The sequence below is a fragment of the Quercus robur genome, chromosome 8, assembly GCF_932294415.1.
Source record: "Quercus robur chromosome 8, dhQueRobu3.1, whole genome shotgun sequence".
Lineage (NCBI taxonomy): Eukaryota > Viridiplantae > Streptophyta > Magnoliopsida > Fagales > Fagaceae > Quercus > Quercus robur.
Window position 1 is genome coordinate 12,639,782 of NC_065541.1, and position 66,679 is coordinate 12,706,460.

The window sequence follows — 66,679 nt, forward strand, 5'->3', positions numbered from 1 at the left end:
TTGGGTCGACATCGCCATATTGCGTAATGTCCAAACACTCGATCTCCATTTTGAGTGTGGACAACTTTTCGAGTTGCCCCATACCGTTTTTCATTGCAAAACATTAGTGGGTCTGGAATTATATGGCGAAATTGAGCTCGATCTTCCTCCTTCCTTTCAACTCCCAAGCCTCAAGATTCTGCGTCTCTACGAAATTTGTTATACTTCCGACTACTCTTTCTCGAGCCTCTGCTCCGCCTGCCCGAACCTCGAAGATTTGACGGTGATATACGAGTTTATAGTCGGTAATGTCAATATTGTTAGTTTTAAAATAAGCTTACCCTTTTTGAATCGTTTACGTATCGACTTCATATCATTTGATACCGAACCTCCTGATTACAAACTTGAAATATACGCCCCAATTCTCGAGCGCTTTTGCTTATTTGGTTATTTGTCAAACATGGTTTTCCTTGAAAAACTAGCCCACTTAATTGAAGTCCATTTCGTTGTTTGTGGACTAGGCCATGTATTTGAGATGTGTTATTCAGATAAGGTATTCAAGATTGTAAGAGCACTAAATAGCTCTAAATTCCTCGAACTATTTCCTGGTGATGTAGAGGTAAGACCCCTTTTATCTTTTGTTATGGTTTTCATGTTTTTTGTTGATGAATATTGTTAGGACTAAGCTTATTGTGTTTATAATGTTGCAGTGCAGTGCATCGGCTTTGGTTACATATATCCTTCCATGTTCCAAAATTTGGTCCGGTTGAACTTTAAAGTTACTCAATCGAATTGGCACGTGCTACAATCCTTGCTTGTAGTGGCTCCTAATTTAGAAGTTCTTGTTCTTGATAAGGTTAGTTAACTAGTAAAGTTAGTTAGATATCCGACTATATGGTTAATTCATGTACCCTAAACATACACTAATGATCTACTACCGTACTGTTGTTATATGTTGTCACCAGCATTATTATCGTAAAAATCAGTTATGCTGGATGGAGCCACCGGATGGTTCCGGTTGTTTGTCATCGCGACTGACAACTTTTAATTTTAATGGATATGAAGAATTGGGACATGAAGCTGAATTCATAAAATATATTCTAAAGGAGGCAATGATCTTGAACACAATCACAATTAAAGTTTCTGCTCTACATTCGAAGGAAAGTGTTCTCAAGAAATTATCAATGTTCCCAAGGCACTCAACAACATGTCTACTTACAGTTGAAATAGGTATATTACTTTAACTGGTACTTAGCAACTACATTTAAAGGTATGTTGTAAATATTTTATCTTTATAATAGAGCCTCTCTACATGGTGAAATGACATTACTATTTTCTGGCTGTTATTTGGGTGTGAGATTGTTTGATAGAATTTGTTCCCTGGGTTTGTGACAACTAATATGCAGAACATTCATTTGACCTTCATACAATTAGCATGTTTGATTTTTGAATCAAGCTAAAATTTTGATAATTGATTGTTCATGAATAAGCTTTTGAAACCTCTTGATTTGTGCTGAAATTTTAGATTCTGGCTCACTCAATTTGTTTCCTAACTATGACAAGTGAGATGGTAAAATAATTGATTGTTTCAATCAAAAGTGTGACCTCAAAAATTTCTTTTCAAAAGAAACACTTGTAAGTTTTGAAGTACTACCAATTAGCTCTAGCTCAAATGGCATTTACTCCTCCCTCCATAATAGGGTGGAGTTTAAGTTCAATGGTTCAAGACTCAGGAGGTGCATGTTAACTTACCAATAAAAATTATTGAAATACATTTTTCCTTTCAAATTTAGTTTTTTCTATATCCATCTTCGCAAATATTTGTACTCTTGCAGACGACTCTTTGGAGTAATTGGTGGCAGCTTCTTTTGACATAGCAACTTCTTTATATGGCTTGACAATGTGCTTGACTAGGGCCCTATGCACCCCAAAGGAGTTAGATATAGTAGTATGCACTTCTTTGTGTAGATGAAGTGGTATAGTAAGATTGCAAGGTTAAATCTTTTTGGGAGCTTCTGCTTTATTACTGCTTGTATTTATTAAATCCTTGCAAGCCCTTTGTTTATTAATGAACTAGATTCTTGTGGGAAAAAGTACTTGGTGATCCATGTTTAGTTCATGAATTCATGTATATTGATGGTATTTATTAGTCAATTCCAAGTGGTAGCACAATAGGCTAGGGATGCCTCATAAAGTAGAGGTCACTAGTTTGAATTTCCTCTTCCCCCTCCCCTGGGGCCAAAACTCACTTATCAAAAAAAACAAAAAAGATGGGTATTTAGTAGTGGTAAGGACCTCTTTTTGGGCTGTTTAACACCTGTATCTTAAATGTGATTGTATATTGACTAGGAAACTTCTAGACCCAAACTGTTATAGTTCTTCTGGTGTGAATCTTATTTGCTTACATGGCTTATGGAGAACCTGTCAGTTCGTGTTGCATCTGTAACAGGGGATTCAAATCCTTTTAATTTATATTTCACCACAAAAAAGCCATGTATGGACAGGTTTCCCATCCATCTAATTCTTATACTTTCTTCATTTTTTGTGTTGCTTTTATTTATATTTTTGCTACTGTTTTTGCTGTCTTTTGTCCTCCCTTTGCACAAGAGACAGTGCAAACAATTTTTTATTTCAATTATTATTATTTTTTTTAAAATGATCCCAAATTTTTTTAATTTCTTTAGATTAGGATCTACCTATTTTCACTTATGCATCTTCTCAATTTTCATTTCTTTATTAGTTTCTTTAAGAGATTTATCTTGTATGCTCATTCGGATTTTACCCTTGTGTTTCTTCATATTTCAATAAAGTTTGTTAGTTATCAAAAAAATTTCCGCCTTAGTTCCTTCTCAACCATGAGATATGTTGAGTTTCTATGGCTTTCTGCTGTAATGTTGAGTTGCTTTGGCTTTCTTCTGTACTGCAACCAATTGCTTTGGATCAAGATCCACTTGTATGCATTAATGTTTCTCCTCCAGCATGTTCTAAAGTTCTACATTCTGATGAATACCAGAACCTCCCTCTGAGTATAAATGTTGTCCTAAAGATGGATGTTTACCAAATGGAAGATGGTCTTGTCAGAACGAACTTTCCTCATTTTCTTAGCCTGCGACTCCATTCTGGAAGTGTCTATATTGTTTACTGTCTAGTTATCATTGAATAGGATAGCATCTCTTCTAAGTATTCAGATCCGGTTTCTACAAAAATTTCCATTTTACCATCTCAAAAGTTACTTTTCATTTATATCATACAATTTTACAATACACCTATCATCCTAACTTTTATTTTACCATACATTAAAATAATATAAAGTAAAATAAAAATAATATAAAAATATTTCTCACTTCTCTTTCTAATCTCTATTTCTCTTACTACACATTAAAAAAATATTATTTAGTTTTACAATTGTGCTACAGTACCATCACAAATTTGATTTGTGGTGGTACTGTAGCACAATTGTAAATTTTTTTGGATTTACAAGTTTGGGTAATGGGAGGTTTTTGGAGTTTTGATACTAAAACATACCAACATGCATTTGAAAGACCCAATACTAATGGTCATTTATGTTTAACATATCAATCTTTTATTGTTGTTTGTAAGCTATGGCTTACTCAATGGTCCTAATACTTCCAACATTACCCTTTGTTTTTTAATATGGGAGGAGGTGTTATTTGATCTAAAAGCTCATTGGCTTCAACGCACCAACCTATTTTTAGCGTGTCTCTAGTGTGACACTTTTTTTTTTTTTTTTTGTTGATAACGGTTAAATTACCGAACTCAGGATCTCATGCTCTGATATCATATTAAATTAATAATTGTCTCAAAAATTTAAGGTATTGGGATATGGTAAATTTAATTATTTAATCACATATTTCTAATAATAACAGTCTCTAGTGTGACCCTAGTGTGACATTAAGTGCTTCCAAAGATTCTTCTGTACAAAGGGAGTACTTGATTTTCTAATGGTGGTGTTAATTGACCAAGCTGAATTTTTCTCCCTAATTCAAAATCATTGAAATTGTAAGTGAAAAGCAACTGGAAGGAGAATGGGATAAATGGGATAGTTACGCCATTCTTGAATTGTGGATAAACTTAATTAATTGTGAGGGGCGCAATTCTTGTCAACTAGTTCATACAACTAAAACCTTTTGAGCTTCAACATTGAAAGTAAAAACTCTTTAGTGCACTATGAGTTTTTGATAGAAATAATGAACTGACGACATAGGAAGTAGAGTTAAATTACAGAAATTTAACTGAAAAGAGCTTTAATATTTAAAGTCTTTGACAAACTAAAATGTTAAAGTTTTTTAAAATTGTTACAATTGTATATAACTTGCTAGGTATATAATTTTATTAATCCATCCGTTGATAGGAATGTTATCAACTGCAGCAAAGTTGAAAGGCCAAAAAAGAGAGACCATATTATCGATGCGAAGGGGCATGTAAAGAACAAGCGTTCTATTGCTTCACTGTGGTAAGAGTAAAGTGAGCAAGAGAAGTCAGATTAAACCCATTTTTCATTAAGAACAGATTTGGTAGGCAAGATATTCCGTACTAGTTTCCACAGCATCAGCTTTAGCCTTACTTTTATTTTGAGTTTCCCCAAGTGTTTCCACCCCGTTTGATCAAGAGAGCCTGTGTCCAGGAAGCCATCTAATCAACTAACTATGCCGATTTAACAGAAAATTTACCTTTACTAAGAGGTGTTCGAATCAGCAAAGAATAATGCTGGTACTACATAAAATGACACAATTTGTACTACAACTCGCTCACATGACAAGTTATGAGTAGTAGAGGTGTATTTTGAGAGTGACGTGTGTACTGTAGGAGTGTCAAAGAGATTGTAGAGCTTATTTAGGTCTCATTGGGTGCTATCTTAAGTCAAGAGGTCAGCAACCCAATGAACTGTAGGTGAGCTATCATTCATAGGCCTTGGGGAGAAATTTGTGATATATGGGGTCGAGGATCCTCCCATATATTAATTGTAGGGGTGTGCTCGGTTCGGTTTCGGTCGGTTTTAATGGGTATGGCCAACCGAAACCGAATATTTCGGGTTGTGAAATTCTCAACCGAAACCGACCGAAATGGCTGGAAATCCATCGGTTTCGGTGTATTTCGGTTTCAGTCGGTTTCGGTCGGTTTCGGTTTTCCAAAGGGAAAACTAAGTCCCTAACAAATCAGAACGACAAAGAACGAAAAACTTCCAACAATATTTGTTCAACAATTTACAAACAGATTCCAACATAAAATGGAAAATATTTTGAATCAGCAAAAGAGTCCAGACAGAAAAAATCAAGAAGAAAAAAAAAAAAAAAAACAAAAGATGGATCAGCGACGCTAGTAGATCAAAGCCGGATCTAATTACCTTAGCCTATAGAGAAAGAAATTTTAGAGAGAGAAAGAAAAGTAGATCAGCTTTGAGTCTTTTGACCATGCAGAGCCTCTCAGCTGCGACAAAAAGACCCACCAAGCTTTAGATCTGTTTTTTGTTTCCCTTTTTTCTTGTTTTGTTTATCTCAGACGGCTCACTCATCATGACTCAACCAAACGCACGCTTCTTGGTCTAGTGGCCTCCTTTGATTCGGCCTTTAACTGTGACATCTTCCACCCTGGAAGTAAAAATCAAGTCTTGAATAAGTTGTTAGCAGAGAAAGAAAGAAAAAAAGAAAAAGAAAAAAAAGAATAAGGAGACGCTGAGGCGAGTGACATCTTCCACCCTGGGAGTAAAAATCAAGTCTTGAATAAGTTGTTATCATCCAAACAGCAGAGAAAAAAAAAAAAAAAGGAAAAGAAAAGAATAAGGAGACGCTGAAGCAAGGAAGGGAACAGAGAGACACAGAAATTTGGGGAAGGGGGCGGCTAGAGAAAAGAAAAGAAAAGAATAGGGGATATTTATATCATGCTACTACTAGGGTTTTAAAAAATTAAATAGCAAAATACCACGCGAAGGCTCGAACTGGGGATCAGTTAGCCAAAACGCAGGGAGCATACCACTAAACCACTGAAGAGTTATGCCTTAAAGTTACATAAAATATATACATATATATATATCGGTCGGTTCGGTCGGTTTCGGGCTTAAAAAATCCAGAACCGAAACCGAACCGAAATATTTCGGTTTTCTAAAATTCAAACCGAAACCGAACCGAACCGAACCGAACCGAAAAATTGAACTCGGTTCGGTCGGTTTCGATCGGTTTTTTCGGTTCATCGGTTTTTTGCACACCCCTAATTAATTGGGCTCCCAGTGCCAACTTAAAAAGAAGAAAATTTTCTTTATGAGTTTCCTGGAACTTGAAATTCCTTTCCATAAGGGGATTTGAGGAAGGAATGGCCCCTAAATACCTGGATCTCCTCATCTTCACCCCCATTCTTGGCTATTTTCTTCTGCAATCATCTGGCCTAATTTTGCTATGAGAGCTTTATTAAAATCCACTACTCTCTTGAGATCAAGACCCCCAACACATTTCGGTTTGCATAAAGAATCACAAAATTCCATACAACATTTCTTTTTTTTTATCCCATCTGACCCAAATAAAATTTCTTTTAGAAACATCAATGTTAGAGCAAAGATGAGATAACCCAGGAATACGTAAAATTAATGGCAACATGTACAGATTTTGCTAAGGTAACCCTGCCAGCATATGAAAGAACTTTTGATTTCCATCCTTGTGTTCTGGAATTGATTTTCTCAACAATATTAGCAAAGAAATGCTTTTTGTTTCTATTCAAATTAATCAAAAGAGAAAAAGAAAATAATCGTTGGAAAATTGTAGTGAGCAGAAGCAAGATAAGAGAATGAGAGAGAATACTAGGATTATGTGGTTTGGCTTATGCCTACTAGACTGTTACTATTAGCAATATTATCAATGTCTATTATACAATAAACCCTAATAGAGTATATATAGAGACTACATGTTCTAGGGTTAGGAGTACATGGATTTATTATATAGCTGGGCCTCTTGATCCATTACACATTATTAACTAAATAACACAATATCTTTAATAGTTTCTATTGAAAACCCAAGGAAGCCTCAGGTAAGTAAATCCTTTTGGAGATTGTTGCTTAGGTTGCTACTGAAGAAGATTGAAGATTTGGATGACATACTTCTATACAAATTCAGACACTCCATGACAGACATCAGCCCATTAAGATTTGCTCTTTGAAATAAATGAGAAAATATTTCAGTACATATGATAAAATTAATGGGGAGGGGGAGCCTCCCTGCCTTGGGGCCTCTGTGGGGTTGAGAGAGACCAAAAGAGCCTCCAATGGGCAATAAGGAATTGGAAAAAGAGGAAGTTGTAACTTGTAATGCAGCGCAAAATCATAACATCTTTTAACTTCAAAAAGGAAAATCAGATACCATTCCTTGGAAATTATATATTCTCTAGAGGATATATAATGTGTTCAGCTAAAGACATAGTGAAATGCTTGTTTTGGGTGGGTGAATGGAGAGGTAAATATTTCCTCTAATAATTTACATAACCTAGTCGTTAATATGTGTAATCCATGAGAAAATTCGATAAAATAATTTTATATTAATTAATCAGTATTAGTAAATAAAAATTCATATTAGTGAATTTGTAGTGTTGGTGACTTTTTCTCATTTAATGTGTCAACTTATTATTTAATTAAAAATACATTATGTAATATTAAAATGTTCCACATTTAGAAGATGCATATAAGATACTTGATGAAATTAAAGTAGGCGTTTGATGAAAGAAAATTATTATATCCACAATATTTTCACAAAAAATTTTAGGTGGTAGGGTGTTCCTAGTACTAATTTGAACTTATTATTGAAATTATTTTTTTACTCACCAGTAATAATCTGTCACTTAGTATTTTTGTGAAAATGTTATGAGCATTTCCTACAATGAAATGAATAAGAAAAAGTTCACCAGTGTGTTTTTCATCGATCAACCCAATAGCATTTAGTTGAGTAAGCCGAATTTGTTGCAACATGGTTTTGTTGTTTCCTCATTGCGATCTAGTGGCCAAATTTTAGAACCCGTTCAAAAAGTTTATTTGATCCTAAAAGAATAAAAAAAAAAATTAAAAATAAGAAGATTATTTTTTAAAAAAAATTTCTGAAAGACGGTGATAATTTTTAAATTTTAGTTTTAATTAATTATTTAAAAATTTATAGAATTTAGCATTAAAAATAATTTTTTAAAACAGTTTTTGGACCGTAACTTTTATTAAGCAAGAAAAGCCAAATCGAAAATGAGCCATGCAGAATTTTAATGTGAACCTAAACTTAAATAACAAAAAAAAAATAATGGAACTTTATGGATGAAAAATGACAGTTGATTAAAGTGTAATCTATATATTTATTTAAAAAGAATGAAAATGAGCCATGCACATTATTTTAATCTTTAGATAATGTTTAAAATCGAGTTAAGTAGAAACTAGAAACTATGACTATAGAAGAGACTGGAGACGTAGAGTGACTTCACAGTGTCTGTTGAAGTCGAATAAAAAAAACAAAAAAGAGAACTCCAGCTCCAGCAGACCCTAACCTTTCTTGATGGCTGAATTAGCTGCTCAGTCGAACTCAAAATGCACAGAACTATCTTGGGACAAAGACAGGATCAGCAATCTATCGGACTCTCTTATCTGCGACATCCTTTCTTTCGTTCTAACCAAAGAGGCGGTCGCAACTAGCATTTTGTCGAGCAGGTGGAAGCCCCTATGGGCTCTCGTCCCAAAACTCGACCTCGATCACAACTCCATCAGCTGCCACACAGTGTACAGTGTTTTAGCTCAACACGCAGCACCCATCCTCCGAAATTTTACCGTCTCATGGAATTATCCTCGCGACACTTCCCATTTTGACGAATGGATCGATATCGCCATAGCGCGTAATGTCCAACATCTCGATCTCTATATTGTCTGTGGACAACTTTTCGAGTTTCCCCATACCGCTTTTCATTACAAAACATTGGTGGCTCTGGAATTTAGTGGCAGGATTGAGCTCGATCCTCCTCCTTCCTTTCAACTCCCAAGCCTCAAGATTCTGGGTCTCTACGAAATTTATTATAAATCGGACAACTCTTTATCGAGCCTCTGCTACGGTTGCCCGAACCTCGAAGATTTGGCAGTGGTAAACGATTTTGTAATCGGTCCTGTCATTGTGAATTTTAAAATAAGCTTACCTTTTCTAAAACGTTTACGTATCGACTTCTTATCATTTCAACCCGGACCTCTTGATTACAGACTTGAAATATATGCCCCAGTTCTGGAGTGCTTTCGATTTTTTGGTTCTTTATCAAACATAGTTTTTCTTGAAAAACTAGCCCACTTAATTGAAGCACATTTCAATGTTTATGTAGTAGGTCATGTATTTGAGAGGTATTATTCAAATAAAGTATTCAAGGTTGTAAGAGCCCTAAATAGGGCTAAATTCCTTGAATTATTTCCTAGTGACGAAGAGGTAAGACCCCTTTTTATCTTTTGTCATGGTTTTCATGTTTTTTGTTGATTAATATTGTTAGGACTAAGTGTTGAAGTGGGCCCGTGTGTGGCTTGAATTGCCACAAGCCCAACTTAGTTGACCGAATCCTATTTGTAATAGGAACCTCTTCAGCCGACTTTAATATATATATATATATATATATATATTGTATTTCTAGTGCAGCTGTGTGATTTAGAGTAATTCCAATTAACCTAGTGAGCAGCCGCATGAGAGAAAATAGAGAAAAGAGAGGCAGCCAGTTTCTATTCTTATTGTTTCTGTGAGAGAGTGCTAAGGTGTAATTGGGATTTGGGTTTCTTGAGAGTGTTCTTGTGCACTATTGTATTTTCCCTGATAATAGTGAAATCCCTGCAACTCCATGGACGTAGACAAATTGCCGAACCACGTAAATATTGTCTTGCGTGTGATTGTTTTCTTTGGCGTGTGTTTTCTCTATTTGTTTTGTTTCTCACAGGTTGGGATTTTGGTTAAATTCCCTACAACTGGTATCAGAGCCTAGGGTTAGGTTTGAGTGGGAGCAATGACAGAGGAAGCAGGAAAGGCGTCTGGAATAGAAAAGTTTGATGGCACAGACTTCGCGTATTGGAGGATGCAGATTGAAGATTATCTCTATGGGAGGAAATTGCATTTGCCTCTTTTGGGGACAAAACCTGAGACTATGAAGGCTGAGGAATCGGCTCTTCTTGACAGATAGGTACTAGGAGTTATCAGGTTAACTCTGTCTAGGTCTGTTGCACACAATGTTGTAAAGGAGATGACCACAGCAAATCTGATGAAGGCTTTGTCTGGTATGTATGAAAAGCCATCAGCAAACAATAAGGTGCACTTGATGAAGAATCTGTTCAATCTGAAGATGGCAGAGAATGCAACAGTAGCACAACATCTGAACGAATTTAACACTATCACAAATCAATTGTCGTCTATAGAAATTGATTTTGATGATGAGATCTGTGCACTGATCGTTTTGGCTTCTTTGCCAAACAGTTGGGAGGCAATGAGGATGGCAATAAGTAATTCTACAGGAAAGGAAAAGTTCAAGTACAATGATATACGAGATTTAATTCTGGTTGAAGAGATTCGCAGAAGAGATGCAGGTGAAACCTCAGGATCTGGTTCTGCCCTAAACCTTGAGACAAGAGGCATAGATAATAATAGAAATTCAAATCGGGGCAGATCAAAATCCAGAAATTCTAGTCGGAACAGAAGTAAATCTAGATCAGGCCTACAAGTACAATGCTGGAATTGTGGGAAAACAGGTCACTTTAGGAACCAATGCAAAAGTCCTAAGAAGAAGAATGAAGATGATTCTGCTAATGCTGTAACAGAAGAGGTACAGGATGCATTACTTCTTGCAGTAGACAGTTCACTTGATGATTGAGTTTTGGACTCAGGAGCTTCGTTTCATACCACTCCACATCGAGAAATCATACAGAACTATGCTGCATGTGATTTTGGTAAGGTGTATTTAGCTGATGGTTTAGCCTTGGATGTTGTGGGTATGGGAGATGTCCGGATATTGTTGCCTAATGGATCTGTTTGGTTACTGGAGAAGGTTCGACATATTCCTGACCTGAGGAGGAATCTAATTTCTGTTGGACAACTTGATGATGAAGGGCATGCAATACTATTTGTTGGTGGTACTTGGAAGGTTACAAAGGGAGCTAAGGTATTGGATTGTGGAAAGAAAACTGGTACTCCGTATATGACCTCAAGTCCAAGAGACACAATTGCAGTTGCTGATGCAAGTACTGATACAAGCCTATGGCACCGCAGACTTGGTCACATGAGTGAGAAAGGGATGAAGATGCTGCTGTCAAAAGGAAAACTACCAGAATTAAAGTCCATTGATTTTGACATGTGTGAAAGTTGCATCTTAGGAAAGCAGAAAAATGTGAGCTTCTTGAAAACTAGCAGGACACCGAAGGTTGAAAAATTGGAATTAGTACATACTGATTTGTGGGGGCCTTCTTCGGTTGTATCCCTTGGAGGTTCAAGGTACTACATCACTTTCATTGATGACTCAAGCAGAAAAGTATGTGTTTATTTTTTGAAAAATAAATCTGATATATTTGAAACTTTTAAGAAGTGGAAGGCCATGGTTGAGACAGAAACAGGTTTGAAAGTAAAATGTTTGAAGTCAGATAATGGAGGAGAGTACATAGATGGAGGGTTCAGTGAGTATTGTGCTGCACAGAGAATTAGGATGGATTAGACCATTCCTGGGACACCATAGCAGAATGGTGTGGTTGAGCGCATGAACAGAACTCTCAATGAGTGTGTTAGGAGTATGAGGTTGCATGCTGGACTACCAAAAACTTTTTGGGCTGATACTGTTAGCATTGCAGCTTACCTGATAAACCGAGGACCTTCAGTTCCCATGGAGTTCAAACTTCCTGAGGAGGTTTGGAGCGGTAAAGAGGTAAAGTTTTCACACTTAAAAAGTTTTTGGTTGTGTTTCTTATGTTCATATTGATTCTGATACTCGTGGTAAACTTGATGCAAAGTCTAAAAAATGTTTTTTCATTGGCTATGGTGATGAGAAATTTGGCTACAGGTTTTGGGATGAACAAAACAGGAAAATCATCAGAAGTAGAAATGTGATATTTAATGAACAGGTTATGTACAAGGACAGGTCAACTGTAGTGTCAGATATGACAGAGATAGATCAAAAGAAATCTGAGTTTGTCAACTTAGATGAATTGACTAAAGGTACTGTCCAGAAAAGGGGTGAAGAAGATAAGGAGAATGTAAATTCACAAGTAGATCCGAGTACGCCTGTAGCTGAAGTCCACACATCTTCCAGGAACATTAGACCTCCACAGCGTTATTCACCCACTCTAAATTACCTCCTGTTGACTGATGGTGGTGAGCCAGAATGTTATGATGAAGCCTTGCAAGATGAGAATTCAAGCAAGTGGGAGTTAGCCATGAAGGATGAGATGGATTCCTTGTTGGGGAATCAGACATGGGAACTGACTGAATTGCCAGTAGGAAAGAAGGCTTTGCATAACAAGTGGGTATACAGAATAAAGAATGAGCATGATGGTAGCAAACGTTACAAGGCCAGATTAGTTGTTAAAGGATTCCAGCAGAAGGAAGGCATTGACTACACAGAGATATTTTCTCCAGTTGTGAAGATGTCAACAATCAGATTAGTACTGGGAATGGTGGCTGCAGAAAACTTACATCTTGAGCAGTTAGATGTGAAGACAGCATTCCTTCATGGTGACTTGGAGGAAAACCTTTACATGATTCAGCCAGAAGGGTTCATTGCTCAAGGACAAGAGAATCTAGTCTACAAACTGAAAAGGAGCTTGTATGGCCTAAAACAAGCTCCTAGACAGTGGTACAAGAAATTTGACAGTTTTATGCATAGAATTAGGTTCAAGAGATGTGAAGCTGATCACTGTTGCTATGTTAAGTCTTTTGACAATTCTTACATCATATTACTGTTGTATGTAGATGATATGCTTATTGCAGGGTCTAGCATTGAGGAGATTAATAATCTGAAGAAGCAATTGTCCAAACAGTTTGCAATGAAGGATTTGTTAGCTGCAAAAGCAAATCCTTGGTATGAGAATCATTAGAGACAAGGCTAATGGTACATTGAAACTTTCACAGTCAGAGTATGTGAAGAAAGTTCTCAGCAGGTTCAACATGAATAAAACTAAACCAGTGAGCACACCCTTGGGTAGTCATTTCAAACTAAGCAAAGAACAATCACCGAAGACAGAGGAAGAAAGGGACCATATGAGCAAAGTGCCCTATGCCTCAGCTATTGGCAACTTGATGTATGCTATGGTGTGTACAAGGCTAGACATTGCACATGCAGTCACTACAAGAAAAACGGGCTTTTGCGGCGGTCCAGAACCGCCGCTAAAACCCCAAAAACCGCCGCTAAAGGTACATACGACCTATAGCGGCGGGTGCTATTGCGGCAGGCAGTCCCGTCGGTGATGCAGTGCCGCTGTAGGTTAATTGCGGCGGTCCAAAAAACCGCCGCTATAGGTATATGTTTTAGCGGCGGGTGAAGGTTTAGCGGCGGGGAAATGCCCGCCGCTATTGTCCCGACCTTTAGCGGCGGGTAAAGAGCGCCGCTATAGCCAATCAATCAAAATGGCAGATTGCAGTTTTAGCGGCGGGTCATGCCTGCCGCTATTGGTCCCGACCTTTAGCGGCGGGTAAAGAGCGCCGCTATAGACATGAGATCAGAACGTCTAATTATACTTTTAGCGGCGGGTCCGTGCCCGCCGCTATATGTTTCAACCTTTAGCGGCAGGCGATAAGCGCCGCTATAGGTATTTATTTAAAGGGTAAAATGTGCACCTTTAGCGGCGCTTTTTGACCGCTGCTATAGGTTTTCTTTTTTTTTTTTTTTTTTTTTTTACAGTGGGTTTTAAAACTGCTGTAAATTGTTCACAAACCTGTTACAAAGGACCTGTAATATTTTTAACTCTACTAACATAATACCACAAATATAATTAATTAACAATACCACAAATGTCTTGAAACTAACGTAATATTAACATAGAAATGTATTATCAAATACATGGCATTATCTATAACCACCATCTTAAAATTAACAAAAAAAAGATGTGGTGATTTGAATAAAACAACCGCTGAAATTAATCTAATACTATAATCAAAATTTCAAAGTGTTTAAAACTATCTTTCAACACTTGCAAAAAATGCGGTTGTTCTTCCATAGTTCTTCGTACACAAAAAAGTCCAAGAACTCCAAGATAAAACTTATAAGCTTCTTGGTTGATGAGATGCAGCTGATGATCTGGGGAGAGGTGGAGATTGTTCGACCGGAGAAGGATCCTACATACAAAGTATGATTATTTAATAAGTGCGTTCAAATGAAATAGAATGACAAGAAAATATTACCAAGGTAAAAAAAATGGAAACAAGTTAAATTAAGACATGTTTCTTGATCTTTTATGGGAGGACCACCTCTCTTTGCAGCTTCCTAGTTTTGAAATTACAAAGCAGTGGCACAAGAAGACAACTAATGAGATGAAATCAAAATGATTGGTGTTGGGAGGTCCCTTGATATAGAATTCAAAGGATGCAAAGGTGTCACCACATAATTCCATAAACATCTATTAATAACATGGTGCTTGTAGAAATCTTTTTCCTTCACCACCCTTTATCAATGTTACAGATCAACAGATTCATACCGTCACAATTCACAAGTAAATACTATCAATAAATATCTTTCTAGCTAATGTAATTACTAAATATGTAATTATCTTTCTAGCTAATTACCACAAGTAAATATTAATTAGTAACCATACATTTAACGTTCCTTTCCTACTACATATAAATTGACACTCAATTCATTTATCATACCTGATTGCATTGTGTAGTTTGTTGCATCTGTTGAAGCAGGCGAGCCATTCTTTGCTCCATTCTTTCCTCCATTCTTTGCTCCATTTCTTCGAATTGACTAACTTTTTCCTTCATTTCGTCAAAACTTGCTAGTTTCTCCTCCATAGTAGCCAAGGAAGCCTTTAATTGTGCAACTTCGTCGTCCCTTGCTTGACTTAATCGTATTTCACTGTCCGTGAGAGCAGTCTTGCTACTTTGACCACTTGGGGTTGGACCAAATCCTACCCCACGAATGCGACCTTTGTGCTCCTTACCCATCACTTTGGCAAACACATCATCTCTTGACCATGCAATACTACCACTTGTGTCAGATGACTGCAATTGATTCTCAGAGTCAGCTAACAATTCCCTCATTTTGTCCTGATATGAGTTTGAACAAAACAAAAAAAAGTTAGAAATCATATAGTTAAAATGACCTCATAACATATATATACATATATATAGGATAAGACAAGCAAGCACCAATAAAACCCAGAACGATGCAAAAATTATGCACACAAAGCTAGTGTCCCCCTCACCATAACCAAAGGCACCAGTGCCAAAATTGTTGGTGCTACTTTGCCACAACAACCAATAACCGTTAAGAGAAAATTGACATTCTACAAGCAACTCACCACATGAACCTCTCCCAAAAAAAAAAAAAAAGGAAGTCATATACATCCATTATGTGGTGATTGTGAAACCAGAAAATTTTGGTATTATAAGGTCAACTATGAATGGAAACAAACAGATTTCAAGGATTTAAATTTTATTGTTGTCGACAATGGAGGAAACACTACCCATATGTGGTCTATTTTAAGCTTTGTCCCTTCTTGAAAATCAATGTGTCACAACTCATCTCCTTAAGAAAAAAACAATATTGCTAATTATTACATATGTTAATACCAAAATATATGTAAGATTAAAACTAATAGTAAAATTAAAACAAGTATAATTTATTACATAGGGTCTATATACTAATCATTACCCTCATGATTTTGACATCCACTAATGGTAATAGCTGCGATTGATACAATGTAAAGGTTCTATACAATTGAAAATGTTTTTTTTAACCATACTTTTTTTGATTAAAAATTGGAGACTATTTGTTATGTAGATCCCACATATGGTAATAGACTATTCTAATAGACTATTTTGATCAAACCCTCATATGCCTTAGGATTATCAGGGACTTGGTATTTTCGCTACAATCAAATTGAGTTATCAAATTACAAATGTTTTCATGCTAAAATGCTTATATCAAACCTAGTACAAAACGTCATAATTACAAGTATTATAACTGTTTTAATACCTTTACAAGACGCCAACACTCTTCTTTAAGTTCTTCTGGCATGACCTTCCAATCAAGGTATTTAATCGGGCACATGTGGGGTTTCCGTGCAATCGTACCCAAGAAACCAGTGAAAGTCCTTGCCCCCTCATCAACCGGCTGATACATGCTATTTAGTGGCAACTCAATTTCTTGATCATCAGGAAGATCCCAAATTTCCAAGTACTTGTTTGGCCCGCGAGTGACACGTTTAGCTGGTTGCACATCTGATCCTAAAAGGAGAAAATATCCAATGTCAAACAACAAGACATACAAAGCTAGCCTTTTAAAACATGGGTGGTTATTATTCTTTTTACAACATGTGAGGAATTGCATAAACCTTGTTCAAAAATAAGCAAAACAATAAATGCAAGCAACACAACATGCACACACAATTTAAATTTGTTATAATCCCCAATATACCTAAAGTGTTCTTACATTGATAACACATCAAATAAAGTTTGTCTCCTAAACTTTCTCACTAGATAACTTACAAGATTAAACTTACACCATAAACAATAGCTACACTACCATCACAATTATAACATAATAACTTCCTACTCCTAATTATTTAAAATAATGCACATTCTTATAATTTTTTTCTAGCCAATGTGAGATTTCAAAACTTATTCTTTCTCATGATCTAGACTTAAACATTTATGAATCAAATTGACTCATCTTTATGCCTTGTGAAAATATTGATAATTTACATATGTGGGAGTTAGCTGTAGTTGTCATCAATTTAAATTTTGACCAATTAATAATGGGACATATCTTGTTCACTTATTGTAGTTTTCATTGCTTCCTTTCTTCAAAACTCAATAGAATCTTCTCCTTTAATGGTTAATGTATCTTTACAAATGATCTTCCCCAAATCAAATCATATATATATATACATATTCAGTTGCTTCTACCCATACCTTCTATATAAATGGTAAACTTTTGACTAAAAAGCTCATACCTTGTGTAGAAACTTGTGTAGAAGCGTCATGCATTTCTTGGTCCCCCACTTCATCCGCATCTTGTGAAGAAGCTCTTTGTAATGTAACACTCCTGGGACGTGTGCGCAGATTTGCCTTTCTCCTTGCCATTTCAACTGTCAAAGTCTAAAATAAATAAGTACATAAGCACAATGACAAGTAATGGTACAAGTAATTGCAAATACAACAACTCCAACTACTTTCAACACTAAAACAACACAAATTATTATATAGTCATATAATTCAACATTAGAATTTAACAAGTACAATGTTGTAGGCTTAAGTCAAGATAACAAGTTTTGGAATTTAGAAAATAATAATAATAATTTCAAGCCCCAATTAAGAAACATGTAATAAAATTACTCTAAAGTTCATCATAATAGCAAAAATAATATATAGCTAATAAAAAGTTAGTATTTGTCACTTTAACATTCATCCATTCTATGAAGTTCAATGTAAATTGTTACAAAACAACTCAGTTCAGTGTTAAAAATACCTCTTTTCTTTTCTTTTCTTTTTTTCCCTATTAAGCAATAATGAATTTTGTTAAAGAATGTGCAAGAAGGGGCACAACCTAGTCATCATCGCTAGACTCATCATCATTGGATCCATCATCATTGGACTCATCGTCATTAGACTCATAAACATCATCACTAAGCTCTTCATCATCGATAAAGTCTTGTTCAAGAAATTCATCCTCACTAATCAACGGTGTATCATAAATGGTTCCTTCTTCATCAACTCGAGCCCAAGCATGGTTGTCATTTACATCATCACATGCATCATCAGTAGTTACATTATAAGGGACATTCTCCATATATGTATCCACTTCATCATCATCATCATCTAAAGCTTGAATACCAACATCAAACACCTCCCTAGGTTTGGTTCTGACCACTACTACCCAATCTTTATGTCTCACATCCTCCACATAAAACACTTGCGAAACTTGGGATGCTAATACATAAGGTTCATCAATCAAGTGATCACCTGTGTGTATCAATCTTGAAAAATTGACAAGGGGAAATCCAAACTCATCTTTTTTGCATCCTCTCCCACTAATAACATCAGCCCATTGACATTTGAATAATACATATCGATACTTGTCAGAGTAGTTCAATTCAATAATATCGATTAGTACACCATAATAAGTAGCACCACCTTCAGTAACAACACAAACTCCACTATTTTGAGTTTTCCTAGTTGCCTCAAAATCTTTGGTGCGAAACTTCAAACCGTTTATAACATAACGCTTGAACCTTTTTGCTTCATTATCTGGATATCGAGCAAGCCATCTAACTTTATCAGAGATTTCCTTTTTCTTAGAGGCATCCATTGACATCACCTATTATAGAGAAAGACTTTTATTATAAGTATGCTATCTAAAGTGTTACAACCGAAAATAGTGTTATATATGTATATATGCTTTACTTACATATTCCCTAAACCAGTTGCAGAATTTCTCTATGTGCTGCTTTTGAATAACATCATTAGTCACATGAGAAGGGAAACCAGCCTTAATCTCCGCTATATGTTCACTGTGTACACAAACGTGTTAGTGTTAAGCTAGAGTATTGCATTGGAATGTCGTTAAAGGATACGCAAGGATATCACTTACTCACGAAATGGGGTGATTTCTTCACAATTGAATAGCACATAACGATGTGCTTGGATCCATGAATTTGAATCTAGTGTAATGCTCACCATTGCACCCATGGATTCCTCAACATTCCTTACAGGCCGATTAAATACAGTTTCAACAGATTTAAAATAGCGTGAACAGAATGTTAAGCATTCCTCTGCTATATACCCTTCCGCAATGGAGCCTTCTGGATAAGTTTTATTATGCACATAAGACTTAAGCCTTGACAAGTACCTATTGGAAAACCCAAGATCAACAACGTACAATTGGTAAGTTTAAAAAAAATAAAAACAAATAAACAAATAGACCAAGTTCTTATGTGTTACCTCTCTATGGGATACATCCAACGATAATGAACTGGACCGGCAATTTTGGCTTCGCTAGCCAAATGCATGACTACATGTACCATCACGGTAAAGAAAGAGGGAGGGAATATCTTTTCCAACTCACACAATGTCACTGCAATTCTCTTCTCAAGAGCCCCAAGTTCCTCCACATTTAGTACTTTGGAACATATCTCCCTAAAGAAACAAGATAAGTCAATTAAATGCCTACTCACTTCAGGGGGCAGAGATCCACGTATTGCTATTGGAAAAAGCTGCTGCATTAAGATGTGATTATCATGGCTCTTCATCCCACTAATCTTGCGTTCTTTGAGTTTAACGCAACGTGAGATGTTTGAAGAATATCCATCTGGCACTTTTACATCTTTCAAAACTTGCAAAAAACCATCCTTTTCACTAGCATTCATATGGTAGCAAGCATGTGGCATACATGTCTGATCATTCCCAACCTTTTTCAAGTGAAGTTCACTTCTTATACCCATATCTTTTAAATCTTGGCGTGCCTTCAAGTTATCCTTTGTCTTGCCATCCAAGTTCAACAATGTGCCAATTATATTATCAACTACATTCTTCTCAATATGCATCACATCAAGATTGTGACGCAACACATGGTACTCCCAATAAGGCAAGGTGAAAAATATACTTCTCTTCTTCCACACAGTTAAGGCTTCTTCCCCTCTTTTTCTTTTATTGGTCAAATTAACTTTTTTCTTCCCAAACACATGATCGGCTACAGCATCCGTTTGTAACATGATTTCCCCTTCGGATATTGTAATCGGAGCTGATCTGTTATCAATATTCCCATCAAATGATTTTTTTTGCTTACGGAATCTATGATCACTATCCAAAAATCGCCTATGTCCAATGTAACTAAATTTCCTTCCATATCTTAACCAACGAGATTGTTTATCATAGTTACAAGAGGGACATGCAAGAGATCCTTTGGTACTCCAACCCGAGATATCACCATATGCAGGAAAATCATTTATGGTCCACAATAATGCAGCATGCATTTGGAATGATTTTTTGGAAGACACATCAAACGTTTCTACTCCAACATCCCATAACTCCTTCAATTCTTCTACTAGGGGTTGTAAGAAAACATCAATATCGTTCCCGGGTGAGGTTGGACCGGGAATCAATAATGATAGCATGAAATAAGATCTTTTCATACACATCCATGGAGGGAGATTGTATGGGATCAGGCCATGTACTATGAGTAGTACTCATATTTCCATACGGGTTGAATCCATCAGCTGCTAATCCAAGCCTCACATTACGAGGTTCGGATGAGAACTCTACATACTTACGGTCAAATGACTTCCAAGCTTCAGAATCAGCAGGATGTCTCATTAACCCGTCATTCACACGACCATTAGCATGCCACTTCATATGATTGGCTGTTTCAGGAGACATAAATAGCCGTTGCAATCTTGGCTTTAAAGGGAACCATCGTAGAATCTTTGCAGCTTTCTTTTTTCTTTTCTTGGAGGAAGCATTAGTACTTTGTTGACCTTTAGACTCATTACTTTCCCATCTTGAAAGGTTACAATTTGGACAAGCTTCAAGGTTGGCATTCTCCTTCCAATATAAAACACAATCTTTAGGACAAGCATGAATCTTCTCATAACTCAAGCCCAGATCTTTAATAATCTTCTTAGCCTCATAATAATCTTTTGGCAACTTAGAATTTGAAGGAAGAAAATCAAGCAAAAATTCCAGCAACATGGTAAATGATTTGTTAGTCCAACCATTAAGACACTTCATGTGGTACAAATGCACAATGGCTGACAATTTGCTAAAATGCTTACAACCTTCATAACAAGGTTGATTAGCATCTTCAACCAATTTCATAAACTTAAGTGCATCTTCATTAGGACCTTCTGCAGGACCTTCTGTGGGTTGTTGCACACTAGGGACTTCTTCCATTGGCGCAGATGCCATATCTTGTATGGGGAACATGTCATGCAACATGTCACGAAGATCGGCATACTCTATTGGGTTTTCTTGGACATGACTACTAGGAATTTCAGTAGAAGTCTTCGCAGACGATAATTCCCCATTAAAAACCCAAGGGTTATAACCCCTACAAATCCCTTTTGACACTAAGTGAGCTTGTACAACATCTATAGGCCACGAATTCGTATGCACGCATTTTTTACACGGACATGAAATTGTTCCATCCAGGTATGCATGGTTAGATGCGAAATTCAGAAACTGTTGAACTCCATCTAAATATTCTCGCGACCTTCTATTGGTAATTTTCATCCAACTCTTATCCATTGCTATAAAGTGATTTGCAAGAAATACCTATAATGTGATTTCATGAAAACACAAACCAAGAGTTAACATACATTTCATTTACACAATTTCACATTAATTTAATAACAAATCATCTTTAATCATTCATTTTTAGCTATGTTCCTAATCAAACAATGAATTTCAATGCATAGAGAAGTTATCAATACATTTGGTAACTATAACATCATTACTAACAATATTCTTTAGGAATGGACATCTCTTTAAATATGCAATTCCATTTTAGCGTCCCATATGTGTGAAAAAGATAGAGAGAAGCCCTTAAAATGAATTAATCAAATAAAAAAAAAACTCCACAACAATCATCCAATATTACACAAAACAGGCAACACTCCCAATATCAGCTAAAACCACCTTATTACTCCATGCAAGCCACCTGCTTGCCCCAATTCAACAACCCACCACAAACACACACACACACACACACACATAGAGAGAGAGAGAGAGAGAGAGAGAGAGAGAGAGAGTACCTTAAGTCTTTCACCAACTTCACTTGTTGTAATCACACAAACTTATAGTGCCTCTTATTTTTGCAATCTGCCAACAAGAAAAGAATATATATATAAACCTAAGTTAATTTTCAAACAAGACTCACTTCAAAGCAATTTAGCTGAGAGTGAGTCACAAAGGAAGCATATCTAGAAACAACACACAAATAATCTCATTAATAGCATCCAAAATGAAATTACAGCTTAAGGACATGCAGTGTTGCTTGTATTTCTCTTTATATTCCTTGTATTTCTTTCAATTTCTAATAATGAACTGAATGTTACAGATTGGCATGCAAATAGATTCAACATGGATGGACAGATTCAAACCTGGTAAGAAGTTTTTATTTCATAACCAGAGAAAAATAAAATTAAGGACAATTATAATATTGTTGTGTCATCATATGCAGAGGAGTGCAGAATATGTGAGATGTCCATTCCTAAAGAACATTGATTATAATTTATAAATAGTAATAGTATACACATTGATTATAATTTTTTTTTGTTTGTTTGTTGGTTGTGAGGAGAAAATAGAGTAGATTTTGATGGGGCTAGGGTGTTTAATAGATTAACGTTGTCAATTTTTCCAAATATTTAATGTGAACAAAAGTATCCATTAGGCACAGTTATTGGTCACACATATTAAAATAGCCATATATCTATGCAAGAAAAATCTAGATAGGAGATTCTCATAACCTATTTGAAGATCGACAAGGATTAGAGAGATACAAGTCAGAGTTGTCAAGTCATCACAAAGCTTAACTTATTTCCACAATGAGGGTCCAACATAAATTTCAAAAGAAATAAAATAAAATCGTCATAGGTCATAATTTGTTCTAATTACAATTTCTAATTGGAAGAAATCTTTTTTTGACACATTTCAGATGCGTACAGTGCCCAAGCTCACCTCCTTTCTCTTTTTTTTTTTCTTTTTTTTTTTCCTTTTTCACCCATTAACAAATCAGCTAACCACTTGACACTGAACCTTGCTGTATTTTAAAGACAGTCTTATGTTATGCCACACTAGCAATAGTCTGAGGTGTGACAACAATGATATAAACGAGTTTGAGATTTATATTTTTAATAAATTCAAATTTAGAATTAGTTTTCTTAGCCCAAACCTGTATTTTCTCGTTTATAAGTAAGTGTACCAAAATGGATCAAAGTGATCCAAAATAGACCGAAATGGATGAAATTGAACCGAATAGACTGGAGTGGACCAAAATGAACCAAATAGACCAAATTGGACCAAAGATAGGCCAATTGGACCGAAGTGGACCTAATATGATCTTTAAAGAGGGGGGGGGGGGGGAACAAGGGGTTATTGAAGCAATTTCTATGCAACAATATATATGCTAGCATATAACCCTTGCAATGCAAACCTAACAAAATTCTTTAAAGAGTAGGATAATGATTTTTTTTTTCTTTAGGTACTCTTTTATTAGTAGGACAATAAGAATAAAATCTTGACATTAGGATGATGCAAAAACCTTTTATGAGAAAATGATAAAACAATTAATATTTTTAAAGGCTTTTATATTTCTCATGAAATTAGTATCAAAACGTTCCTAAAATAGTTTATTAATAATTATCCTAAAGGCACCCGTTAACAGGACGCTATAAAATAAAAAATGGATTCAATATCTAATAGTTAAAATTAGATATTTAAGGGGTTTTTTTTTTTTTCCTCTCACCTTATTTATTTATTCATGAAGTCAAAATTAGCACATTTTTCCTGGATCATTAAGGATTTCACTTTTTTTTTAAGGAAAAAAAAAAAAGAACACAACCATGCACATAGATTTTAAATAACCACATATTACAAAATCTACGTTATACCAAAACAAAAATATTAAAACAAAAGTTGGTAAATAGTTTGAATTACTGGAAAGACAAACAAATAGAATCCAAATCAATTACAGTCATCAAAAGTTTCAAGATGATTAGAGACTAGAATCCAAAACAAAACAAAACTCATAATGCAGATCAACAATACCTAATACAGACAAAGACTAGAATATGTTAAAAAAAATTAGTTAACTAAAAAACTGATAATAAGAGCAGGGAGAGAGAGAAGAGTTAATGATAAATAATCAATGTGTATACTATTCTTTACAAAAAAAAATTATATTGTCATGCACTCAATGTGTATACTATTACTGTTTATTAAAAAAAAAAAAATTGGGGGGGGGGGGGGGGGCAATGGTCCCCCTCTGCCCCTCACTAGTTCCATCTCTGATTGCATCTCTATTGTATTATATACCATATTGTATCGTAATCATACCTAACTTATACTTGAGCTTCTCAGAAAGTGATAAATAATCACTCAGCCAAATTTTATAAATAAATTAAAAAAAAAGAACACTAGGCAATCAGCCTAGAAGAACTCTTTTTATTTTTATTTTTTTTATTTATTTTTTTTATGGGAAATAACTCTTTAAATCTACACCACAAAACAAATGTCAGCAAGACCTATTTAAGAAGAGGGAAAAAAAGAAAAGGAAAAGGAAGCAAACATGTCTGGAACCATAGAAAACCAAGTTGTACCTGCCACTAGTGAAGAGGATGAGGCATGCATCCAACCTATTAAACAATTCATGCCACTTTCTATTTTATTAAGGTTGGTGGATTCAGCAAAAAAGCCCGTTGGAAGAGCCCAATGTGGAATGCACTAATATAAACTCTTGCCCAAAAAAAAAAAAAAAAGCCAAGCTTTGGGTTTTTATCTTTCACTTAAGAAAGAAAAAAATTAAGTAAAAAGTAATTTTCTATTAAAAAGCGAAGAGAGAGTCAGAGAGGAGATAGTGAGTGGTGGCTGCCAGGCCAGCTTGAGTCCAGAGAAGATTACAGAAGTAATCAATTATTGGTGGGTGACCAATGAGTGTGGGACCTTTTGCAAAATAGGTGAGATTGTCCTAATGTTTCAGTAATTTTCCAATGCATGTATGAATAATGTTTTAGAGTGTCACAAAATAGTGTGTTTCATTAATTAAGCATATACTAAATCCTATCATCTATGTGAGATGAATACTACTCATTTAATATGTAAATATGGCATAAAATTATAAATTAATGTGAAAAAAAGAAATCAATTATAATATTTAGTTAATGTGTAGTTATTGGAGTGGTGTACCACATCAACATTTTTTTTTTAAAAAAGTGTACTATGGGTCTTTTCTTAGCTACGTTAGTGTAGCCTCAATCTATGGCTAGCTGCATGTAGTTGGCCTTGGACTCATACAAGTTTTCTTTACAGAGATAATTGTTTAGTATGGGTCCTTTCTTAGCTAAGGTAGTGTAGCCTCAATCTATGGCCAGCTGCATGTAGTTGGCCTTGGAGTAATACAAGTTTTCTTTATATGTGTACTTTTTTTTAGTTTAATTAAGTTTCTGACCTGTTCTCAAAAAAAAAAAAAAAAAAATTGGCATCCCCTTTATACACTCAGAGTTCCAACATACTATAAAAATGGAAAAAAGAATATTGGGTTTGAAGGAAGGAAGGAATTCACTAAGGGATTTTTAAGCTCTTTCACTGTAAGTCACTGTAAGTCATATCATGGTTTGGTTAGCTTCATATATACTCCACTCCATATATTTTAGACTCAAATTATTAGTAAAGAATAAAATATATAAGAATTCAAGCTTATTCAGCATTTAAAAAAAAAAAAAAAACCTAAATAAAGAAGAATGAAATATATTAAAAACCTATAAATTATGCATACAACTAATAGTAACAACATTTTCAATGTATTTTAGAAAAAAACTAAGACCTACACTTATCCCAATTCCCAAACCCTCCCCAATAGAAAACTAGTTTAAAGCTCAACTACATCAACCTTCATGATTAAGGAGCTAAAATTTGAAGCTTTTAGGGAAAAAACTCTACAATTCACTAATCATGCTTTATAAATCTACCACTTTAAAGCATTGTTTAACACAATTTCCCAAACACTCAAAAGCCAAAAAAGCTAAACAGCTTCTCAGTTAAAACTCTATATTACAAACTACTAAAACTCTCTAATTAAAACTCTCTTCCTAAAGTAATGCCAAACATGCATACAATTTTATTGATTTCATTTGATTGTCAAAATTTCTCAGTGGAATAGCAAGTTAAAAGTTCAACATTGCAGACAGATCATATAAAAAGAGGTTAACTTTTTAGAAAAACATTCCAAAAAAATCAGTGAATATAAAAATCCAAAAAAAAAATAAAACCACTTAATGATCCAAATGCACTATACCAATAGCAGCAAAACAAAAAACAAAAAGTTAAAAAGAGTAAACTTTTAAACAAGTGAATCCTGGATAAACTTCCACATGTTACATGCATTTCAACCTGGCAGAACCTAAAATTTGCCGATCTAGGATCTACAGCACCGACACATGTGCAACAGATGACATCAGCACTTTGAGAAATCTCCCTTTCAGTTGCCCGCTTCAGGATTTTATATTTTTTCTCATCACTGCTAGAAAATTCTCCTATACACATTAGGACAAAGAAATAAGAAAAACCAACTTTGAACTCAAAGATGCAGTTTTTATTTGACACTAATTAGGCACGGGAAATTCAAGAAGGATCTACATTACTAGGTAAAACATTACAAAAAAATGATATCCAAAGAAAGTGATTATGCAGAAATGTCCAGATATCAAAGCACAGTCAACAAGCTTTATATTCACTTATATGTTTGCTTTATTTCTCACTAACCTACTTTTTCCAGAAGATAATATGAAACAAAAGAGAGAACATATTAAATCACACACCATCTCACATATCAATCATAACTGTCATATAAAATGAATTAGTGAAACATAATAATAAACCTGTCAGATTAGCAAGCCCTTCATCACCTATCCCATAGGAATCCAAGTTCAAACTTTCCAAATTCGTTAAACCTGCAAAGAAGCAATAACACACAAAAAGAACTAGTTTGAAGCCACTCCGTAAAAATCCAGGAAGAAATATCAAAGGCAGCATAAAAATAGGCCAGTCAGACAATAAAATTTATAGGGAAGAAATATCTAAAATGAAAAAACTAAATTCTTTTTTGGCTGGCTTGCAAACCGTCAGCACATCCAGTTCGTTCTGAAGAACAGAAACATCATAAGCCATCACCGGCGGTTCATGCCTAAAAATCTTTGCCACATCAATTACAACCTCAAAGTACTCAAAATACAATTTTTCAACACATGATGAGGCATAACAACAAACCTGTGTAAAAAAATGGCTAATCTTTTTATCTAATTCATATCTCTAATTCCAATTCCAACCCAATAGTCCCAACCCACAGAAAATTTCAATCAAATGCTTAAAAGTTAGAACCAATACCAAATTTAAAAACAAAACCAAAAACATCCATAGTAAAGTAAACATCTTACAAACTCGAAACTACAATGCAATTAACTCAGCAAACTACAAAGCTGCTTGATACTTTAGAGGAGAAACAAGTAGTGAAATTCAACTCAATAATCAACTTTATTCTTTGCCGTATTCTCACCCTTTTATTTCCTCATCAACAACACCCACATTTCTAAGTCCAATCTCCACCCAATAGTCACATCCCACATAAAATCCCAACCAAATCCTTAAAATTTGAAACCAATACCACATCTTAATAAAAACCCATTTATACTATTATCCATTTCTCATTTCTCTAATCAACATAGAGACATAAACAACAATAACAAAGAAATAAACTTTATTGAATGCCATGACATACCCACAAAAAAAAAAGTTCCTTTTTTTTTCTAAAATTTTTAAAAAGGACAAGAAAAAATTCATACACTGGTCTTGGTAATTTTCCTCCGAGCCAAGAACCTCGCAATCGGAGGGGTAAGAGCGACGGTGATCGGAACTCTAATGGGTAACAGAGCTTTGTTACAAAGCACAGAGAGTGCTAAAGCTCCACCAGTCGAAGCAGCAAGCTCAGCCGCCCGATTCTGCTTCTTCTCTTCAACCCCTAAAAAGAGAGAGAGAGAGAGAGAGAGAGAGAGAAGGAAAGAAAAGGATTTATAAGGCGCATTATATATAACCCATGACAGACTCATATGATTATCACTATAAGTGCTTTTTGTAGAGGCAGTGCTGGTCTGAAATCTTAAGTTGGGTTTTCAAAGCTTTGAGGGTAAAGAGTCTTAGATTCTTTTGTTTGCAAGGTGGCTTGGGCAGCTTCTGTGCATCACATATGGTTGCAAATAAATTTTGGAGAGAGCATCATTCAAACCATCAAATGGGATGTGAAATCTAGAGCTGGTTGCTGCATGAAGTCTTAATACTCTGCCGATAGAATAGGACCGAATATGACTAAATTGGACTGAATAGAAGCAAAGTTGACTGCATATGACCAAATTGGACCGAATATGACCAAATTGGACTGAATAGAAGCAAAGTTGAGAGAATATGACCAAATTCACCAAATAGAACTAAATTGGACCTAATAGGACGAACGTGGACCGAATTGAACTAAAGTAGAAAGAATAGACTGAATAGAACCGAATATGACCAAATTGGATAGAATATAACTAAATTGGACCGAATAGGACTAAATTGGAGTGAAGAGAGCAGAATAAACCGAATTGGACTGAATAGTACCAAAGTGGACCAAAATCAGACCAAATAAGACCATACTGGACCGAATTAGACCAAAGTGGTCTGAATAAGACCAATATGAGCTGAATAGGACTGATGTGGACCGAATAAGACTGAAATAAACCCAATAGGACCAAAGTGGAAAATGCTTGAAGCAAATAAGGGAGTGTGATAAGTAATAAGCATGAACACTTTCTTCACCATCCTATCTGGGTTTAACTTTTCAGTTTCAGAAATTTCCAAGAGTAGATCAAAAACGTTTTGAAAATCTATGTGACCATCAGTAGGAATATAAAAAGAAGTCATCTTATATTTAAACTGATTTTGAAGTGTAGCTTGATTAAAATAACTTAAGCTAACTATCATAATACAAAAACATGCAATAGAGATTCCATATTAATTTGAAGAAGGGAATAAGACTCACAACAATGACAAAGTAATAAATATCCTTTCCCCCCTAACCTGATTCTTGATATTAGCTTTCAATTTATTTGGACATTTATTGTGAATGACAAATCACTGAATATTTAAGAAAGATTTTAGTTACATATCTTTTAAATAAACCAAACCCAAAAAAAAAAAAAAAAAAAAAACCATGTTGCAAGCACAGTATTGATATCAAATGCTAAACGACATAGTTTTATGATAAGTAATAAATCCAACAATTGACTTGGGGAAGGATTAATTCCAAAAATGCAAATAAGGGAGTGTTGTAGAATGGTAACAGACCTCAAACATATATGAGTGAAAGTTAAAGCCACCTTCAATAATTTGTAATATATTATAATCTTTGATCATTTAAGCATTAACAAAATTAATGAATGCAGTAGCAAACTATAATGGCCATTTATAACTGGCATATATTATAATCTTTAAGTAATTTAACAAATTCAGCCAAAAAAAATTTGGTTTAACTTAACAATGTAATAGCTGTAGTAATTTGCAACTAATAAGGTAGTCATCGGATAGAACATTAACCTCATGCAATATAGACTTCCTTACTGTGGTTATTCATACAATTTAACATTTATTTTGTACTGGATCAAATGTCATTAGCTAATTCTAGAAAGTATGATGTGAAGGAATCTAGAAATAAAGGAATTAACTGCATGCTATAGAGAACAAATTAAAAAACATTACTAATTTGTAGCGGGTCCTAATCAAGTGAATGTTAAGATGCATGCACTTCTACCAGTAAGCTAATATCTATATTTGCATGATCAATATTCACCATCAACACCACTACATCACTGTATTGTAATAAATCTGACAAAAGAGATGCTCTAAACTCTATATACACGTGCCACAAAGTTAACATGCTTTACTATGTATTCTACAAAGTTATCATTACTTTCCTATGGCCAAACCATAGAGCTACATGGTTTCATGCTGGATTTTTCAGAAAAATTATAATGATCCCTAAAAGCCACCAAAAAAAGTAAATATTAGACAGTGAGGTCATATTGGATATGACCTACAGGTCCTACCAAACCCTCTTAAATCAGCAAATTGTGACAGTAACATATTAGTCTCTGAAGTCATATTGAAATGACTAACAGGTAGCAGTGTTACTGTCACACATAATTCAATTTCTCCTTATCTTACAGCTCTAGCTGAACTCTCTTAAACCAGCAAATTGTGTCTACTAAAAATTTCAGCACTGTTTAGACCATACAGTTTTGTAGTCTAGGCCTTGATCCTCCTCCGGAGAGTAATCATCAAAACTTATATCAAAAAACTTAACTGTACCATAGTGAATGAACCAATATGTTACATATACACTGAAAAGAAATGCATCATTTCAAAATTAATGCTTATTAAAGAAAAGTGTTAAAATAATAATTATATGATCAACTTCTTCATTTTATAATATCTTGAACTTTTAGAATACACATAGTTTAACTTCATTTTCTAATAATAATTCAATTTCTTACCTTGAAAATTCTGCTCCTTTAATTTTTTTTAAACAGATTCTATTTCAATACTGAATGAAAAAAATCCACCACTGTTAGTACAGCATGCCAACCAAAAAGTGTAAAAGTTTTATCATCTAGGAGAAACTGGTGATATTATGAAACTAATCTTGCTTGATATTTTACTGTTTCTGCACATGTTCACAAACACTTTTACCCTAGGTCTTAAACTTCCATTTGAAGTTTTATCCTGAGAATCAATATAGGCAGCATTAAAGCTAAAATATGAGTAGTGAACACCTAGAACATAACAGCCTATGCAAAGTGATTCATTGACTTGATATGGGTAATTAGCAAGAGGGAGGGAAAAAAAGAGCTATAAATTAAATTCTTCTACAATATAGCATTTTTCCTCATAAAACACACATACCTCTAAATTTTGTTTCCAATATATTAAATTATAAGTTATAACACTATTTTCTCAGACTAAATAAAGCAGTACAAATTCTGTTTGGTTCAAAATTTTGGTCAAAATTAAGTATTATTTTAAAATGGAAAACTCATTGCTTGTATTCAAAACTTAATCTTTCAAAACTAATAAATCGCAGAAAGAAGTTTTAAAGAAAAAAAAAAGGAACTGAAATTTCCCAAGAAAGAAAGACTTACACAGTACATAACCCACATAGAAATCCAATCCACACAATCATATGTAGAACAATCTCTCAAAAATAATTAGAAAATACCCAAAAAATCAAAGAAAAACTGACCTCCTTACATAGATAAGCAGTGTTCATGACATTGTCTCTGTAATTGGGTCATAGCAGAACAAATACTTGAGATTATATTATAATCTCACAGATTAGAGAGGCTTTTGACTAAATAGTTACAGTATTGGAGACGTTTGTAATCTTCAAGAATCTTAAGGAATATAAGGAACAGAGGGGTTGCAAATTTAGGAATAGAAGGGAGAAAGGGTGTGATGTGGATGTAAGATCTTAATAACCTCAGCATTAGTAAATAACGCTGAACAAAGTCACAGCAAAGTACCATATACACTCCCTCTCACTTACATTTCAAAGATGATTTGACTTAAGTCCAATTACTGTAGCCAAATCCAAATCTAACTCAAATACATAAATATATAGTTATGGCATACTTTAAAAACGAATAATAAAACAAAAAAACCTTCACCTGTACCAGATTCTCTACTTCACATGACAGATTCTCTACATCTTCCCAAACAAGTTATAAAGCAACAAGGTAAACAGAAAATAAAATAAAGTTTTTATCTCCTACCCATACATACATTCACCACCATATAAGTGTAGATACAACAATGATTCATACATGAATTCATATATACAACAGCTATACACGTATATATTCATAACACTTACTGAAACTGAAAGCAAAGAAATTTGAAAAATATATAAAAACAAAAAGTTATAACAATTTTCAAATGCAATCAAAAAAACAAAAAGATTCCGAAGAGAAAATTATAGAGAAAGATAAAATATGTTACCATTTTCAAAGTCACAATACCGGTTTACATATTATAGGATAAGAAAAATACAGATTGTCATGGAGAGGGAAATCTGTGTCTAACCTAAAAGTAAAAATGTTCTCAGATTGTCATGGAAAAATTACATCAAATTTTACTTAATTAACCAAAAAAAAAAACATCTTTACCTGAGCAAGTGAAGGGTTTACAGTGCCATCGACCAATCTCAACAGCTCTTGAATTTCCTCTAAATCCCTAGCCGCTATTCAAAAACCAAACAAATAATCAAACCAAAATAATAATAATAACAGCAAAGAATCAGAGAGAAATAGAGAATCAGACCGAGTGAGAGATAGACAGAGCGATGAATGTCTCGCAAAGCGTCAATCGGTGCCTTCGGTCCTGCGATGTACCAAACAAGAAATTAGGATTTAGATAACAATAAACAGAAAAAAGAAATAGGAATCTCGGTAAGGCTTTTTGCTGAGGAGCAAGCCGCCTCCTATGGTGGTAGTGCCGTTAGGGTTAGAAACGATAAGACAAATGGGTCGGGCTAGACCTAACCCATTTGTTTTTGGACCTAACTAGGCTCGATTTTTGGGTGGTCGTGGTGGCTGTGGTTGGGGCTTGGGAGGTGGTGGTGGTGGCGGCTGTGGCTGTGGGTTTGTGGGTAGTGGTAGAGATGAGACAGTGAGGAGGTTTTCGGCGTCTGAGTGAGAGAGAGTGTGTGGGAGACTAGCTAAAAACGAAACGGCGGTAAAAATGAATAGGGACAAAAAAAACAGAGGGAAAATTTAGGTCCGGGTGGGGGAAAATGTAAGGCCTATTGCGGCGGGTCAATCACCCGCCGCTATATCTAGGTTTGGGGCCGCTGAAACAGATATATTACGGCGGGTCATTGGCCCGCCGCTGTAGCGCGCCGCAATAGCTATAACTATTGCGGCGGGCTACTGGCCCGCCGCAATAGATCTCCTCTACAGCGGCTGGCCCAATTCGCGCCGCAATAAGGCCACCTATAGCGGCTGTTTTGCCACCCGCCGCAATAGGTCCGCCGCAATTGCCTGATTTTCTTGTAGTGAGTGGGAGTTGTGAGTAGATTCATGAGTAGGCCTGGAAAGCAACATTGGGAGGCAGTCAAGTGGATTCTGAGATATCTGAAGGGTTCATCAGATACATGTCTTTGCTTCACAAGTGCAAGTTTGAAACTGCATGGTTATGTAGATGCTGATTTTGCTGGTGATATTAATAGTAGAAAGAGTACTATTGAGTTTGTTTTTACTCTGGGTGGTACAACTATATCATGGACTTCAAATCTGCAAAAGATTGTCACTTTGTCTACTACAGAAGTTGAGTATGTTGCAGCAACTGAAACTAGAAAGGAGATGATTTGGCTACATGGTTTCTTAGATGAATTGGGTAAGAAGCAGGAGATGGGCATTCTACACAGTGACAGTCAGAGTGCAATCTTTCTTGCCAAAAATTAGGCTTTTCATTCAAAATCGAAGCATATATAAACAAAATACCACTTTATCTGTAACCTTGTTAAAGATAAACTGGTAATACTTGAGAAGATTTGTGGATCTAAGAACCCGGCAGACATGTTGACTAAGGGTGTCACTATTGAGAAGTTGAAGCTGTGCGTAGCTTCAATTGGTCTTCTAGCTTGAGGATAGGAGGATGAGTTGCAGGGATGAGGGATTGTGTTATGGAGGATTGTGGTTGATGTTTGCAGCTTGTGAGCCCTTAAGGGCTAAGGTGGAGCCGATGGAGGAGTTTGCTAGTGTAGCTTGATCAATTCAAGCCAAGGTGGAGATTTGTTGAAGTGGGCCCGTGTGTGGCTTGAATTGCCACAAGCCCAACTTAGTTGACCGAATCCTATTTGTAATAGGAACCTCTTCAGCCGACTTTAATATATATATATATATATATATATTGTATTTCTAGTGCAGCCGTGTGATTTAGAGTAATTCCAATTAACCTAGTGAGCAACCGCATGAGAGAAAATAGAGAAAAGAGAGGCAGCCAGTTTCTATTCTTATTGTTTCTGTGAGAGAGTGCTAAGATGTAATTGGGATTTGGGTTTCTTGAGAGTGTTTTTGTGTAATATTGTATTTTTCCTGATAATAGTGAAATCCCTGCAACTCCGTGGACGTAGGCAAATTGCCGAACCACGTAAATATTGTCTTGTGCGTGTGATTGTTTTCTTTGGCGTGTGTTTTCTCTATTTGTTTTGTTTCTCACAGGTTGAGATTTTGGTTAAATTCCCTACACTAAGCTTATTGTGTTTTGTAATGTTGTTGTGCAGTGCATCGGCTTTGGTTATATATATCCTTCCATGTTCCAAAATTTGGTCCGATTGAACTTTAAAGTTACTCAATCTAACTGGCACGTGCTAGAATCCTTGCTTGTAGTGGCTCCTAATTTAGAAGTTCTTGTTCTTGATAAGGTTAGTTAAGTTATTCAGAAATCAGAATATATGGTTAATTAATGTACCCTAAACTTACTCTAATGATCTACTACTGTACTGTATATGTTGTCTTCAGCATTATTACCATAAAAGTTAGTTATGCTCGATGGAGCCACCTGATGGTTCTGGTTATTTGTCATCGCGCCTGACAACTTTTAATTTTAATGGATATGAAGAATTGGAACATGAAGTCCAATTCATAAAATATATTCTAAAGGAAGCAATAGTCTTGAACTCAATCACAATTAAAGTTTCTGCTCAACATTCAAAGGAAAGTGTTCTCAAGAAATTATCAATGTTCCCAAGGCTCTCAACAACATGTCTACTTACAGTTGAGATTGGTAATAACTTTAACTGGTACTTAGCAACTAATTTTGAAGGTATGTTACAAATATTTTATCTTTATAATAGAGCCTCTCTATGTGGTGAAGTGACATTACTATTTTCTGGTTGTTATTTGGGTGTGAGATTGTTTGATAGAATTTGTTCCCTGGGTTTGTGGCAACTAATATGCAGAACATCCATTTGATCTTCATAAGATAAGCATAGTTGGTTTTTCAATCAAGTTAAAATTTTGATAATGGAATGTTCATAAATAAGCTTTTCCTACCTCTTGATATGTGCTGAAATTTTAGATTCTGGCTCACTCAATTTGTTGCCTAACTATGACAATTGAAATGGTTAATTAATTGATTGTTTTAACTTTTAATCAAAAGTTTGACCTCAAAAATTATATTTCGAAAGAAACACTTGTAAGTTTTGAAATACTGCCAATTAGCTCTATCTCAAATGACACTTACTTCTACCTCAATAATAGGATGGATGGTAAGTTCATTAGTTCAAGGCTCTCAAGGTGCATGTGTAACTTACCAATTAAAAAAAATTGAGATACATTTTTTCCTATCAAATTTAGTTTTTCTATATCCATCTTCATAATATTTGTACTCTTGCAGACAACCCTTTGGAGTAATTGGTGGTAACTTCTTTTGACATGGCAACTTCATCAAGTGGCTTGACAACGTGGTTGGCTAGAGTACCCTATGCACCCCAAAGGAGTTAGAAATAGTATTATGCACTTCTTGGTGTAGATGAGCTGGAAAATTAAGATCTCAAAGTTAAATCTTTTTGGGAGCTTCTGCTTTATTACTGGTTGTATCTATTAAATCCTTGCAAGCCCTTTGTTTATTAATGAATTCTAGATTCTTGTGGGAAAATGTACTTGGTGATCCTTGTTTAGTTCATGAATTCATGTATATAGATGGTAATTATTAGTCAATTCCAAGTGGTAGCAGAATAGGCTAGGGACCACGCTTCATAAAGCAGAGGTCACTAGTTTGAATTTGCTTTCCCCCCTCCCTTGGGTCCAAAACTCACCTATCAAAAAAACAAAAATGATGGGTATTTAGTAGTCGTAAGGACCCCTTTTTGGGCTGTTCAACACCTGTATCTTAAATGTTTTTGTATTTTGACTAGGAAGCTTCTAGACCCAAAATGTTGGGGTTCTTCTCAAGTGAATCTTATATGCTTACATGGCTTATGGAGAACCTGTTAGTTCATGTGTTGCATCAGTAACAGGGGATTCAAATCCTGTTAAACATGTATTTTACCACCAAAAAAAAAAAAAAAAAATGAATGGACAGGTTTCCCATCCATTTAATTCTTATACTTTCTTCTTCATTTTTTGGGTTGCTTTTGTTTATATCTTTGCTATTGTTATCTTTGTCTTTTGTCCTTTTGCACAAGAGGCCGGGCAAACATATTATTATTCAATTATTTAAAAAAAAAAAAAAAAAAGAACCCAAAAATTTATGATTTCTTTAGATTAGGATCTGCCTATTTGCACTTATGCTTCTTCTCTATTTTCATTTCTTTATCAGTTTCTTTAAGAGATTTATCTTGTATGCTCATTTGGATTGTACTCATGAGTTTCTTCATATTTCCATAAAGTTTGTTACTTATCAATAAAATTTCCTCCTTAGTTCCTTCTCAATCCACACGATGTTGAGTTGCTATGGCTTTCTGCTATAGTGTTGAGTTGCTTTGGCTTCTGCTGTAATGCAACTAACTTTCGATCATGATCCACTTGTATGCATTAATGTTTCTCCTCCAGCATGTTCTAAAGTTCTACATTCTGATGCAATCCCAAAACCTCCCTCTGAACATAAAAGTTGCCCTAGCCTCATCAGAACCAGCTTTCCTCATTTTCATAGCCTGCAACTCCATTCTGGAATTGTCTTTCTTTGCTGTTTTATGTCTAGTGATCATTGAATAGGATAGCATCTCTTTTAATGTTCATTTATGTTGAACATATCAGTCTCTGGTTCTTGTTTGTAAGCTATGGCTCTACTCAATGGCCATAATACTTACAGCATTACCCGCTGTTTTCTTACTATGGGAGGAGGTGTTATATGGGAGGAGGTGTTATTTGATCTAAAGCTCATTGGCTTCAATGCACCAACCTATTACAACCTATTTTGAGTTCTTACTTATTTTGACTGACTTGTCTCTAGTTTGAAGTGCTTCCAAAGATTCTTTGGACAAATTAAGTACTTGATTTTCCACTGGTGGTGTTAATTGGCCAAGCTGAATTTCTCGCCCTGATTTAAAATCATCAAATATTCAAAATTGTAAGTGAAAAGCATTTCACTAAATATATATATATATATATATATATATATATAAAATAAAAACCAAACTGGAAGGACAATGGTATAAATGTGGATAGTAAAGCAATTCTTGGATTGTGGATAAACTTAATTAATTTCTACAAATGGTATTTAGTTGTCTTGAGGACCCACTTTTGGGCTTCCTAAGTGCCTTATGTAAAATGTTATTGGACTTTGATTAGGAAGTTAATATACCAAAAAAACAATAATAATAAATAAAAATTTAAGTAATTCTATTTTGAAATTTGTCGTATAATATGCTTAAATTGATGAACCTGTTACTTCGTCAATTGCGAGGGGATGCAAATCTTATCAAAAAGTTTTTTGCGAGGGGATGCAAATCTTATCAAAAAGTTTGTTCATACAAGTTACAACTATAAGATTGCATTAGATAAATTCCACTGGATATTGGCTAATTAAGAGAAAGATGAGGCATGACCCATATTAATGGGATTAATTAGGTCCATTATTATGATGTAATGTGTGTTACAAGATTAATTGTACACCACCTCCCTTCACTTCTCCTTTCGCACCTAGCCTAATATCTGAGTCAATTCATATTAGCCCATTAATCACTACAATTAAAAAGAATAAAATAATCTCTCTCATTTTCAATGTGAGATTAAACATTTTCATTAACTCTTCATTTTCCATATTCACTCTCACATCTTTACATTTATGTTGTAATATTTATTCATTTTAATTAATTAATATTAAAACGCTCCAACACTATTTGTTGATCAAGACCTACAAATCACTGTTCTAGCTTTGTGCATTAAACTATAGGTGAAAAACAGTTTTTAAGCTAAAGTTGAAACTAACCCCCCCCCCCCCCCCCCCCCCCCCCCCCCCCCAAAAAAAAGAAGTTAAATTTGAAATTTTGAGCTTTATCATCAAAAGTTAAAAAACTCTTCAGTGCACACTTTGAGTTTAAATAGAAATAATGAATTGAAGACATAGGAAGTAGAGTTAAATAGAATTTTATTTATTTATTTATTTATATATTTTTTTTAAGTTAATGCATAGTTCAATTATAGAGATTTAACTGAAGAGAACTAAGACTAAAAGCCTTGTAACTTAATTGCCTCCACATATACAAAGTGCCTGGGACTAGGGAGAAAAGGGTCGAGTTAAATTATAATATTAAAGTGTTTTAAAGCTATTACAATTGTTTGATAACTAAATTGATAAAGAGTTTACTACAATGTTAAAGTATTTTAAATTGTTACAATTGTTTGATAACTAAATTGATAAAGAGTTAACTACAATGTAAAGTATTTTAAAGTTGTTACAACTGTTTGATAACTGAATTGATAAAGAGTTTTTAGATGTGAGAAAAAAAAAATGACATAATAAAAGTGTTTTGTATAAAAGAACAATTTGGTAAAAAAAAAGTGCTCATAAAGTTAAATATTTTATTCTATAAATATATACTTTCATACTTAAAAAAAAAAATCGAAAGTTACAATAATGGGGTGGGAGATTTGAACTTGAACATTTATGTAAGAAACATTAAGAAGTATCAGTTGAGTTGTAAGACTTTTGACACATATATATAAAATATGCAATATATTTATTATTATGCCTATTTTATTAACTATGTCTATGAGTAACTATGATAAATTGATATCAATCTTAGGGATATCGTATCAATTTTTTAGTATACTTATAATATTCATTATGAGATAATGTTTATAAGGATGCAATACGGAGTTTTGGGTTCCAACCACTAATAGGAATATGAAATGTGTTCTGTCATGTGCAATGCACATGACTCACTTAACCCAACCAAGTGAGTTATGTACATTGCACATGACAATGACAAATATCATCTTTTTATTAGTCGTTGGAGCCTAAAGCTCCAAGTATGTTTGGAGTCAAATATTTTCCATGCAATATATAGCTTTCATTTCATTTTGTGATAAAATTAAAGTTAACCTATAACAGCAATAACAATCTCATAAAAAAATAAACATAACAGCAATAACAATTTTCATAACAAAAATTTTATAAAACGTTGGTAGACAATTTAATTTATTTTAGTCTGTACCCTCAAAATTAATTTGAATTTGTAAATTGGTAAATTCTACCAACGTTTAATCCCAAATTACCACTCTAATATTCTTGCGCATAAACTACCATCCAATCAAACTTTGCTTTTGGATTATTAGCAACCATCCCACGAAACGAAAATCATTTCTGTATAGGCTCAATCAAGTAGTGCCAGGTATGCCATCTAAGGTAAATGTTAACGTACCACAAACTCGCTATTGCATTGGCAAAAGGAACCAAGCAAGCATTTTGGGTGTCTGGTTTGCAAAGACGAAAGTTACAACTCAAATTCACCAGCAGCCACTAGAGAATTCCATTAGGATACGACTTGTATCTAGTGCACTGGTGCACTATAAAAGCATTAATATCAAAAGTATCAAAAGCATTGATAAAAGCAATACAAAATGTGAAGAAGAGAGTATAAGAATTAGATGGATGGGAAACCTGTCTTTTCAAAATTTTTTGCAGGAACATATGTGTTGACACAATTTGAAGCCTCTGTTTCAGTTGAACTACATAACTAATAGGTCCTCCATTAACCATCTAAGCATATCAAAAAAGCAGGGACATTCACATCAGAACAACAACGTTTCGGATCAAGAAGCTTCCTTGTCGAATCACACACACATTTAGAATACAGGTGTTTAAACAGCCCAAAAATGCGTTCTGAAGATTACTAAATTTCATAATTTTTTTGCCTTCAATAAGTGAATTCTGATCCCAAGGGGAGGGGTAAGGGAAAATACAAATAAATTCCAACTGATTGTGCTACCACAGAAGTTCATTTATGAACAAAGGACTAGCAAGTATTTATTAAATACAACTATTAATAAAGCAGGAGCTCCCAAAAAGATTTAACATTGAGATCTTACTTTACCATTTCATCTACACACCATGAAGTGTATCTTATTACATCTAATATCCATGGAGTACATAGAATACTCTAGTCCCTACATACGTACCTTATAAACAATACATAAAGCATTCAAAACCAGGCACATGGTCAGGACAAGTAAGGGAGATGCCATATCAATAGAAGTTGCCACCAATTACGCCAAAGAATTCTCTGCAAGAGTATAAATATTAGTGAAGGTTGTTGTTGCTGTTGTTGTTGTTGTTTTTGTTTTTGTTTTTTTGACATAGAAAAAGCTATATTTGATACAAAAAGAGTATTTCAATTTTTTATTTTATTTTATTTATTTTTATTGGTAAGTTACATGTGCACCTTGTTAGTCTTGAACCCAGAACCTTACTCTCCATCCTATTACTAAGGAAGGAGTAGGTGCCTTTTGAGCTAGAGTTACTTGGTTTTATTTTGAAACTTACAAGTGTTTCTTTCAAAATATAATTATTGAGGTCACATTTTTTACAGTAACAATCAATTATTTTGCCATTTTAGTTGTTACAGTTACGCAACAAATTGAGTGTGCCAGATTATAAAGTTTCAGCATACCAAGTGTTGGCAAAAGCTTATTTATGAATATTCCATTATCAAAATTTTAGCTTGATCAAAAACCAACTATGGTTATCTTATAAAGGTCGAATGAACGTTGTGCATATTGGCTGTCACAAACTTAGGAAACAATTTCTATTAATCAAGGAGATTAGAGGACTTTGGCTGATTGATCCACACTTTCTCTATTTCTCTCTCCGTCACAAAATCAAAATAAGGTAAAAACAGAAAATGAAAAGATTATTAACAACCAAATATTAGTAATGTTACTTTCTCAACTAAACAGGGTCTACTACAAAGATAAAATATTTGTAACATACCTTCAATACTACCAATCTCAACTGTAAGTAGACATGTTGATGAGTGCCTTGGGAATATTGATAGTTTCTTGAGAACACTTTCCTTCGAATGTAGATCAGAAACTCTAATTGTCACAGTGTTCAAGACTCTTGCTTCCTTTAGAATATATTTTATGAATTTGACTTCATGTTCCAATTCTTCAAATCCATTAAAATTAAAAGTTGTAAGGTGCGATGACAGACAACCAGGACCATTGGGTGGCTCCATCCAGCATAACTGATTTTTATAGTAATAATCCCGATGGCAATACACACAGTACAGTAGTAGATCATAACTCATTAGTGTAAGTTTAGGAAACATTAAATTAATTAACCACATTTTAATTTCCAATTAACTTAACTAACCTTATCAATAACAAGAACTTCTAAATTAGGAGCCACTACAAGCAAGGATTGTAGCACGTGCCAATTAGTTCGAGTAACTTTAAAGTTCAATCGGACTAAATTTTGGAACATGGAAGGATAAATAGAACCAAAGCCGATGCACTGCATTGCAAGATTATAAACATAATAACATCTAAAAGCTTAGTCCTTACAAAATGGGGTCTTACTCATCAACAAAAAAAGAAAGAAAAACATGCCAAAAGATAAAATGGGGTCTTACTCCTACCTCTTTGTCACCAGGAAATATTGAAAGGAACTTGGCGTTATTTAGTGCTTTAAGAAGCTTGAATACCCTGTCTCCCTAATAAAACTCAAACACCCGAACCCAATCATTATCAGTGTGAACATCGATATGTGCTTCAACTAAGTGAGCTAGTTTTTGAAGGAAAACGATGTTGCGCAAATCACCATAAAATCGGAAGTACTCGAGAACTGGGGCATATATCTCAACTTCGAAATCAGGGGGTTCCCCGGTTAAACATGATACAAGCTCGATATACAAACGTTTCAGAGTAGGTACATTTATTTTAAAATTGGTTGCATTGTCCGTATCATCTCCTTAGCACTTTCAAATCTTCGAGGATCGGGCAACTCGAAAAGTCGTCCGCACTCAATTTGGAGATCGAGTTGTTGGACATTACGCGATATGGCTGTGTGGATCCATTTGTTAAGATGGGAAGATCGACAAGGAGAACACCATGAGAGGATGAAATTTTGGAGGATGGGTGCTGCGTGTTGAGCTAAAACACTGTACACTGTGTGGTCGCTAATGGAATTATCTTCGAGGTTGAGTTTTGGTATTAGAGTCCAGAGGGGCTTCCACCTGCTCGACGAAGTGGTTGTGACGACGGCTTCGTTGGTTGGAAGGAAAGAATTAGGCTTTGTAAGTGCATTAGACTCACCATGCATGAATTAGGCTTTGTAACTTAATTAGCTAGACTATATAACTTAGGCTATAATGAGGGTGAACTGAGAAGGCGGAATTAAATAAAACGCTAGAGAAGAAACATCAATGCATACAAGTGGATCTTGATTTAAAACAACTGGTTGCCTACAGCAGAAAGTCAAGGCAATTCAACATAATATCCACACAAAATCTATTTTGTATAGAATGGGTTTGCGGAATAAATTATTTTGATAAGTAATCAACTTTATTGAAATAAGAAGAAACTCAAGTGTTGTAGTTAACGCATATGAGTAGATTCTGATCCAAAGAAATCACTGATTTTTGTTTGTCCTGCCTATAGTGTAGAAGGAGGACAAAAGACTAAGAAAACAATATCAAAAGCATTGATAAAAGCAATACAAAATTGAAGAAGAGAGTATAAGAATTAGATGGATGGGAAACCTGTCTTTCCAAGGTTTTTTGCAGGAACATACGTGTTGACACAATTAAAAGCCCCCGTTTCAGTTGCAATACATTAACTAATAGGTCCTTCATCAACTATCTAAGCATATCAAAAATAGCAGACACATTGAGTGAGCCAGTTCCTAAAGATTTCAGGCATATCAAGAGGTAGTAGAAGCATATTTATGAACATTCCATTCTCAAAATTCAAAAACCAGCTAGTTATCTTATGAAGGTCTTCTGCATATTGGTTGCAACAATTTCTATCAACCAAGGAGGTTAGAGTACTTTGGCTAATTGATCCTCTCTCTCTCTCTGTGTCATACAATCAAAATAAGGGCAAACCAAAAAACAAAATCGTTAACAACCAGAAGATAGTAATGTCTCTTTAGCACCTAAACAGTGTCTATGACAAACATAAAGTATTTGTAACAGGAACTATTACAAACAAAAAATATTTGTAACCTACCTTCAAGATTAGGTTCTCAGTACCAGTTCAAGTTATAAACCTCTGTCAACAGTAGGTAGACATGTCTTTGACTGCCTTGGGAACATTGATAGTTTCTGGAAAACACTTTCCTTCATATTTATGGCAGAAACTTTGATTGTTATTCTGTTCTGGAGCCTTGCCTCCTTTAGAATATATTTTACCAATTCAACTTCATGTTTCAAATCTTCAAATCTATTGAAGTTAAAAAGTTTCGAGGCGTGATAACACACAACCAGAACCATCCGGTGGCCACATCCAGCATAAATAACCATTCAGATGACAGCATACACGGTACAGTAAATCATAAGTGTAAGTTTATGGAACAATAATTAAAAATATCCTCTGATTAAGTTAACTAACCTTACTAACAACAAGAACTTCTAAGTTAGGAGCCACTAGAAGCAAGGCTTGTAGCACGTGCCAGTTAAATTGGTTAACTTCGAACTTCAATCGGACCAAACTTTGGTACATGGAATTGGAAGGACAAATAGAACCAAAAAGGATGCATTGCACCGCATGATTATAAATATATACACAATATACGTCAAAAATCTTGTACTAAATAAAGTCCTAACAAAAATGAAGATAAAAATGGACTCTTACCTCTTTGTGACCAGGTAAAAATTCAAGGAATTTAGCGCTTTTTAGTGCGCTAAGAAGCTTGAATACCAAATCTCCATAATGTATCTCATGTTCAGAAACCCAAACCTCATAAGTGCCAAGATTTACAATTGCTTCAACTAAGTAGGGTAGAATTTCAATGAAAACGAAGTTCCCCAAATCACCATTAAATCGAAAGAAGTCAAGTACTAGGGCGTATATCTCAAATTTGAAATCACGAACTTAGGTTTCAAATGATTCCAACTTGATTTGTAAACGTTTAAGGGTAGGTACGTTTATTTTAAAATTGATGGCACCATCCGAATCTTCTCTTAAATGACACAGTCAAATCTTCAAGGGCTGGGCAGCCAGATAAGAGCCTCGAGAAAGTGTCGTCGGATCTATATAGAATCTTGTGGAGACACGGAATCTTGAGGCTTGGTAATTGAAAGGAAGGAGGATCGAGAAGAATATTGATTCTTAGTGCTCGTTTGGATAGCACTTAACTTTGCTGCGTTTGCGTTTTCACTTTTTTTATTTTTTATTTTTTTATTTTTTTTACGCGTTTTGCAGAAAAGAGGGACAAACAAAACTGTAGCGGTACTGTAGCAGTACTGTTTATGGGACTCACAGCCACTTTATTCATTAAAAATGGGTCTTGCGGTACTATTTACATATTTAAAAATTATTTTGCTACAGTGTTTTCAGTTTTTAGTTTCAGCAACAATAAGTTCAATCCAAACACACCCTTAGAGTGCGTTTGGGAAGCGCGTTTTGCGCTTCCCAGACGCACGTTTACGTTTCAAAATTTTTTTTTTTTTTTTTGTCAAGAAGTAACTTTTTGACTTTTCTTTTGTGAACAGTGCTTTTATGCACTGTTCATGGGTCCCACAAAATACATTTTTTAGCAAGTTTTTCATTAAAAATGGGTCCCACGATACTATTTACATATTTAAAAATTATTTTGCTATAGTGTTTTTCAGTTTTCAGTTTCAGTTTTTAGTTTTCAACTGTATCCAAACGGACCCTTAGTTTCACTGGCGGCTCCATGCTAGAGCCAGGGTGGTCCTGTGGTGGTCACAAGACCACCTGAACTGGAAAAAAAATCATTATTATATATAAAATTTAAAAATTTTATGATTTTTTTACCTTTAAAAAAATGTGTGATCACCCTTAATTTTTTTAAGCTCTATATAATTAAACTTTGGACAAAGTTTAGTAACAAATTAACTTGGTTGTAGATTAAGACTACAACTCGGCTCGGTATTTTTTTTTAATAGATACAAATTTTGACAAATCCATAATTAGATTATATATATTTTTCTCATATCCTCCATGCTTGCAAAACTTCAAGAAGATCAAAGATCAATAGCTTATGTCATCAATCAAATGTTTAAATTTCGAGTTTTTGTAGTCTAAAATTATACGCAAAAAATAAGTTTATGGATCAAATAGTAAAGAACATAAAGAACATACAATTCAATGGTTAGATTTACAAAATATGTAACTATGTTAATTTGTTTAGTGAAAGTTGTAGTCTTAAGCTACAACTAAGTTTGTAGTCAAATTTTGTCCTCAAACTTTGTTCCTCTTAACAATATATTGAGCCCTTACAAACAAAAAGAAAAATCCAAAAAAAAATTTATTTAACTAAAATTTTGAAAAAGATGTATCTTGCAGCATTGATAATGAGATTATCATGCAACAATTTCAAAAAAAAAAAAAAATCGTAGAAGAAAATTGTAAGACTTCATGTATTTGGGTTTTATTGTTATTATTATTATTATTATTATTAATTTTTTTTTTTGCTTTTATTTTTGGTTGTTGTCAATATATAAATTTATTTTTTTATTAGATTTTATTTAATTTAAGTTTCTTTATGACTACCTTGGGCAAAATTTCTGAAGGCGCCGCTGCTTAGTTTTAGTATCGAAACTGTTTTGCATGTTAAAAAGCCACGGGGCAACTGGAAAAGTTTTTCATCAAAATGATAAATCACGGGCTATAACGGTGTGGACCTATGTGTTAAGATGGAAGGGGTGACTAGGAAATAGAACCGTGAGGCTAAAATTTCGGAGTAACGGTGCTTTGTGTTGAGCCAAAACTCTGTACACAATATGAGTGGGTTCTTCGTATAGCTCTTCCCATAATTGCATAGGGGTGGCAACAAGGCAAGGTGGGTTGCCCCATCCTCATCCCATCCCTTATCTGGGGTGGAAAAAACCTATGCAAGATGAGAGCGAGGGAAAGTTTGTCCTGTCTGTAGTGCAAAAAGAGGACAAAAGACTAAGAGAATAATATCAAAAACATTAATAAAAGCAATACAAAAAGTGAAGAAAAAAGTACAAGAATTAGATGGATGGGAAACCAGTATCTTCAAGGTTTTTTGCAGGAACATACATGTTGACACAATTTGAAGCCCCTGTTTCAGTTGCACTACATTAACTAATAGGCCCTCCACCCACTAACTAAGCATATCAAAATAGCAGACACATTCGCATCAGAATTACAACATTTTGGGTCAATAACCTTCCTAGTCGAAACACACATTTAGAAAACGGGTGTTTAAACAGCCCAAAAATGGGTTCTAAAGATTACTAAATATCATCTTTTTTTCTCCCTTTAATAAGTGAATTCTGACCCCATGGGGAGGGGAAAGGGGAAATTCAAACTAGTAACCTCCTCCTTATGAGCTGTGGTCCCCAACTGATTGTGCTACCACAGAAGTTCAATTATAAACAAAGGACTTGCAAGAATTTAATAAATACAACTAGTAATAAGGCAGAAGCTCCCAAAAAGATTTAAAATTGAGATCTTACTCTACCATTTCATCTACACACCCAAAAGTGCATCTTACTACATCTAACCCCCTTGGAGTACATAGATACTGTAGTCCTTGCATACATACCTTATGAACAATACATAAAGCATTCAAAACCGGGCACATGGTCAGGACAAGTAATGGAGATGCCATGTTTAGGGATGGCCATACCCATTGGGTAATGGATACCCGACCCGACCCGATCCAAATATTTCGGGTAATACCCGATTCTTAACGGGTAGAACTCAACCGGGTAGGGTATGGATATTACCCGAATTTTTCGGGTAAGGTATGGATAATATCCATACCCTACCCGAAAAAAAAAAAAGACCTAAACTCTCTCACCGTAACTCAGTCTCACTCTCTCTCTCTGCCTCTCCAGTCCTCACCGTCACTCTCTCTCTCTGCCTCTCCAATCTCCGCCTCTCCTCACCGTCACTCTCTCTAGTCTCCGCCTCTCCTCGCCATCGTTTCCGCCCCTACCTTCCTCCAAATCGCCGATCGAGTTGAAAACCTCCTCCACGGTATCTATCTCTCTCTCTTATAGTCTTTGTTTGGTTGCTCAGAAAATTTTGAATTCTAATTTTACTTTTTGGATGTCATATGATTGACTGAGGTGGTGCTAACTTTTGGTTTGGTTGGTCAGAAATGTGAGGAAACATTTTCATACCCATTGGTTTTCCCTCTTTCGCTAGTTTGGCTTCAAAAGAAAATTTTTTTCTGTGGTTATCTGGGTTTGATGTTTTGGGAGGATTTTGTTGATAATTAGCTTTTGTTTCCTTTTCTAGACTGAATTTGTCAACTGGTGAGTTTTTTGTTCTTTGCATGTTGTTTACTTGTGTTGTCTTGTTGAATTTGTTGTCTGGGTGTGTGTTAGATTTTGATTTTAGAGTTTGAATTCAGCTGGGTATGTGTCAAATTTGGTTTTTGATTGAATTTTATCAACTGGGTATGTGTTAGATTTTTGCTTTCATTATTTTACTTTTGCTTGAAATTCAAAGGGAGGGGACTTGGGATAATGCTCTCCCCGAATGGATATATTCTCCATTTCACTTGGAATAGAGAGAATTCTATTTCTCCAACTACCATGAAATTAGTTTTAAATAATTGCTCAACAGCAGCAATGACAATGAACGTTGAATATGCTTATAAAATTTCTATATCTATAAGGATACTCTAACTTCAAGCTGGTCTACAGTTCCTACCCTTTGCTGTTAGGCTCTAATGATAGATAAATTTCTACATGAACTTTCCAGCTAAAAGAAAATGCTTCAATTCCTCTATGCTTATAAAATTTCTTTAGAAGTTCATGAAACCAACATTTGCATTTGCAGGTTTGTTAACATTCCCACAAAATTTACTCCTGTTTTCTTTAGAGGTTAATGTTAAATTTGAAAATTTTAGACCTAACTGAAATGATTGCCAGAAGTGTAAACTACATCATTTGTTGAAGTCTTAATAGAATGCAATATATTAATTAAGTCTCAGTTGAATACTGTAAAAAAACAAGATGGACTCGTTTTGAATGTCAAGTAGAAGTAAAACACTGGTGAATAATTTCGTTTTGCATATGATATGCAAACAGCCCCATGTTAATTCATTTTGGTTCTCCATTTGGGGTAAAATAATTATGAAAATTAGTACATTGGAATTTGGCATATATATATATATTCTTTTCTTTTGCATTTATAGTGTTTCCAGCTTGACCATCTTTCTTTAATTTAAGGCAATCTTGCAATATTATCAAACTTTTATTCAAATTGGTACATCTCTTCCTTGTACTTTCTGCTTGCTATTTATGTGTCATTTATTGAATTATAATTAATGTACTCATTTTAAATGTTGTGACTATTGAACGTTGAGGAAGCTTATTGCTATTGTTCTTCTACTACTTTTTTCCTTTTTTGCATCATTGACCTGCAATTGCCACTCTTCATTCTTGAATTGTTTGCGGATCTGTGGTTCCTAATGAAATAGGTAGCAAAGAAACCTCTCAACCCACTGCCAATAAATCAACACCCCCAAGTCAAATTGGTGCACCGGGTCTTAATATTGGTGCAAATTTTTTAACTTGTCAAAAGTTTATCATTATATGTTTTTGCATGCTTAACAACTTGAGCTTTGTTGGTCATATTTCTGTGCCTACAAATCAAGCAGCTTAGGGCCACATCCCAATTAAATGTGTGTGTGTGTGGGTTTTCACAGCAGGCTCCTTCCATTAATGTTGTATAATTATTTATTTATTTATTTATTGAACGTTGTATCATAATCACTATTCTCAATCACATTATGTTGTATCATAATTACCTTTTTTAACTAATCTTTCTCTCTCTCTCTCTCTTTGCAGCTGCCTACATGTCTACCACATCCTCTGCCTCAGCCCCAGCCCCAAGGCCCCCAACTAGCACGACATCAGAATCACAATCGTTGTTTGGAGAGGAAGTTGAGTCCATTCCGGTTGAGAATCCACAACAACAAGGCACTAAAAGAAGAAAAACTTCAGACGTATGGAATCATTTTAAGAAGAAGAATATTGATGGGAAAGTTAAGGCTCAATGCAACTACTGTGGAAAACTTATGGCTGGAGCAAGTACATCAGGGACGACTCATTTAAAACTGCACATAGCAAAAAGTTGTCCAAGTGCTCCGAAGGAAGCAAGTCCTTCGAGGGAAGGAACGGATATTAGGAGGCAAGTTCTTGTCAAACAACACAATAAGGCAAGAAGTAAAGGGATCTCAAGCCCTAGTGTTTTTAATGAAGAGGATCAAAAGGCTTCGAGGAGGGACCTTGCACGAATGGTCATTTTGCATGAGTACCCTCTTGCAATTGTTGATCATGTTGGGTTTCGGGATTTTGTTGGTGGTCTTCGGCCAAATTTTAAGATAGTAGGAAGAAACACATTGAAACGAGATATCAAAAAAATTTATAATGAAAAGAAGCAGAAGACTATGGTAGAAATTGACAAGAATGCAAGTAAAGTTGCAATCACAACGGACTTGTGGACTGCAAACAACAGTAAGAGGTCATTCATGGTAATCACAGCTCATTATATAAGTGACTCTTGGACTTTGGAAAGCCGGGTTATAAGGTCTTTTTTTTCTTTGAGTCATTTTGTTGTACTAGTTTTTAGAGTCTTAGGCAAGCTTATTAACCTTTTGCTTTCTTTAGTTAATCATATTTATGTTTATTTTTTTTAGGTTTATTCGTATGCCATCTCCACATGATAAGTATTCTCTTTCTAAAATCCTTTTGGAGTGTCTTTCTGATTGGAACATTGATTTGAAGTTATCTGCCATAACTGTAGATAATGCTAGCAACAATGATGGTATGATGAAACTTGTTTTGGATAAGCTTCAAGCTAGTTCACTTATTTTAGGTGGAAAATTGTTGCATGTGCGTTGCGCAGCACATATTCTGAATTTGGTTGTTCAAGAGGGTTTGAATGTAATTGGTGATGGTATTGAGAAGGTTCGAAGTAGTGTATATTTTTGGACTCAATCACCAAAAAGAACAGAAATTTTTGAAAAAATATCTCGCCAATCACATATTGCAAGTACTAAGGAATTAGTACTTGATTGTAGGACTCGTTGGAACTCTACATATTTGATGCTTTCAACTGCCTTGATTTATAAAGATGTTTTTCCACGTTTACTATGTTGTGAGCCTCAATATCAGTCTGCTCCAACTAATAGGGATTGGGAGGTAGCACAAATTGTTTGTGAGAAGTTGGGTTATTTTCATAAAGTTACTGAGTTGCTTTCTGGTACTGCCTACCCTACAGCTAATCATTATTTTCCTTCAGTCTTTCAGTTGAAGTTGGAATTAAATCAGTGGCTTTCAAGTGAAGATGAGTTGGTTAAGAAAATGGCAGGAAAGATGTTAGCTAAGTTTGATAAATATTGGAGTGACGTTCATGATATCATGAGTTTGGCTATTGTTTTAGATCCAAGATATAAATTGATGTTATTGACCTTTTATTTTAATAAAATGTATGGTAGTAAGGCTAACGAAGAAATTGACAAGGTTAAGAACCTTCTTTTTGAGTTGTTTGCGGACTATGACTTAGAAAGCATTGATAGAGGAGTAATTTATTCTCAAGTTTCATCTTCTACATCTACATCAAGTGCTGCACATGAACATGATGATACAATGAGGGACTATGATTTATTTGTTAGTAATGCGACTGCTAACATAGGCCAAAGGAGTAGGGATATTATATCGGAGTTTGAACTTTATACTAGTGAGAAAGTGGCACCTAGAACTGAACAATTCGATGTTTTGGGTTGGTGGAAGCGTAATGCTAGTAAGTATCCTACCTTGCAACGCATTGCAAGGGATATTTTGGCTATTCCTATGACAACCGTTGCCTCAGAGTCGGCTTTTAGCACTAGTGGGAGATTGTTGAGTCCACATCGTAGCCGTCTTCATCATGATACCTTAGAAGCATTGATGTGTGGGCAGAATTGGTTATGGAGCGAACTTAAAAGTGTATTAAAAGATGCTACCATTCAAAACGTTCTTGATGATTATGAAGAAGATGAATTGGAGGAAAGTCATGCCATGGAGCTTTCAGACTAATGGATAGGTATTATTATCCTTGATTATCCCTATTAAAATGCAAAGCTAAATCTTAAGCTTTTCTGCTGACAAATATTTCTATTGAAGACTACAGAAACTGTTAGCCTGATTTCTGTACATAATCAGTATTAGAATTTTACTACGTACTAAAACTTTGAATATCTTATTACTTTCTAAATCTATAGCAATTAGGAGTGAAGGTGTGACTCCCCAATAGCATGTGTTTGGTTAGCTTTGTGTTATTTTCTTATTTCATTTTGTGCTTATAATGGTTTCAGTTATGAATTTCATAATTTAATATATGAATATTTTGCTTAACATGTTTAAATTTTTTTGGTATTTGTAATGGCTTCAATCTAATAATTAAATAATCGCTGAGGATTGGATAAGATCCCTTGTTACATCAATTTTGCATGCCTGAAAATATTGCTGGGCCACCATTAGAGTAATGGTTCATGTGGAGTAATTCATAATGGCTTAGAGGATTAGTTTATATGAAGATTAGGCTAGAAATAATGACAGAAGATTAGTTTAGAGTCTTTGTCAGTGCATGTTTCTATATCTGACAGTCTGGCCCTCTAGAAAATGGTTAGCTCTATACATCTTGCTTTCATGGAGTCTTGTGTATGGTTCTGGTTTTTCTGACTTCTCATCTTCACATTGACTTTCATAGTTCTGCAGCTTTCTGAGAGAATGAGAGGGAGAGATGGGGTAGAACTTGGAACCATATATTGACAATGTTCACATGTCCCTTCCGAACCATGTAAAACTGAGTTTGAGCAACTCATTCTACCTAGTTTCCCCAATAAAGGATTCTCATAAGCTAGATTAACACCTGTTCATAAGTCTACTACAAATTGCCCCAAGACTTCTTATGCTTTCTTTTCTTATTTGCAAAGAGTGGATCTCAGTTTAAAAATATTATCAGTTCAGCCACAAAACTTTTGTCAAAACCATAACCATATGATTATCTCTAACAAAAAGTACCATAACACCCATATACAAAAAACTTTTCTGTCAGGAATAAACCCTACTAAAACCTATTTCTATGTTACAATAACTTAATGGGTTCTTGTTCATTTGGCAGGACCAAACTCAAGCAAACTGAGGTGGACTGTGAGTTCCTGAAAAAGTGCTATGAAACACTGACTGATGAAAATAGAAGGCTACAAAAAGAGCTTCAAGAACTGAAAGCATTGAAACTAGCCCAACCCTTGTATATGCATATGCCAGTCAACATGATGATACAATGAAGGAGCTATTTGTCAACTCAAAGTTATAAACTTCTTATGCTTTCTTTTCTTATTTGCAATTTTTATGTTTTGATATATGAATGTGTTATGAAAGTTTAGATATGGTATGACTCTATTATGATATATAAATGAAACTTTCTTGGTTTCCATTTATCACATTTTTTTTATTGATTAGTTTTTTCTTTTTTAAGATTGGTTAGTTTTTATGTTATAATGTTTTGAATAAAAAAAAAAAAATTAAATGGGTTTCGGGTTCGGGTAGGGTATGGATATCCATGGATAATATGTTCGGGTAATATTCGGGTATGGATATTATCGGGTATTGATGATCGGGTATCCATGGGTAAAATTTTCGGGTCGGGTATGGGTATACCCGATCCATACCCGATCCATGGCCATCCCTAGCCATGTTAATAGAAGTTGCCACCAATTACACCAAAGAGCTTTCTGCAAGAGTACAAATATTCGCGAAGATTGATTATTATTTTTCTTTTTGTCATAGAAAAAACTAAATTTGATAGGAAAAGAGTATTTCAAATTTTATTTTATTTTATTAGTATGTTACACATGCACCTTATGAGTCTTGAACCCAAAATCTTACCCAACATCCTATTATTAAGGAAGAAGGAAGTGCCAATTGCTTTAAGAAGCTTGAACACCCTATCTCCATAATATAACTGAAACACACGAATCCAATCGTTATCTGCGGAAACATTGATACGTGCTTCAACTAAATTGGCTAGTTTTTCAAGGAAAATGATGCTGCGCAAATCGCCGAAAAAATGGAAGTACTCGAGGACTGGGGCATATATCTCAAGTTTGAAGTCAGGGAGTTCATTGAAACATGACACAACCTCGACATGTAAACGTTTTAGAGTAGGTACGTTTATTTTAAAATTAGTCACAATGTAATTATCATCTCTCAGTACTTTCAAATCTTCGAGGCTCGGGCAGGCAGAGGCAGAGCAGAGGCTCGAGAAAGAGTTGTGGGATGTATAACATATTTCGTAGAGACCCAAAATCTTTAAGCTTGGGAGTTGAAAGGAAGGAGGATCGAGCTCGATTTCGCCGCTTAATTCCAAAGACACTAATGTTTTGCAATGAAAAACGGCATGGGGCAGCTCGAAAACTTGTTTACTCTCAATATGGAGATCGAGTTGCCGGAGATTACGTGATATAGCGGTGTCGATCCATTTGTCAAAATGGGAAGAGTCACAAGGAGAATGCCATGAGAGGGTGAAATTTGAGAGGATGGGTGTCGTGTGTTGAGCTAAAACACTGTAGAGTATGCGTAGAGGCGAAACACTGTGGCCTCTGATGGATGTCTCGTGGAGATCGATTTTTGGGACGAGAGTCCAAAGTGGCTTCCACCTGCTCGATAAAATGCTTGTGACGATGGCTTCGTTGGTAGGAAGAAAACAAAGGATGTGGCAAAGAAGAGAGTCCGGTAGATTGCTGATTCTGTCAGTACTGCCAACCGCTGTGTCTTTGTCCGGAGAGAGTTTCATTCTCTTGCGTTTTGACACCGATTGATTAGCAGCTGAATCGGCCATCCAGGTGCAGCAACAAGGTTAGGGTTTGTAGAGGATTGAATTGGAGTTTGGATTCGGACTTCACAGTGTAGATGGAAGTAAACAATCTGAACTGAACCGTTCAATCTTTTTTATAAGCCTTTCTAAGCCACACCCACATCCAACTTACCGAATGGGCAGATGCTGTTTGATTTGTGGGTTTTTATAATTATTTTCAACATTTTTATCAGGTTATTCTTATTATTTTAGGGTCGTAAATAAACTAAGCGGATCATAAATGGCTTCGGCTTATTTCGATAAAAAAGTCTGTTTAATTTTTGTATATAAACTAGTTAAGCTTAAGTTTTAATTTTAGGTTTGTTTATTAAATGATTTGAGCCAAAGTAATAAAAAAAAATAAAAAAAAGTCAAGGTTGATTTATGAGCTTAGTAATAAGACTGATATGAACTTGCAAAATAAACTAATATCTTACTAAGGTTTTAAACAATTGGGGTTGGATCCACATGTTTAAATCAAATAAGCTTTACAATGTACTTGTATTGTATCTCAAGCTCAAAAGTTTGATATTGAGCTTGAGCTTGTGCTCAACTTGACTAATATATCAAGTCAAACTAAACCGAATCCAAGCTTTTGGACTATCTGACAAGCTCAAGCTCAAACAGAGTTTGAAAGATTATTTCAAGCTCAAGTCAAACTTGAACATTTTATATTTTTTGTTAAGTCGAACTGAAACATTCAATGCTTAACAAAGCTCGATTCATTTATAGACCTATTTTGTTTTTAAAATGTAATTTTTTTATTAAAAAAAATTAGAAGAAAGAAAGACAATTCTAATAAATTAGTCATAGACTGTTATGAGTACATTGTTGATATGTGATGGAATATCCTCCATTCATACTGAAAAACCAATAACATGTCTAGCATGTCTACTTAGTTTTTTATTTTTATTTTTTAGAAACATGTTCTCTTATAGATATAGATATATAATATATATATATATATATATATATAATTTTTTTTTTTTGATAATTCGATAATTGAGGTTTGGGAAATTTGAACTCTATATGTCTTTTTTGGAAATACCAAAAAGTGCCAATAAGTTAAGGTACAAGGCTCTTGCCTGTATCTATAGAGGATAAAGTTTGGCTGTAGACTTGTTTATAATCAATGGCTACAGCTCCACTCAATATATTTTATTGGATGTGAATTTTTTCAAATCCATCATTAGTTTACATTTTCTTTCTATATCTTCTATGTTTGCAAAATTTCCAGAAGACCAAAAATCAATAACCATGTTATAAACCAAATGTGCAAAGTTAAAGTTTTCGCATGTAAAATTATATATAAAAAATAAATTTATAAATCGAATAGTAAATAATATCTGATCGACACGAAATTTGACGTGTATGTTAAAAACATAAAGAACATGTAATCCAACTATTAAATTTTCAAAATATATAATTAGGACAATTTTTTTTAGTAGGAGTTGTAGCCAAACTTTGTCCATATGTATATTTTTCTTTAAACAAAAATTTTCCATATAAATATATGATAAGTGAAAATCAGACTAAAAATACAAAATAAACTTCACGTGTATATATTTGCCAAATTTTTGTGGTGAAATGGAAATTCTCCTTTATCTTTTCCTTTCCTCCTTTAATGTTTTTACCATTTTTGGCTCTCTACTTCTCTTATATATTTGCCAAATTTGTGCATTGTAATGTAAATTCTCTTTTTATTTCCTCCTTTAATTTTTTACCATTTTTGGCTCTCGACTAGCCTGATTGGAGAGGCTTTAAAGAGTATACCACTTCTCTTAACAATAAATAAATAAATAAATTCCTTTCATTAATTATTTTTTAAGTCAGAAAGTCAATGTTATTAATTCCCATTAATTATTTTTTCTCAGTCATAAATTCCTTATTTTAATTCTTATGATTGTTGAGTTGTATGGCTATAAGAATTAATGTCATATTATTTTTAAACCTTATTTGTTTCCCTTCATACCTATAATTACCAGCTTCTTGTCCTTGCTTAACAATGCAGTAGTCTCTCTCCTCTTTCTCTTTCTATTTCTCTTTAGCAGTCAATAGTCATGGCTAGGTCTCAAAATTTGTTTACATGCATAATATTCATGACTCTTTTTATGATAGCCTTGAGCAGGAGAAGCAGCATTACTGGCGAGAAAATAAATAGTAATTGGTTTGATGCGCATGCAACATTCTATGGTGACATGCGTGGTGGAGCAACCATGGGTAAGTATAATCACTTTGTCATAACTAAAGGTGGAAGGAATTTAGCTATAAGCCTAAAATTTTTTAATATTAGTGTACAATTTTAATATATAGGAGTAATTATACTTCCATTCTATGTCTTGAGGTTTGGGGGAATAATGCTCCACCCTAAACTTGAAGGAGAAAAATACTTTCCTCCATTGACTATTGTTTAACCAAATTTTGTTTAATTAATGTCAAAAATGTGTAAGAATTTACCTTTTGAATACGGGAAGATTTTCCAATCAAAAAAATTGACTCTGAAAGTTTCAAACTAATTTTTCAACAATTAAACCGTAACCGCTTAAGCAGCATGTTTTACCTCATAATTTTGATGCAAAGCGCCACTAAGGTGTGACTAAAAACATAAAGACTCATCACCTTCTTTTTTGCGAATGTGTTTTTGGGGGAGGAGATTGTTAAGATATATTTAGAGAGCAATACATACACACACATGAAAATAACAACATTTTACTAAATAAGGTTAAAAAGCGACCAAACCTTAGCATAATAAGATAGTAAGCACCCATGTTTTGCAATTCAAATTTGAATAATATCAGCTGAATATGTAGCACAATCTTTAATTTAAGTTGAATTGTTTACATACACCAAATTGTATTGAGATTATAATATGATCTTTTTATTGGTTAAACTTAGATAAAGAGAATCCTTTAAAAATTTGGAATAGTTCATTAATAAAATTAGTGGAAGGGAAGAGTATTACTTTCTTCAAACTAGGGAGGGGAGTGTTTTTTCCCTTCAGGTTTAGGATGAAGTCTCAATTTTAAAACCTCAAGGGAGGGAAGTGTAATTACTCATAATATTTGTTTTGTGTTTCTTGTGAGTTGTAACAAAGTCTTAGACTTCTAATTTCTTTTACTGCCACATACTAACTCTCCATAATTGTTTTTGACATTATAAATAACTTTGCCCCATGCACATGTATAAATATATTTAAAAAATAAACATAATTAGACACATATTAAATTTTTTACAGTAGTTAAACACTATTGATGGTCATTCTTAGATATTGTCCACTCTTAAAAAATATTAATTGGTAGAACATGCAAGTTCAATTTTTTTTTTAAAAAATTTCAGAAAACACAAAAAAAATTAATACTTCTTAACTTAATTTTTGTTAAGGTGATGCAACAAATTTATTTTATGTGTGAATTTTCAAATAACATATGTACAACCAATTTTTTGTACATGGTATAATTTTTCATTGAAATTTAGATCTGAAATAATTATAATTTTTTGTACAAAAATCTGGATTTGTTTTAAATAGATTAGAAGTGGTTTCAAATGAAATCTAAATAGAATGGGCTAGAAGTAGTTTTAAATGTATTTAAAATGGTTTTAAATAGGTTGAAAGTATTATTGTATTACACATTCTAAGTTTTACATATAATAAATTTTTGATGAAGTCCTTTTATATGAATCTAAATGTAAGTATACATGATACAAAATGAGAGATGTAATGACTTCTCAGACAAATTGAAGCTCATTTAAAAGATAGACATAAGACATTTGTTTTCAAATTAGTAGACAAGTAAAAGAACATTTAGCACAAAATTGGAGTTCAATTAGAATCTAATATGGATTCTTGATGAAACTTTCTCTTAGCTTTCATTTTAATATAATATGTAAGATTTCACTGTTGGAACCAAAAGTCATGTTAATTTTTTCATTGATAAATTTCAAATTTTGTCATTAACCTTTGATATTTGTTTTATAATTGTTCTTGTACTTTAAAATGTTTTATTTTAATCTCCGTATATATTTTCAAAATTTTTTCATAAAGTTCTTTACAAGCATCAAATGGGTAAAAAAAAATGTTGACGGGTTATGACTGACAGGGGGAGCTTGTGGGTATGGTAATCTTTTTGAACAAGGTTATGGCCTCGCGACAACAGCCCTAAGCACTGCACTTTTCAACAATGGAGCCACTTGTGGTGCTTGTTTTGAGATCATGTGTGTTAATGCTCCACATTGGTGCATACGAAATACTGCCATAATCGTCACCGCCACCAATTTATGCCCTCCTAGCAATCACCCTAGCGCAAACTGGTGCAACCCCCCACTTCGACACTTTGACTTGTCCATGCCCATGTTCACAAGACTTGCATATTATAGAGCTGGGATCATCCCTATTAAGTATCGCCGAGTCCCATGCAAAAAGCACGGGGGGGTTAGGTTTCAAATAATGGGAAATCCATATTTTTTGCTTGTATTGTTGTACAATGTTGGAGGTGCTGGTGATGTTTCTAATGTCAAAATTAAGGGCTCTCGTACTTCTTGGATTCAAATGTCGCGTAACTGGGGCCAAAATTGGCAGACTGGCACACCATTGGTAGGGCAAAGCTTGTCATTCCTAGTGACTACTAGTGATAGAAAAACGTTGAAGTTTGTGGATGTTGCACCTCGTAATTGGCAATTTGGCCAAAATCATCAGGCCAACATTAATTTTTAAAAGTTTACTACCATATTGCCCTTCAACATTACTAGTTGATTTCTAAGCTTGTAATAATACTTATGGGACAATGGAAAATTGGTAATGTTTTCTAGATTCATTAGCATGCCATTTATAGTGAATTATCCATAAATTAAGTAAACAAAGATGTATGTCTTTGATTTTTGGTATTGTGGACGTAGATCTAGTGACTCACGTCAAACTCATGGGCCAGAGGAGTTATTAGTTTAATGGGAAGGAGAAATCCACAATGTGAAGATTAAGTTGATAGCTTAAGACAAGAAAAGACTGAATCATGCATTTATATATGAAGAAATGATGTTCCCGTGGTACAAAATGGCTTTCTAAAGGAAGAATACAAGTGAAAATTCTAGCTCTCTTTCTCTCTCTTGTTCTTGCTCAAGTCCTTTCTTTTTCTCTAGATCCCCTCTCTTGTTCCTCTTTTCCTCCTTTTATAGTTATACCCCTTCATCCTCCAGCTGTCTTGCTCTAACTGGATTTGGGGGCTATTTGTCCCATCAGCCTCTTGCCCTGCCACTTTTTAATCATATAAAAAAAAAAAAAAAAAACCTTTTGGGGATGTTTCTATTGTTTACATTGATCAGTCATTCAGTATTTAATGTGGTTGATATTAGGTGAGGTGAGGGGAGCTCATTAATGTGGAGGTGACTTGTACATTGGGCACTACATTTTCTTCAACGTGTTCCTTAGGAGAGAAGTGAACGGTGGGTAGCCCCATGCTAAAAGGAAGGTTTCTCCTCGGATAGTCTTCGAGTCCACCGAAAAGAAGGATTCTTGGGATTACCTCGATAATGAGTCATAATGAGCCTCAGGGAAAGTGTGTACCATGGGTTACCTCCGTCATGGGCTCAAATGTCCTTTTCCCATCAGAGGTCCCTCTTATCTCTTGTTGGACTCCAAGTTGAGTCCATTCCTCAAATCTACTTCTTAGGTTTAGGTCTCCCCCCCCCCCCCCCCCCCTTCTCACATTAAAATTTAGTCAAATTGAATTATTTTTGTATATGTAGAGCATGGAAAACTTTCAATACATGTTTTATATGTTTAGTTATAGAAAATGTGTTTTTTTTTTTTTGTTTCATAAGTAAATGAGAGTTTTTTTATTTTTTATTTTTAATTTTTAATGTGTACACATATAATATACAATATGTTACGCATATTTTTTTTAACTATGAAAAATTGATATCACTCTTACGGATGTAGTAACTTTTTATATATACATAAATATAGATATAATATTCATTACAAAATAACGTTTATAAGGATGCAAGATACGTTTCTCAAAAAAAAAAAAAGGAAAGATACAATTTTTAGTTTTTACGGTTCATAAATATTAGATTCATCTACTAGGAGAATTATTGTGTAGTCCCGGAGTACAAGGTCAGCAGGCTGACCTTGTACTCCCAGCCAATAGGAGCATGCCAGCACATTAAAACTTGCTTACCTCAACAGGACTGCCAGCTCATGTCATTTGTTAACGTTTGTTAACGTTTGGAAATTTTTATAAGGCGCTCCTTCAAAATATTCACGCATGCCCTCATGAATTCTCAGTTAAAAGGTTTGGGCCCACATCAATAAAATACTCCTAAGTAATAATATGTGGTTCTTAGTAGAAGAAGACAAAGGCTTAAAAGCCATAAAGAATATTGACAGCAACTCTTAGTAGAACACAATGGCGAACACAAAGAAATTCAAGCTACTGGCGACGCAATGCAGCGTGGCTCCGAGCCCCACCTCGGAGCCCAAGGACGAGCCCAGTGGTCCAACTCCCTTTGCGCAAGACCACTCTGCGAATGCTCCTCAGCCGAAGCCGCTCAAACCCACCATTTCAGCCATTAATTCCGTCGATATTTTCATTGCAAAAGAAGGACAAGGTCAAATGAGCTGATGCGTTATTTTAGATGGTGGTAGTTGTTTTGCTTATTTTTCTGCCAGTTGGTGTGTAACTAAACTATATTCATATTTTCTTAAATTTTATGGTTTATTATGTTAGAGAGGACGATTTTAAAATTTTAATTTATTCGGAATATTTCAATCAATGTTAAAAATGTTGCTTTTGATCTTATGTTGGCTCAATTTCATGGTTGAGTAAGAGTGACTACTTAAAGTTTGTCATAGTGTTTCATGGTTGATTAAGAGGACTACTTAAAGTTTATTTGCATTTTTACAAAATTGGAAACAATTCAGCAGTGCAATTTCTTCCTGAGAATCGATAATGAAATTTGTGCCAAAGCACCTATGCATGTAAGAAGAATGTTGTTGATTTAGAAGATAGCAAGTCTGCCACGGACTTCCAATTGATGAATTTGGAGGAAAAGAACATCATGAGGAAAAGAATGATTGCTGAGATTTAAATTGTGCATTACTACTTACTAGAGGGAGAGGGACTATTTGTTTACTTGGCACTAAGTTTTTTGTTGTTTTTGTGGTCATTTTAGCCTGTTTAGTGAAAGCAAAAGAGACAAGGAGAGTACTTGTATTTAGAATAGGTGAAAGTGTGGATGAATTGTATTTTGGTGATTGTGATATATTGTAATGACAATTGTTTTGAGATATTGGTAAGCCTGTTCTCTTGTTTATTGTAATGAAAATTGAAATGGCCACTAGTTTTACCATTTTGTAATAGAAATTGAATACACCGCTTCATGAGGAAGTTTGGTCGTTGTGAAATATTTGCACCAATTGAAAAAAGTAATTTTCAAAAGATAGAGGGTGTTCATTATACTAGATTCCTTCTATCTATACAAAAATGGTAGTTTCTTTGTATAGTAATAGTTTTGCAATAACAAAAATTTGTCCAAAATTATGCAACAACAATTCTGCCTACTGCAGAGCCTACAGCCCAAAATTAAAAATTGAACTTAATAAACACAATGGTCTCATCAACTAAAATTAAAACGATCAATATGGATTCATCATAACACTGGCATAATATTAAGTTGGTCATTACAAAATTGCCTCACGAGTACACAATGGCTCTAAAAAATATCAACACAAAAAGAAACTCATGGAGAGCTTACAAAAGAGCGACCACAATCAACTTCAATCTAGCACTAACATATCCTAATAATATAAAGTCCTAACAAAAAAAAAGAAAAAGAAAAGAAATCCATCAAATGTTAATCCAAGTACACATCATATAACTCATATTCTAGCTCTTCTAGTCCCTACTCCAGCTCCAACTCTACCTTTTTCATATCCAGATCCAGCTCTTCCTTTTCCAACTCTAGTTACAAAAGAGTGGACATACGAAAAGATTCTTCTGCCATATTTAGACACAAGATATACCAAAATATGCCAAAAGGTGGCCTAGAGCAAATTTATACTGATGGTAGGATGAAATTTTTCCCCTAGAAACATTTAAAACATTGCATCAATTAGAATGGAACAAAAATGAACCAAATCCCAATTAATATCAACTATAATAAAAAAAAAATACCTTATGAACTCTCTTACTTAGTTCATTGTGGCCATTGCCTATGTCTTACTTTTGTAACTTTTCTATGTGGTTGACAACCTAATTTAAAGAAAAATAAATAAATAAAATGTATAAAGTAAGTAATCCTTGAGAACAAGAAATAAATGACACTATTGATAAAACAAGTATGCCACAATAATTTCCAAATTTACCTCTTGGCTATATTTGTAATTTGGTTGCTTGGAATCAGGGCCAGCTCAAGGCCTAGGCAAGTTAGGCCTAGGCCTAAGGCCCCACCAAAAAAAAAAAAAAAAAAAAAAAAAATTCCTTAGGAAAAAAAGGCCCCACTTTTCATAGTTAAAAGCCCAAATTTTTATACAATCATATATATTTTCTAAATGTTGTACATTTTTTTTATTAGTGATATACAAATTTTACTATTGGCTTACAAATTGCCATGTTATTAATTACAAAAAAACGTGATATAAACATTCATTAGTTAAATTGATGAAGTTTATCAATGAGAGACAATATCACATTATATTTTGAACATTTTATAGTACTTTTAATTAGCACATTTTTCTTTTTCATTTCTATTAAGACTCTCAAAGTACGAGACTGATAGAATCTTAACTCAATTGAAACCCTAAAATATTTCAAAAAGATGTTGCAAATGTGTTAAATCATCAATTATAGATTAATCTCCCCTAAGAGTTTGAGACTTTGATTTTTGTAAATTAATATCCTACAAAACCATACACCAAATAATATCTATCTCTCTCTCTCTTAAAATCAAAATATAAAATTAAAAATTAGATTACAACTTTATTTAACTATGCATCGTCTTATATCCAAAAAAAGTATCTTTTTCAATCATAATATATTTTTATTTCTTTTTATTAATATTTACAATTCAACTATGATATTCAATTCTCTATATGAAATTAACATTAGTCTAGTTGGTATTATTTATGTATTTAATGTATCAAATTAACCTTAATTTGATTAGTATTAAATAATTTTGTTTAATTAATATTTACATATTAAAGGCCCCATATAAATTTTTCGTTTTAGGCCCCAAATTATGTTGGGCCGCCCCTGCTTGGAATTATAAATCAATGAGCTCATTTGGGAAGTAGATGAATTCTATAAGGAATAAAATATAAGAACACATTATATCAAAACAAAGCTTTGTACATATCACATAGTATCGAACGAATGAATTGTGTCAATTTACCTGACTAAGTTGGGCTACAACATCGGTACCTTGCAACATAGATGTAAATGGTACATTTATATAGCTCATGTCCTAAATAGAAAATAGCTCGTAATTAGGTATCAAGTAGTATAACAATCAAATTATGACTATACATTATATATATACCTGAGAATGCATTGTCCAAGGTGAGTAAGATTGACCATATAAGTTAGCATTTGTAAAGCCTGTATAAGAGTAGGGATTAGGTGGTTGACAGACTGGTGTATTGTATGTGCCACCAAATGAGACATTTGAATGTTCTTCAACTACTTGTTGTTTTCTTTTTCCTATGAAATTGTACATAAAAAAAACCACACACAAAATCGGAATTTAATATACAAAAAATATTTAGTGATGATAAAATGTTAAATTGTATATTTAGTTTTTAACAAAAAGTTACTCACTTGAAGAAGATGCACCTTTAGATGTGTTTGCTTTGCGCTTCTCAAAGTGCCCTTTAAGTCTAGTATTTCTTAAACCTTTTGATCTTACACATGGGGGATTTAACATTGACACCTCATTTGGCAAGCAAGGCATTTCATCAGTGGTGTCACATTGTATGACTTCATTTTCTTCCACATTTGCATTTGAACCAAACTTGACCCTTGATAACTCCCTTTCAATTTTTTCATCAAGTTCCAATAGCAATTTTTGGCAAATTCTCTTAAGGCTATCCTCCCCTTCACTTTTAGATATGATTGTGTTAGCTATTCGCATTATGCTATTACGCCATACTATCTTTGCCTCTTTATCATTACTAAGTGAATGATTGTCTTGTTCGTAAGTCATCATCCCCTTCTTAGCCTCTTTTGTCCAACGTTTCAAAATGTATTGACTTGGAATTCTAGTTAAATTTTTTATACTAAAAACCTGCAATGCATGACAACAGAGAATCCCCAATGACTCAAATTTCTTACAAGAACAAGAAATATTGTTATTGAGATAATCAAATCGGACAATGCATACTCTTTCACTATTTTCTTCTTTGACCTCAAAAACACCAATTGTATCTTGGCAATCAACTTGATCCCAAACCATTGCAAGACTATTAAGAAATTGATTTTCAAATAAATTGAATATCTTACAGGTGTAAACTTGAGCTGCATGACCCAAAATGCCACTCTTCTTAACTTCTTTTTGTGGGGCACCTTGCTTGCATCGAAAATCTTCATCCAACTCTGAGGAACGCATATCTGCCAATACATTTTCATATTCAATTAAAAACTTAGTGAGGCTAATTGATTTATTTGCTATACCATTCAAAACATGGTTCGTGCTCTCACTCCTTGAGAAAGATTTAAATTCAATTGTGAAAAAATCCTTAGTGAATGTAGTGCTCCACTTATGTCGAATTTTGTACATCATATTAAGCCAATGATGATTTTCAATATCAAATTTTTGTGTTATTTGATCCCATGTCTGTTGAAATTCCAATTCTGAATCACAATATTTTTGGCACTTGTTGAACAAGTACATGAACTCTGAGTTAGAGTTTAAGTCTCCTAAGCAAGAAGGAACATTTTTTGAAATATGCCACAAACATAGTCGATGATGTGTATTTGGAAACACTTCTCCAATGGCATTTGACATAGCTTGATCCTGGTTAGTGAAAATTGTTATAGGCGATCGATTCCCCATTAAGTCTAAAAATGGCTTAAACAACCATTTAAATGAATCAGTGGTCTCATCCAAAAGGAATGCACATCCAAACATCACATTTTGCCAATGGTGATTAACACCTACAAATGGAGCACAAATCAAATTATATTTGTTGGTATGGTATGTAGTGTCAAATACCACTACATCTCCAAAACAATCATAATAAACTCTTGATCTCCCATCTCTCCAGAAAAAATTTGTCATTCGATTTTCTTGATCACTTGAACTGTGTAAAAAAACATGGGATCTTCTGCATGCTTAGACTTAAAATGATTCAATAAGCTTTGAGCATCTCCAACACTAATCATTGTCATCTTTTGCATATTCACATGATTATAACAATCTCTTTCGGTAAAGCCCACATTTTCTTTTGTTAGATATGAATAAGCATTTTTTGTACTTATACCTGCATTCACCATGGTATCAATTACATCTGCCTTAGGTTTTGAAATACGATGACCAGATCTTAACAAATGCCTCTCTGATTGTAATGCAAGTTCATGATTATGCTCTGGATTAAATGCACTAACCCTCCAAACACCATTTTTGACTGTGAAACGAACAAATGCTTTACAACCAGTTCTAGTCTCTAGTCTCTTCAAATATTTCTCTTTACAAAAATCTTCATCTAGTTTAAAACCCTTCTTAAAACTTAGAAATTCACGTTGCTTTATGTTCTTCATCCCATTATAATATCTAGGCTTTCCTTTTCGAATACTAAAACCCATTCGCAATGCATAATCATTATATAAAGCATATGCTTCATCCGCATTATGGACCACCTTATTGAACAAATTTTCATCACTATTTTCTAGCCTTGCTACAAACATGTAGTCCCCTTCAATTTCTTCAATATCACTTGGTTTGCAAATAACTACAACAATTTTTATGACAAATATAAATATTAGAAACAAAATACTAAGAAAATCACAATACAATAATTATATCATGTTTATAATTTTTTTTTTATCGATATGCACCATGTTTACAATTTTGTATGTCTTCTTAAACGCATATGGTACACTTAATCACAAAACTCTTTTGTTTAGGCACAACAATATAACAACAAAGTTTTAATACCAAATTTTTTAATGTTTATTTATTTAATTATTTAATTATATAACAACAAAATTTTAGTCTTAAATTTTTTTTGGGTCGATTATGGATACTCATTGAAAAAAAATATTATAATAATACAAATTAACAATTAAAAAAAAAAAAAAAACACAGCAATAAGGATTTATATAGTTTTATTTGAGAGCAAATATATCACCACAAATAATTAAAAATTCTTCCAAAACATAAATTAAATCAAAACAAGAGAAAACAAAATATACCTTTATCACTTTCTAAGTCCATTATTTCTACCATGCTTTTACTTGAAACCGAAAAAAAATAGTAGCTTGAATTTCTTTGTGTCCGCCGTTGTGTTCTACTGAGAGTTGCTGTCAATATTCTTTATGGCTTTTAAGCCTTTGTCTTCTACTGAGAACCCTATATTACTTAGGAGTATTTTATTGACGTGGGCCCAAACCTTTTAACTGAGAATTCATGAGGGCATGTGTGAATATTCTAAAGGAGCACCTTTGTTAAAAATTTTTCAAACGTTAACAGACGTTAACAAATAACAAGAGCTGG

The 66,679-nt window shown here is 34.2% G+C and overlaps 5 protein-coding genes across 9 annotated transcripts in view; 3 read left to right on the forward strand and 2 right to left on the reverse strand.

The window, feature by feature from the left end:
• The window catches only part of LOC126694648 (FBD-associated F-box protein At3g52670-like), a 2,720-nt gene extending 374 nt beyond the window's left edge, over positions 1-2,346 (forward strand). Inside the window, exons 1-4 of one of the 2 annotated variants that reach the window (XM_050391023.1) lie at positions 1-598; positions 695-835; positions 945-1,209; positions 1,815-2,346. The exon at positions 1-598 is cut by the window's left edge and continues 366 nt beyond it. In XM_050391023.1, the coding sequence (XP_050246980.1) occupies positions 1-598; positions 695-835; positions 945-1,209; positions 1,815-1,831 (1,021 nt within the window). In that variant the 3' untranslated portion in view covers positions 1,832-2,346. Of the gene's footprint in view, positions 599-694; positions 836-944; positions 1,210-1,814 lie in introns of those variants that run through there. The other variant, XM_050391024.1, reaches the window with a different exon arrangement.
• An 11,593-nt stretch (positions 2,347-13,939) lies between these two features.
• LOC126694650 (uncharacterized) lies at positions 13,940-32,453 on the reverse strand. Its single transcript, XM_050391027.1, has 6 exons — positions 32,280-32,453; positions 32,126-32,192; positions 26,759-26,830; positions 26,271-26,413; positions 14,814-15,212; positions 13,940-14,282 (listed from the first exon to the last, which is right to left on the reverse strand). Exons 5-6 carry the CDS (start codon positions 15,204-15,206, stop codon positions 14,208-14,210), a joined length of 468 nt encoding a protein of 155 aa, XP_050246984.1. The 5' UTR covers positions 15,207-15,212; positions 26,271-26,413; positions 26,759-26,830; positions 32,126-32,192; positions 32,280-32,453; the 3' UTR covers positions 13,940-14,207.
• On the reverse strand, positions 17,122-20,325 carry LOC126694649 (uncharacterized). Of its 4 annotated transcripts, none has more exons than XM_050391025.1 (5): positions 19,110-20,325; positions 18,760-19,017; positions 18,577-18,679; positions 17,716-18,486; positions 17,122-17,257 (listed from the first exon to the last, which is right to left on the reverse strand). In XM_050391025.1, the coding sequence occupies exons 1-4, from the start codon at positions 20,303-20,305 to the stop codon at positions 17,716-17,718; spliced, it is 2,328 nt and encodes a 775-aa protein (XP_050246982.1). In that variant the 5' UTR covers positions 20,306-20,325; the 3' UTR covers positions 17,122-17,257. The 4 variants fall into 4 exon arrangements, 2 of the variants coding, with proteins under 2 accessions (XP_050246982.1, XP_050246983.1); XM_050391026.1 differs by having other exon boundaries at positions 17,123-17,267; XR_007645839.1 differs by having other exon boundaries at positions 17,128-17,267; positions 17,638-18,486.
• Positions 32,454-46,732: 14,279 nt separating the features above from the next.
• Positions 46,733-52,567, forward strand: LOC126694651 (zinc finger BED domain-containing protein RICESLEEPER 2-like). Its single transcript, XM_050391028.1, has 4 exons — positions 46,733-47,101; positions 48,925-49,666; positions 49,776-51,163; positions 52,244-52,567. The coding sequence occupies exons 2-3, from the start codon at positions 48,933-48,935 to the stop codon at positions 51,154-51,156; spliced, it is 2,115 nt and encodes a 704-aa protein (XP_050246985.1). The 5' UTR covers positions 46,733-47,101; positions 48,925-48,932; the 3' UTR covers positions 51,157-51,163; positions 52,244-52,567.
• Positions 52,568-58,073: 5,506 nt separating this feature from the next.
• On the forward strand, positions 58,074-58,688 carry LOC126693910 (expansin-A23-like). Its single transcript, XM_050389966.1, has one exon. It carries the CDS (start codon positions 58,188-58,190, stop codon positions 58,686-58,688), a length of 501 nt encoding a protein of 166 aa, XP_050245923.1. The 5' UTR covers positions 58,074-58,187.
• The last annotated feature ends 7,991 nt before the right edge of the window (positions 58,689-66,679 follow it).

What these genes read in the sequence shown, in the direction of transcription:
- LOC126694650 (XM_050391027.1), bottom strand. Translation starts at nt 15,206, where the DNA reads ATGAGGGAATTGTTAGCTGACTCTGAGAATCAATTGCAGTCATCTGAC. An exon ending in AAACTACACAATGCAATCAG is followed by an intron (nt 14,283 to 14,813) that starts GTATGATAAATG and finishes CTTTGTATGTAG; the next exon opens with GATCCTTCTCCGGTCGAACA.
- LOC126694649 (XM_050391025.1), bottom strand. Translation starts at nt 20,305, where the DNA reads ATGTGTATGAAAAGATCTTATTTCATGCTATCATTATTGATTCCCGGT. An exon ending in TGGATGTATCCCATAGAGAG is followed by an intron (nt 19,018 to 19,109) that starts GTAACACATAAG and finishes GTTTTCCAATAG; the next exon opens with GTACTTGTCAAGGCTTAAGT. An exon ending in GCAACTGGTTTAGGGAATAT is followed by an intron (nt 18,487 to 18,576) that starts GTAAGTAAAGCA and finishes TCTCTATAATAG; the next exon opens with GTGATGTCAATGGATGCCTC.
- LOC126694651 (XM_050391028.1), top strand. Translation starts at nt 48,933, where the DNA reads ATGTCTACCACATCCTCTGCCTCAGCCCCAGCCCCAAGGCCCCCAACT. An exon ending in TTGGAAAGCCGGGTTATAAG is followed by an intron (nt 49,667 to 49,775) that starts GTCTTTTTTTTC and finishes TATTTTTTTTAG; the next exon opens with GTTTATTCGTATGCCATCTC.
- LOC126693910 (XM_050389966.1), top strand. Translation starts at nt 58,188, where the DNA reads ATGTGTGTTAATGCTCCACATTGGTGCATACGAAATACTGCCATAATC.